This window comes from Carcharhinus amblyrhynchos, chromosome 13 (assembly GCF_965287045.1).
Source record: "Carcharhinus amblyrhynchos chromosome 13, sCarAmb.v2.hapA, whole genome shotgun sequence".
Lineage (NCBI taxonomy): Eukaryota > Metazoa > Chordata > Chondrichthyes > Carcharhiniformes > Carcharhinidae > Carcharhinus > Carcharhinus amblyrhynchos.
Window position 1 is genome coordinate 23,389,320 of NC_137336.1, and position 72,089 is coordinate 23,461,408.

General features: G+C 40.7%; 1 protein-coding gene across 4 annotated transcripts; it reads right to left on the reverse strand.

Annotated features, from left to right (window-relative positions):
- Positions 1 to 6,774: 6,774 nt before the first annotated feature.
- Positions 6,775 to 53,401, reverse strand: LOC145351767 (gamma-aminobutyric acid receptor subunit alpha-1-like). Of its 4 annotated transcripts, none has more exons than XM_080201389.1 (10): positions 53,005 to 53,401; positions 51,618 to 51,720; positions 48,193 to 48,296; positions 46,137 to 46,204; positions 45,268 to 45,488; positions 30,103 to 30,185; positions 25,613 to 25,756; positions 21,516 to 21,668; positions 19,214 to 19,416; positions 6,775 to 8,510 (listed from the first exon to the last, which is right to left on the reverse strand). In XM_080201389.1, exons 2-10 carry the CDS (start codon positions 51,695 to 51,697, stop codon positions 8,199 to 8,201), a joined length of 1,368 nt encoding a protein of 455 aa, XP_080057515.1. In that variant the 5' UTR covers positions 51,698 to 51,720; positions 53,005 to 53,401; the 3' UTR covers positions 6,775 to 8,198. The 4 variants fall into 4 exon arrangements, with proteins under 4 accessions (XP_080057515.1, XP_080057514.1, XP_080057516.1 ...); XM_080201388.1 differs by lacking the exon at positions 53,005 to 53,401 and adding an exon at positions 52,580 to 52,637; XM_080201390.1 differs by lacking the exon at positions 53,005 to 53,401 and adding an exon at positions 51,954 to 52,013.
- Between the last annotated feature and the right edge of the window lie 18,688 nt (positions 53,402 to 72,089).

Sequence of the window (72,089 nt, forward strand, 5' to 3'; positions counted from 1 at the left end):
ATTCCTGTTTTGTAGACTTGCTAGCAAGTTAATACAACTGAATGGTTTACTAGGCCATTTTAGAGGGCATTTAACAATTAACTAGTGTGCCTCATGGTCGTGTCCTGGGCCCAACAATCTTCATCTGCTTCATCAATGACCTTCCCTCTGTCATAAGATCAGAAGTGGGGATGTTTGCTGATGATTGTGCAATATTCAGCACCATTCAGGACTCCTCAGATACTGAAGCAGTCCATGTTCAAATGCAATAAGATCTGGACAATATCCAGGCTTGGGCTGACAAGTAGCAAGTAACATTCATGCCACATAAATGCCAGGCACTGAGCATTACCATTAAGAGACATTCTAACCACTGCCCCTTGACACTCAATGGTGTAAACGTTACTGAATCCCCCACTGTCAACATCTTTGGGGTTACCATTGACTAGAAACTCAACTGGATTCACCACATAAACACTGTGGCTACAACAGCAGGTCAGAGGCTAGGAATACTGCAGCGAGTCACTCACCTCCTGACTCCCTAAAGTCTATTCACCATCTACAAGGCACAAGTCAGGGGTGTGATGGAATACTCCCCACTTGCCTGCGTGGTGCAGCTCCAACAACACTCAAGAAGCTTGACATCATTCACAACAAAACAGCCCACTATATTGGCACCACATCTACAAACATTCAACCCTCTAATACCAACACTCAGTAGCAGCAGTGTGTACTATCTACAAGATGCACTGCATTAATTCACCAAAGATCCTTAGACAGCACCTTCTAAACACATGACCACTTCCATTTAGAAGGACAAGGGCAGCAGATAAATGGGAACACCACCACCTGCAAGTTCCCCTCCAACCACTCACCAACCTGACTTGGAAATATATCGCCGTTCCGTTGCAGTTGCTGGGTCAAAATCCTGGAATACCCTCCCTAGTGGCATTGTGGGTCAACCCACAGAACGTGGACTGCAGCGATTCAAGAAGGAAGCTCACCACACCACCTTTTCAAGAGCAACTAGGGATGGGCAATAAATGCTGACCAGCCAGCGACGCCCATGTCCCATGAATGAATAAAAATAGAACACATTGCAGTGGGCCTGGAGTCACATATTGGCCAGACCAAGCAAGGATGGCAGATTTACTCCCCTAAAGGACATCAGTGAATCACAATGGTTTTATGGTCACTATTACCAAGAGTAGTCTTTTTTTAATTCCAGATTTAGTAAGTGAATTTAAATTCCACCAGCTGCTGTAATAAGATTTAAATCTGTGTCCCCAGATCAATAGCCTGGATCTCTGGATTACTAGTCATGGTGAGATTTCCACTATGTCATCTCCCTGAGAAAAATACATTAATCCTTGTATATTGATTATTTTACCATTGCTAACAGATTATATCATCTTAACCTCAGTCATGCCTGTGTCATGGCTGTCTATAATCTCATATTATCCGGTGAAGCTAAGATCAGTGTTTCAGATTTTTCCTTCAAATTAAAATCATAGAGGGTGGAATGTTCCCATCCCGCCCACCATGGCAATTGTAGCAGGCGGGACATGGGCTATGCAAAGGTCTGTTGACCTCAAGCGGCATTTTCTGGCTTTAGACAAGCAAGGCTGGAAAACCCCACCGAGAGGGTGGGATTTTCTGGTTTTCCAGTCTTGACAATGCAGACCGCCTAGCTGCGGGTTCCCTGGCAGTGAAGGGTCTGGACAATGAGAAATGCTATTGTCAACAGCAGGACTGGAAGATTCTGCTGCCAGTGATTAATGGGCCACCTCTGCTGCCACAAAATGTACCCCAGGTGGCCAAAAAGCCCTGCCCTTTGTCTTGGAATTATCCTCGGTGCTCTGTACCCTTTTTAGGATAAAGTTATATCTAAATTTAGATTCCTAATTCCAAATACGCCCTCATCATTGATCTATAGGAAGTTAAAGTCTGGGTAGCATACTGGCATAGTGGTTAGCACTGCTGCCTCACAGTGCCAGGGGCCTGGGTTCACTTCCTGGCTCAGGTCACTGTCTGCAAAGTCTGCACTTTCTCCCTGTGTCTGCGTTGGTTTCCTCCGGGTCTCCAGTTTCCTCCCACAGTCCAAAAGACATGCAGGTTAGGCACATTGCCCATCTAAATTCTCCCTTAGTGTACCCAAACAGGTGCCAAAGTGTGGCTATTAGGAGATTTTAACAGTAACTTTATTGCAGTGTTAATGTAAGCCTACTTGTGAACAATAAATAAACTTTACTTTAAAAAGCTGACAGCTTACACTTTTTATGGAATAATATGTGGAAGTGTAATATTGCATTGACTTCTATTTTCATATTAACACAATATACAATTGGGATATCTGTATTTTTAGTGGTGTCTAATTGTAATGTGCTTTACCAGTCAAACACTTGAACATGTGACTAGTTCTAATATTAGACTCATGCCTATAAATTCAAATGTTGTCCAGCACACATTGCAGTCCGATATTAGTTGGGTGAGGTTCAGAAGATTTGGTCTGTTTTTATATTAGCAATGGATATCTGCAAACAATGATAGCCAGTACACTCCATATAGTTTATGGGCAATGGTACTTGTATTGCAGGAAAAACAATTTTTATATTGTTACAATGCATTTATTTTAGGCAAAATGTCTTATTAAATTCAATAGCCAATATATATTATAGCAAAGTTCACTTAGAGTAAGTCAAGAGAGATGCAGTAAATGCAACGACACATAAGTTGACCAATAATTTAAGTTTATTATCATCAACTAGTTCAGTAGCAACTATAAGAGACTGAAATATATTCAAGAACTTGTGATAAATTCTATAATCCAATAAAATATCTCATCTTTCTCATCAGACCCTAATACAATCTTTTCAGAAATTAAAAGTTGCAGTATTCTCCTTCTGACCAAACAAGGCAATTATAAAAAATGTAATAAATCATCATGCAATCAGTGGTATATCCTTGAAGTGTGCACGGGACAGGTGGTGATGGATTTATTGGTCTTTTCCTGTCCTTTCCTATTGTGTTTAGATGTCCTGCCTCCTTTCAAAACCTAGAAACCCTGGCAAAACATTACAGTTGGTACAAATCATAGACAAATAATTACAGTAGTAGCGAGAGCAAAATGTTCAGAGGCAGCAAATTTCAAAGTGAATTTATATAGTAAGAGAAAAAGATTTATTTAGAAACAAAAACAGGTCATAGTAATTTTAAAGTGTAGCCTGAGCAGGTCAAAGAGGAATACCACAGCTTTAATGGGATTTATTGCATCTGGGTACATTATATCTCTCATCATCAGACAAAAGGTGCAAACGTCATTTGACGCTTTAGCCTAGTAATTGCCAATAATCCAACAGTAATTAGCAGCCTTCCAATAATAATAATTGTAATCAACAAGGAAGACAAAATGATTTCAGCAAATGGGGGGTTCTGTCCAATTGTTTTTGTTTTAAAAAGTCCAAGTTTCCAAAATAAATCTGAATTCACCAGGTTTTCTCTGCCTCTCACCTATCATCCAAACTTAAGTCGTGAAATACTGGAAAGTGCTCAGCAATGAGTTACACAAGTTGCAATTTAAAGCTCTCAACCCATCCAGTGTTCATTACATTAGATAGAATTACGATGGTCCGTTCTAAAATCTTTTAACTCCCCAGCCCTTCTCCCACCAAACTGTTTCAAATTAAATTTAAAAGTTTGGGACTTTTTTTTGTAATTTGACAAAACCCCCTGGTAACTGACTCAGCAAAGCTCTTTATAAAAGCTCAATTAGGATACTTCAATTTGGTAAAGTGTATTTTACTCTATACATTATTTATCAATTCACATTTACATCTACAAGTTGAGAACCAAAAAAGAAGTGATACAAAGCAGTTATTGCATAGCAAAAAAAGCAGACTAAATTTCATTAGTTTATTCACAACAATGTGCAAAGGACACATGAGGACGTAAGGGATTAACATTTAGATAAGCATTGGATGAAAACGACAGCATTCTTTTCAGATGAGACTTTCTACAAAAGAAAAACAAATAGTGAAATAGACGGCAAAACACATCCGAAGCGTTTACAAGGAAGATGAAGGAGCCCCTCCCCGAAAATAAAGTAAAATTCTATACAGGTTTTATCTACACAGGTTATTTAAAGTTATATTTCCACAGATACTAGAAGCCCTTACATTTGAAGTATATTTTTCTCACAGCAATATTGCTAAAATACAAGGCAGTTATGAAGATGTGGGATTTTGTCAGCTTGACTTTGTTAAGATAACACTGTTATACTTCTAAGTCCTCCTTCAACACTGCTTTTTTTTCAACTACGTAGGTATATGGTTTGTAAATAAATATTTGGTTAATATATTTACAAACTGGATTTAATTAAAAGGGACATATATATTACCAAATTGCACCAAAATTATTAATTATCATAAAAAGAAATGCCTTTACACCTGTTGGTGCCTTTACGTCAGATAATGCTGCTGTTCTAAGCTTTAGTATTAGCTGTTCAGATACTGCCTGTAAACTGTCATTTTAAGCAGATTGTTTCATGATGTTGCTTCAGATTTTGCCCCATTAACGGTGGCACTGGAGTTACATCAAAGTGACATCTGCACAAAATTCCATTTCCCAGGGTGTCCCGATGCTTAATGCCAAAGCTCAGGAATACCAATAAGTGTAAAAAGTTTCTTTGGCTCATTTAGAAACATAGGGTATTTCAATGTTATTTCCTTGTCTTCCTTAAGTTAAATGGAAGAAATCAGTTATTTCACAGTTTGATTAAAAAAATGTCATTGCAATGTATGTCCGTGTGTACAGTACATGTTAATTATTATTTACGCCATTTATTTTTCAATAATTTTCATTGTTTGGTGTTTTTGAAGAAGAGAATCTGGAACTGCACAACACCACATTCATTTTTGGTTGAATGCGCTGTCGAAAATCAAACATTCATTGGGAATTATTTACATTCTGCAGTTTGGATCTGAAAACAGAGGGTTAAGTCATGGAGACAAATTCAAACATTTCTTCCCCCCCTGTGCTGGACCCAAAGGTCCTTTCTGCTCAGTTCGGTGCATAGGGACGTAGTGTCAATGTTTTTAAAGCCATATCTAATAAGCACATTCAAAGTTTGAAAAGGATTTTGTTTATGATACCTTTTTGTTTACGCAAAGGTAAGTGGATTGGCGAGCAGAAAGATGTTTCAAGGAAAATAAAGCAAAAGAAATCTTCCTGAAGTTTTTTAAAAAAAGATGTTTCCACAATTTCAACAGCAGTTCAAAGGAGAAAATTGTGATGATGTGCAGCTTACTAATATATAACATTAACTTATTATCTGATCTATGACAGTGTTCTACAGTGATTTCATTGAGAAATGAGCTTCCCTCTCCACTGATCAAATACTACCTTAAATACATTTGTGGTATTTCACGTGCATTGCAGTTTCCTCTTGGCACATGCACAAGAGAGGAAGGTTATAATTTGTAGAAAACAGAAGTCTCAGTCACACTTTTATTTGATAAAGAATAACATCACCTCATAAGGTTTTCAGGCCAGGTATATTTTGTTATTTTAAGCAGCAATTTTCAAACTATTTATATTTTAGCTTATGTTATGAGTATCTCAAGTTTTAACTTGAGTTCTTTCTATTGATCCAATGTGGATGGATTTGGCAAATTAGAAGATATCTGAATCTGCCGTTTCTTGGGTCTGATGGTCTCTGGAATAATGACCATACTCTGGTTTGTGTTCATTCACAAATTGAATGAAAGTTGCAATGTAACACCACCATGTGACCAATTCCCCAGCAGGATACGCAGAACTCGAGTGGGAGCCCTCTGCACGTCACTGCACAATACGTTTAGCCACATGCTTCCAAGTGATAACTTCTGATGTGAGCGTTAGAAGACTCACAGCAACATATATCATTCTCAAAGTGTCTCATCATTGTCACTGTCAGAGAATGGACATATGTTGTGGTATCTTGTTATTGATATTGACAAGCAGTGCAGATGAGGAGGGAGGGGGTGGGGCGGGGTGGCAGGGGAGGTGTTCAGGGAATATGAACATGATAAGAACCAAAAATGTAAAGAGGTATGAATGAAAAAGGAGAACATAGCTCATCTCGAATATCCTTGTAGCCTGCTCAGAATATTTTCATCTCCCTCCTGGCTCAGCCTATATCCCTGCATTTCCCCTTGTACATGAATTGGTCTTTTATTTAATCTCCAACTGTTTCTACAAAAAGCTTCACCAAATGGTTTAAATCATTGGTGTATTGAGGATGGGAAGGATTTACACTTAGCTGAGGGTGAGGGATACAATGTTGCCAATGGCAATGAAAGGGATTTGAAAAATCTTCACTGTTAGAAAAGTTCCTTTTGTTGCCTGTTTTTGGGAATTTTTGTTTTGACATTTAGTCGCTTTCCTGGGTGCTCTGATGAGGATCTCTGTTGCTAAGCATCGTCGAACAGTCATTGGAGAATTGCACATATTTCTGCGTGTTATTCGGTTTGTTTGGCAACAGGAATGATCCCAATTGGCAAAACTGAGTGATTCCCATCCAAGAAAGGAACAACAACCACAAGCATAAAAGCAAAATACAGCAGACGCTAGAAGTCTGAAATAAAAATAGAAGGCTCTGGAATTACGCAGCAGGTCTGGCTGCACCTCCGGAGTGAGAAACAGAACTAACATTTCAAGTCAAACATGGCTCTTCTTTAGAAATGGCCCAGTTCTGAGGAAGAGTCAAGTCTGACTTGAAATTTTAACTCTGTTTCTTACTCCATAGATGCTGCCAGATGTGCTGGGTATTTCCGGCACTTTCTGTTTTTATTCAATAATTACAAGTGCATTGACAATTCAAAATCATGAAAATCAGTCCATTCAAACACCATTAAGGAGTTTTTTTTTGTGCAAGCAAGCATTGTATAGCTTGGGCAGGAAGACCACTGTGCTGTTACTGTTAAACCTGTCTGGTAGTTGCAAACAAGGGCAAAAAAAATCAAGACATCAAAATAACGTTATCACATTTAATAAGCTGTATAGTCAACAAAATAAGTTTATAATGTGAACTCTTGAGTTTTTCAAAAGAATGCTTGCATGGCTCTCCAACCTTTTCCAGTACAGGCCTTTTGATCAAATCAGAATTCAGTGGCTTTCATTAGCAACTTCACTTAGCTCCAAAAATTGGAAAGATCTAACTTCATTGGTCGCTCTGAAGTGACAGGTTTTTGCAGAACTGTTTAATATCATGTCCAGACATCACTTAACAACATAAAGATAATTAGGTATTTAGGATTTTCAAATTTGCTTTTAAATAATGCAAACATAAATGTTCTTTGTTATTTAATGGTAGAAAATACTTAGCTGATTTTCTAGTTTTTGGGCGGGAGAATGAGGAGTGTTCAATAAATTAATCTTAAAAGTGCAATTCCCTTATCCAGGCAAGATATAATTACACATTAGTCAACACTATACTTCTTACATTAAAGTCTTATAATTCAGTAACTACTGTTTGAGTCACAAACCCCACTGGCTATTTTAATAGCTATTGCCATCCTAGAGTAAACATGTTAATGTTTGGTGCATAATAACTAACTGTGTTGCTCATTTATTGTTATGGATAGATTGTCCACATAATTTTAAAGAAACTATAGCTGAAACATACATAAACTTTCTGTTATAAAAGTTCAACATTTGAAATCTCTTTCTTCTTTCTTCTAAATATACCTTCGAAAGAGACTGAAAGTAAACAAGATAATCCACCATGTCTGCAGCCAATGCCAACCATGGACCTTACCCAACTCTGGGAACAAAAGCTTCTCATTACCTCTGGTCAACAGCCAGAAATCTTTACGACTACTTTGCCTTTCACATGAACCCTGCCGTGAGACTAGTTTAAAATCAAATGTCTTCTGTTGATGGACATGCTGTTAGAAGAAAGTCCCTAATGCAATGAGAATAGCGAATCAGTAATAACTCTGTAATATCAGCTGGGACACAGAACTAGACTGGTGTTACCGACAAGGTAATAATGCTTTATACAAGATAGTTTTCTTTCTGATGGTATCAGAAAAATAAGGAGTTTGTTTCAGAAAGAGCAAAAGAAAAATAACGTGTGCAACAAATTGAATGGGAAGCTATATAATCTGTTAGAAATTTCATGAAATTTCCCAATAAATAAAATTAGTTTGAAATCTAAGGAACTCTTCCTTTTATGTTTCCTAATTATGCTCATCATCGCCTTTAATAACTGTCTCTCTATTCAAATAGGTAGCCCAATAAACCAAGTTGAAAATCCCAAACATTAATGGAAATGCTATTCTGGCCAGTCTGTCAATTTTACTGACACTGTTGAATGTCTTCTTGGGTTCTGGGGGCTTTTGTTCTGGCTTGGGTTCTTTGGATTCTGCACCAGCACTTTTTGCAATGGTTGCCAGGCCTGCATCCTTTGCAATGTTTGGTGCAAAGTTCGCTGATGTTGCTGTGTAGGTGTTGTTTTTCTTCAGTAGAGCCTCTCGTTCCTTTTCCTTTCTCTGCGAAACAAAAGTCAAAACATTTTCCTAGAAAATACTTTTGAAGTCTTGACATTGTCATCATTAACAAAGGAACTACACTTAAAAAGGACATTGTTTTAAGCAAAGCTCAGTTTTTCTTTTCCCCTATATACTGCACAGTTCCTCCGATATTTCTCCCACTTGTCATTTGTCACTGTTTTGTGGACAGGGAAATGTGATGAACATCGGTCTTCTAAGTAAATCTCAAATAAGTAACTCAGATATTAGTAGTTTGATTGATGTGCACAAGAAACAAAGCCATTTTAGATACAGAAAATATGAGTCAAAACCATTTTGATGTCAGCAGAGGAAAAAAAATTCTTGGAATTCATCTTTTACAGATTCACCATATGATTAAAAGAATCTTTAGCCACTGGACAAGTCCAGTCATTTGAGGTAAGATCACACAGCGATGGAGGGGGTCACAACATGGTGTGTGGAAATTTGGAATTGTGGTCCCAGTCTCAGCACCTGGTGCCTCCAGAACACTTGTGAATTTTAACAGGGCCAGTATGGGAGAGGGAGTAGGAAATGTGGTTACTGTCAATTAATGGTCCTGTAAGCTCAATAAGGAGCTATTTAAGGAGCTTGTACATTTGGCGCTATAATTTTTTGTGCTCTTTTTTGGGCAAGCTTGAATATTCTGATGCAAGTTGGTGCATAGCTGTCCAGCTAACTGCCAGGTCCAAATAAGTTTTCTGTTGGGTCAACTAGCACTATTTTTGGCACTGCTCCTGACCTTGTCCTCCATGGCTGCTTTAAACCATGTACGAAATCATCTACAAAACGCACTGCAGGAACTCACCAAAGTTCTTTAGGCAGCACCTTCCAAACCCCTGATCATTCCCATGACCAGCAGATACTTGGGAACACCACCACTTGAAGGTTCCCTTTTAAGTCACTCACCATCCCGACTTGGAAATATATTGCTGTTCAATCACTGTCGCTGGGTCAACGTCCTGGAACTCCCTCCCTAACGGCACAGTGAGTGTTCTCACACATCAGGGGCTGGCACAGTTCAAGAAGGCAGCTCACTACCACCTTCTCAAACGCAATTAAGGAGGGCAAAAAATGCTGGCCTTGCCAATGACGCCCACATTCCGTTAAAAAAAGAACAAAACAAAATAGCTCCCGACCAAATGACGAGCTGCTTGCTCTAAAAGGCAAGGTCGTGGCAGCCTCCAACATGACTTGGCATCACTAAGAATGATGAGAGAGCCATGCTAAACATTATGGACATTGGCGGGACCAGAAGAAGATCCCGCCGGTGGCCAATGGTGAACTACCTCTGCCGCCGGAAAACATGCCATTAGGGAATCGGAAAATTCTGCCCAGAGACTCGACCAGCCACTGCAGAGACAGCTGGAGAGAAAAGGGTAACAGTCTTAAAGGAGCAAAACATTTAAAACAGCAACACAGCAACTGAGCAAAAAAGAGGAAATAAAAGGCTGAAAGTGGTCACACTTACCGAACCTACGGGACATTTCGATGAGACTGTTGAACGGTGGAGCTTGTACATTGAACATTTTAAGTTTTCCGTCCTTGCAAATGGAATGAAAAATGATGGAAAGAGGGCAACTTTCTTAAGTGTGATGGAAGCTAAAAATTGGGATTTTCCAGCCGTGCTCACACCAAAAATGGAAAAGCGCGTCTGAGGCCAACAGACCCTTGCATGGTCCGTCACCCTCCCCTGCCTCAGCCCGCTACGATTCCCTTGGCTGGCAAGATGGGAAAAGACACCCCCCCCCCAACTTTGACTTATTAAGAAGTTTGGTGCAGTCTGGCAAACCTGGCACAAAATCATATAAAGACAAAATAAAAATCCTGGAAATGCATTTTCTCCAAGCTAATTGGCCACAGCACAAAAACTTAATTTTTCCCAAAAGAAACCATAAAGAGGGTGAAATAATTGCCTAGTGTGTTGCAGAACTTAAAAAGCTCACTGAACAATGTGAATTCCTTTGCAGAAGCCATGAGATTGAGCTAACTCCAGAAGAATGAATCAAATTGAGTACCTAACGCGACACAAGATAGCCGGGAATGTCACCATTGTGGAAAGCCTGGTCACCATTCATCTGGATGTTTGTGCAGAGATTTTGAATGCTGTCAATGTGGCAAGATGGGACACATTGGGTGAAATTTTCCAGCTCGCCTCAAGACCAGAAAATCCCACCTGAGGTCAACGGACCTTTGCATGGTCTGTGTCCTGCCTGCTATGATTCCTGTGGCAGGCGAGATGGGAAAACTCTACCCATTGAGTGTGTGTATATGTAAAAACAAAAGAAGAAGCACTGAATCTAAAAAGCACTGATGTGGAGATGCTAGCATTGGACTGAGGTAAACACAGTAAGAAGTCTCACAACATTGTCACACTATCTGTATCCCCCGCGACTTGCCTGGGCTTGCAAAATCTCACTAACTGCCCTAGCTGGAGACAATACACATCTTTTTAACCTGTGCTTAATTCTCCCTCCACTCACATTGCCTGTACCTTTAAGACTTGATTAGCGGTAAAGACTCGCATTTCAACCATTATTTTGTAAATTGAGTTTGTGTCTTTACATGCCCTGTTTGTGACCTGAAATCCCACTCAGCTGACGAAGGAGCAGCGAGCGCTCCAAAAGCTAGTGGCTTTTGCTACCAAATAAACCTGTTGGACTTTAACCTCGTGTCGTGAGACTTCTTACTGACTAAGAAGCAAACCAGAGAAAAGTAATTCTGCAGTTGGGTGTAACAAAGGAGAAGAATCGGCATTGCATAATGTTAACTCACGGTCACAAATGATCTGAACAATGAGAGAGTGGAATCCCTTGTGGTTTATAAACTATGCCCGATGTCAACAGGGGAAATGCGGAGCCACATGGATTCAGTCAGTGACAGCTTAGCTGAAACCCATGGCCCTGGTGTCTTGGCTCATCTGGTGCCAGTCAAAGTTGATGTACAGATAGTTTCTCACAAATAGCACATCTGTGACCTCTCTTATGCACTTGTGTGTGGCAGCCTGAGAGATGCTGTGCAGGTAACACCCCTGCTGTAAAGGTTCAGAGTGCCTATAACAGTCAGGACCATAGACAATGGGTGGCTCCAAATCCATGTGTTACCAACTCTTGCATCACCTGGCACAGGTGGTCTGCTGGCTCCCATGCCAGATGCAGCCTTGTCAGGTACTGGACTTCTGACATCCAGAGTTGGGAAGTTATACCCATGGCTGGTAGTGCCTCCTCCAAGGCTCTGCCAACTGTGGCCTTGCTCCCAGAAGATCAGTGGGCCTTGCCTCCTCCTCCTCTGCAGGGCACTGGTCCTGACCGAGTGCAGTGGCATGTCAATGTTGCTGTTCAATAGCAATCAAAAATATTGCCAGATTGACTGGCTTCAAGATTCTCCGCAATCAAAAACTGAAAGGAAGGAACATCAAATTGAGCATTGAAGAGTCCTGACAATGCCCTGATTCACAGTCCTAGCAGCATCTGCGACATCCACCCGTGCACAGCCCCACATGTCAGCGCCTTTTCAATGAGTCTTACTCCTCCCCTGTCACACCATAGCCACTTCACTACAGTTGCCCTTCTCAACTCCTCCTGAATGAAGCGCTTTAACCCTTGAGAGTCCCAGTGGGCCACATAACTCTGCCAAGGGTGAGGAACGAAGGCAGTTCAGTGTATTCAATGGAGCTGTATTCTAACCTCACAGCCGCTCACCTCACTGCAGTGCCAAATTGGGCAGAGCGCAACACATCACTATGATGTAGGACACACTGCCATGCGTCATCTCCTAAGCAGGGTGACTGATGAGTGCCTTCACTATAATGCTTTGCATTGAGGGCCATACTTGTGTTACCTCTCTGTTATGGAAACATGAGGATTAACTTGGAGTTCAATGCTTGTGGGGGTAGACTTCCAACTCTTTTAAGTTAAACAATTAAACTAAAAAAGTTAACTATTGGGTGCCAATCAGTGAATATACATGCATTGCAATGCTGACTAAACAGGCACAATTGACTCATCAAGGAAATGTCAGGGAGATAATTAGGAATCTGGCATCCCCTTGTGGCAGGAGAAGCACACCTGGTGCATATGAAGACAGCAAATTGCAGTTAACTTCATCCTTACACGGCACCCTCATTTCCCCAGCACTCAAGGGCTGAGGAATGGGCCTTCACCCATACGCAATCCCTGGAGAGCCAGGCCTCCATAACCACTGACCTTGAACTTGCCCCTGTGCTGACCTTGTGGATTCACCTGCTCCTACCTACTTTCCATCTGCCATTTTAGCAGAGCGATCCTTCAGCAGTGATATTGTCACAAGTCCAACGAGGAGGACACAGGAAGCGTTGTCTGCCCACCAACTGCCAGACCCCTTAGGCTCACAGACATGAAGAGCTGCTAATGCCTCCAAGCAACCCCAGCCACCATCCCTCCAGAGATGCCAACACTTAACATTGCCCCTCCCCAGCTCCCAAGTTACACTTATGTGGGTCCCCTGCATCCTCTCCAATGCCCCTTCTGAAATTGACACACTGGAGGGTGATGACGGTCTGAGCACTCACCTGATAACCCCTCTGGAGGGGAGGTCGCCAAGTTCCTGTTTTTATATAGCTGTTGTAAGTTGTGCCAGTGTGACATCATGCCAGCACCCAATGAATATCCAGTGGGGTGGGGGGTAGGGGCAAGTCCTGGCAAGAGGGTTTGCTATTAATATGTTGATATTTAAACAAGATACCCAATTTTTCATGGTGGGATTCCCATTATGTTACTGGCAAGGAGCCTGGAAAATCGAGAAACACAACCTCAGCAGTGAGAATCACATATTCCAATTCTCATTGCATTGTGCGCCAGTGTTGCCACTCTCACTGATCACTAACAGGGGCTGAAAATTGCCCCCCCCGGCCACTGTTGGACCAAATGCATTCAGGACACTGTGAAACAGTTCACATGACACAGAATTCCAGAAACTGCTTTAGGTGGCCTGGCCTAGATCAAGACATTGGAGCCAATTAGGCAAGACCTTGGTCTTCAGATCAGAGTGTGAGAAATATGCTGCAGTTGGCACCTTTCCATCCATGGGATTAATCAGTTAACCTTTGTCATCCAGGTCGATTTCTCTGATCCATTTGAAGGAATGGTGGTGTGGATGCTCATTCCAAATGGCCAGAAATTTCAGTGATGTCCTTAGTACAATTCAAAGGTTAAGAGAAATGTTCAGTCAATGCAGGTTACCAAAACAACTTGTGACAATGGTCTTCAACTTGCCTGGTGGGAGTTTGAGAATTTTCCAAGATGCAACAGGATTCTTCACATCACCTTAGTACCATCCTGCCCATTCACCAACAGATTTGTGGAGAGATTTGTTCAAACCATGAAACTTGCTTTAAACACCATCACAAGGATGTTCCTACATTCAAGAGCATCTGGACACATTTCTGTTGACATACCAAAATATACTACACAGTATGTACACTACAAAGTATCTCTTGCTTCCCTACTAATGAGCCGGCAACTGTGCACTTGTTTTGAACTGCTGAAACCAACAGAAACATGACAAGCTGTGGAAGGTGAACGGCATTACCAAGTCGAGAAAAGAGCACAAATGTCGAAGCCAAGAGGTTTCTGTTGGGAATAAGAGATTCTAGCTTATAATTATGATACTGCAGCTAACTGGGTTCCTGCTAATGTGATTGATCAGACAAGATCTGTTTCATACATAGAGGCCAGTCTTACCAAAAAAATTCTAAGTCCAGGAAAGGCAGGAAAACAGAAGAGTTTCTGACGTATTTTTAGGCAAGTTCAAATCCCGTATTTTATCCACTCAGTGCAGGAAAAATTGGGCTAAGCTCTTCCTTGCCTGTAAGGAAAGGGGATGGGGATTAAATTGCCAACAAGCCTGCTGTAGCAGCACAGGGCACCAATGCGCATGTGCAGACCTCTGTGGCTTCATATGCGCAATGGCAACCAACAGAGGCCTGACAGGTCTGAGGGAGATCTATCAGAGGGCTCTACTGCCGCAGCTGGCCTTGACCCAGCACCCCCCTCTCCTTCCCCCCCTTCTCCATCCCACACCGCCCCCCCACACCGCACCACCGCCGCCCCCTCCCCCAGCTATCACTTGCAGCTCCAAAAAGGCAAAGGACAATGGGCAGCAGATTTTAAGTGAAGAAGGCAGCTGAAGATTAGTGCCTCCACACTGAGGGCCAAAGGGGAAAAAGTACACCCTTTGGAGCTGTGGTATTCTGCTTGATCTGTCTAAAGAGCTGAAGCTGTGCTAGTGAGTTGGTGCTTGGGTGCAGATTTGAGAATCCAGGGTACTGGAATCTTGGAAGACAAGATTGCAAACCTACAAGGTGGGTGTCATTGATGCCATCTGAGTTGGAGTGACCTTTGCAGAGAATTCCTTAGATTGTTGAAGATAAATACTGGTGTTTTCGTGAGATTAATTAACAGTGTTACTAACATCTGGATAAGCTGTTGAGAAATCCATGAACTCTGCCTTGTCACATCTGCCATTTATTTTGTGGTGTGATGTGTTTGACCACAGTTTGCCCATTAATTCACATGTATCCCGATCAAAAAAGACAGTAGGACTAGGGGGCACAGCCTCAAGATAAAGGGGAGGCGGTTTAGAACGGAGTTGAGGAGGAACTTCTTCACTCAAAGGGTGGTGAATCTCTGGAATTCTCTGCCCATTGAAGTGGTGGAGGCTGCCTCGCTAAATATTTTTAAGAAGCGGGTTGATGGGTTCTTGATAAGAGAGGGGATTAAGGGTTATGGGGAGAGGGCGGGAAAGTGGAACTGAGCCATGACAGATCAGCCATGATCTTATTGAATGGCGGGGCAGGCTCGAAGGGCTAGATGGCCTACTCCTGCTCCTATTTCTGATGTTCTTATGTTCTTATCTCATATTGACCTTGAATGTTAGAGAATAAGACAGATATTGAAAATTGTTTTATCTTTCTGACCTTGTACATTTTTGCTTATTCAAAACCCATGGAATCTTGTGTCATCATTTACTGAGTAAATGTCTTGAATCCCAACCCTGTCTACTTTAAACAAAATAGTCTTGATCCCTAACTAAATTCTATCAACAACTTGGGGGACCAGCCAAAGATCATTAGAAGGTCCAATCAAAGGGCCTGGATCTTTGAAAGGCTGATTGCACGATTAAAAGAAGCACAACTGGGAATGACTTCTACAAACTTTACCAACTTGATGGACAAGGCAGTTTGGAAATGCCACCACCTCAACATTTTCCTCCAGGATACACACCATCTTGAATCAAATTTATATCACTCTTCATTGTTTATTACTGCTGGTCAAAATCCTGGAATTCCCTCCATAACAGCACGGTGAAGAACCTTAAACACCTGGGCCACAATGGCTCAAGAAGTTAACTATCACAATTAGGGATGTAGGATAGATTTTCACCTTGCCAGTGACACCACATTCCATGAATAAATAAAGAGATAATTAAAACTTGGAGAAGAAAATAAGACTGGTTGTGTAAAGAGTGACTGATCCACTGGTGAAGCGAAAATGACCCCACTAAATGACCCCACTATGCTGTTTGTAACATTACAAACAATTTTCTTTGTTTATGGAAATTTCGGAGTTTTTGGTGGATATCTTAGAACTAAGCCATTTAAAAGTTAATGTAAGTGTGAAGCCATAGTGTCAAAACAGGTACGAAATTGATCACATGTTTGTTTACTTTTGATTTGATTCAGAAAATACTCCATATGTCAATGGCTTCCTTGAGATAACCATGTTGTTACTAACTGCCAGGCAAGAATATAGTATCTACCGAGTTAAGCTTATCTTCCCACCTAGCTTGATATCATCAGCAAACTTAAAAGAGCAATCGTGCTCTTTTAACTAACACTATTTCTTCTACGGCAGAGTATAGATAATATATAAATGAAAAAGTGCACAAACAAAATTTGAAAGAGGAGAAATTTGTTAGCATGGCCGCTTAAGCAGAATTGACATAAGTCTGCAACAAGCTTTACCAAGTTCCCAACTCACCCATGGTTCCTTCTCTTGTTCTCACCCCCAATCACAATGGAAAAAGCAATCTTAACATTCTCTCAAGTCCATGCCATGCTGTATAACCAACTGACAGAAATCAGACAAAAACACACCAATTGATTCAGTTAGATTTTATCCTCTCCCTGTCATATTTGTTTGTGAGGTTTCCTCAGATGATCTAGCTGTGATCAATATATTATTGTTATATTTCAATCTGTTTCTACCATTCCATGACTCAGTCCATGGATGCAGCACATATTTTCAATGTTATTTCCAAATTATGTTGTAAGAACACGAGAAATAGGAGCAGGAATAGACCTTGTGGTCTGTCAAAACTTCTCCACCATTCAACATTATCATGGCTGATCTTGGGCTTTAACTCTATTTTCCTGTCCACTCCCCATATCCCTGAGAGACCAAAATCTGTCTATGCCAGCCTTAAGTATATTCAACAAATGAAGCAATTACAACCATCTAGGACTAAGAATTCCAAAGATTCACTACCCTTTCAATGAGTAGTTTCTTCCCATCTTTGTGCTAAAGGAGAACACTACAATTTATACCATAGGAGAAGAACCATAAAATTGCTACAGTGTAGAAGGAAGCCAGTCATCCATTCATTCATCCCTTTATAGTGAGACTGTGCTCCCATGTTTTAGACTCCCCTACCAATGGAAACAATCTCTCATCTTCCACTCTATCATGCCCCTTCTGAATTTTGTCCATCTCAATTAGATTATCTATCTAAAATTCAGAGAATATCAGTCCAATTTACTCAGCCTCTTATCATAAAACGTTCTCATCCTACAGACCAATTTAGTGAAAATTCGCTGTACCATCTCTAAAGCAAGTATATCCTTTCATAAATATGTAAACCAAAACTATACACGGTATTCAAGGTATGATTTCATTAAAACTATCTACAATTGCATCAACACTTCTTTATTCTTGTGCTTCCATCCTCTTGTAATAAAGGTCAACATGCCATTTGCCTCCCTTATTGCTTGCTGTATCTGTATGCTAACTTTCTGTGTTCATTGTACCAGCACACCCAAATCTCTAATTTACGAGTTGAATGCCTTGTAAAGAATATTCTGTATTTCTATTCTTACGACCAAAGTGAATAACATCACACATCTCTACATTACAGTCCACCTACCATGTTGTTGTTCACTCATCTATGTCACTTTGTAGTCTATCCGTATCCTCCCTACAGCTTATATTCCCACCTAGCTTGATATCATCAGCAAATTTAAAATACAATTCTCTCTTTTGCTTCACATAATTCATTAATATAAATTGTATACAGCTGAGGCACCATCACTGATCCTTGTGCACTCCACTATTCGCTGTCTGCCAACTTAAAAATACTATCCACTTTCTGCTTTTTCAACTAACCAATCAAGTGCCTTATCAAATGCCTTTTGGAATTCCAGGTACAATATAATGACTGGTTCCCCTTTATCTACCCTGCTAAATACCATCTCAAAAACCACTAATAAATTTGTCAAGCGGCTCTTTCCTTTAGTAAAACCAACTCCTCTTTTGTCATTCTGTCAGTCATTCTGAAGTATTGTGTACCCTAGGATATTTATTTCTCATCCTTGATCACCTTGTAACCATGTCTCAGTAACAATGACTAAATCAACATCATTTACTTCCATTTGTGCCATTAGTTCATCTATTTCATTGCAGATGCTTCATGTATTCATATGGAGAATATTTAATTTGAATATTTAACTTCTATTCCCGGCAATGTCCTTATTTGCCAATGTACATTTTTTTCTGAAACTCCATTCCTCCTGTCCCTTGTCCTTACTCACTTTGATATGTTGTTCTAGTAGCTCAACTTATGCTAGCTCTCTTTGGATTCTAGATCTCCCTTCATCCAAACCCCCATCACCATTCCGCTCCCTCCACCCCCAACCCGCGCGCGTGCGCGCACACACACACACACACACACACACATACACACACACACACACACAGAGACACACTTCCCGTTAGATTGAAGACCTGTCCTCGTTATGGGGGATTGGCATTGGTTCCTGCCCAGTTCAAGTCCCAACGGAACAGTTCACTCTTCCACGAGTACCAAAGTCAATCCCTCATAAATTGAAACCCCTTCTTCCCATACCACTCTTCGAGCTACATATTTAATTCTCTAATCTGCTTGACCCTACGCCAATTGGCATGTGACTCACGTAACAATCCAGACAATTACCTTTGATGTGCTGCATTTTAACTTGATCCCTAACTCTTCAAATTCTCTTAGCAGAACATTGTTTCCAGCTTCTATCAATGGAATTGGTTTCAGTGAGGACCACAACAACTGGGTCCTCCCCCTCCCGCTCCACATTCCTCCCCAGACATGAGGAGATCTCCTTAATTTCAATCTTAATTTGAAACAAAATCCCTCTTAATCTCAATCATGGTAAAGTAAGAAGTTTCATTATTTCAATTACAAAAGGAGAGATCTTTGAACCATTGAACTTGCTCCAGCATTCAAGTCTCATTTCTGATACTTTGGGAAACTTTCCTGGTAAACAAACATAAACAAATTTCTCCACCACAGTCTTTAGCCATGACACATTTTACAAGGGGGGAAATCTCAATAGCATTGTTCATATTAAAATTAAACAAAGATATAAATGCACATTTTACCTTTTCAGGAACTAAACTTTTTCCATCCCAAGCCCAACTCCTCTTTGTGAAATAGTTCACTGTGGCAAATTCAATAAGTGCAGAAAAAACGAAAGCATAACACACGGCAATGAACCAATCCATAGCAGTTGCATATGCAACTTTGGGGAGTGAGTTCCTGGCACTGATGCTTAGAGTTGTCATTGTCAATACTGTTGTGACCCCTGAATAAGACACAATAAGAAACATGTAATTGGAATAATTGAATGTAATATGTGTAAGTTTGCTTCTTTTGACACTCAATGAAAAAAAAACCTGATCTATGAATAATGTGATACAATAGCATTGAGGATTGATCTTGTAATATAACTACAGGCACATGCCATTCTGAATTTAGTGCTCAATCTTGCTGCCAATTTTTGATCAAGATCATTATTTTTGTAACATGTCTTGTGATATATAGATAAGTTGAATAACTTTCATTATAAGCTACTGCTTTATATTGTAACAAGAGTTAAATTTTATTCAGTGATAATTTTAGTACAAAATTGATGTGCTTCTCTCTGTTTTATCAACATGAGAAATGTCAGTTTGTTACTAATACCTGCAGCAATATAGCCTTAACTATTTTAAATACATCTTGATATTAAATTTATGTGCATGTATTTGAAAATGGTCATTGCAATGATACGTAGAAGGTTATCTAGCTAAATTAGTGTTGAACCCCAGATGAACAACATCATATTTATTTTTTGCATGTACCCATCTCATCTATTGTTTATTCTGCTGCTTGCATGCCTATTCACAACGGAAAGGGCAAAAAGAACATTCTCTCAAGTCCTTGCCACGCTGCTCCATAACTAACTGCTAGGATTCAGACAAAAACAGACCCAAGCGATTCATCCTTGCCCTCTCCCCTTCATTTCTGTTTATCAGGCTTGTGCAGATGATTCAGTTCAGATCAATAAATTGTCACATGGTCATTTCAAGAATATCTCTGTCTTTATTTACCATTCTAAGATACTGCACATTATTGCAGCACTCATTTTTCGACATTGTCTCCCAATTACGTTCATTCCAATTTTAAACAAAGGACACAAAATTCCTTTTAATTCAAAGTAAGACATTTCATTACTTCAATGGCATAACCACAAAAATGTAAGGAAAGGTCACTAAACCATTTAACATGCTGTCAGCATTCAAGTTACATTTCTGCGCCGAACCTGATACTTGAGGATATTTTCTTCTTCTAAATCTGTGTAAATCCACTTTCAATTGAAATAGGAATTGATTCAATTGCCAAATGAATGCTTCAACTGATGCAATTTACTCTTTTTAATTTAAATTCACAGTTCTTTCGTTTAGCATATTATGGGTGCTCCAACTATAAACTTACAATGTTCTCTCAATTTGGGAACTGTTCTTTTCATGACACGCCTTATGTGAAGGAAGGAAACTAGGGAATCAGCTCATATCTACTGTTGGGAAATTGTTACAATAGATAATTAAATAAAAAGAGTGGGATTTTCCTGCCCTTCCTGCCACCAGGATCTTCTGGTCCTGCTGAAGATGGTTCCCTGGTGGTGGAATGGGCCAGTCATGCAAAACCAGGAAACTGACTCTTTAATGATGACATTGGGAAAAGCAATGATAGTCTAATGAAGGATTAAATGCAAGTAAAACTCCCAAAACTTATTCTCATGATGTGCCTTGACACCAGGCTCAGAGAAGCACCCATACTCTACCAATATAACATTCCTAATTCTTATACAACTATCTCTGATTTCCTTAGAAATTGATAACTATCAAAAATGTAACTCCATGCTTACACCTTGAATTGAGATCACCAAAACTCAGATCACCTCCAGCAATTAGAGGGACACTACTCCAATAATTTTGAACTGAATTTTTGGTAAAAGTTTAGGCAAGGTCTAAGTTTGAGCATACCTCAGCCTAGTTTTTATTTAGTTGAGTACATTGCACAAAAAAATCATTAACTAATTAATAATTTACTTAAGTGTCATGCTCACTAAGAGAGTCACCAGAATGGTTGACATGAGAAGCCAATGCTCTGTGTAAGGTGGGATTGCAATAGGTTTTTGGAACTGTGTGAAGTGAGTTTGCTTTGCCTCAGAGCTTGTGTGGGCTTGCCTGATGCTGACATTGCAATGGAAAGTGAACAGCAGATTGAGCAGAATGTTAACAAAAAAACGAGAATCGAACCAAAAATCAAACCATGTGAGTAGACCGACACTTGCACAACTTCAGAGAATTCTATGTAATATTCAAAGTTGTTTGCAAGCAACTTTTCCAAACAACTTACCAAAGACAGTTCTTGCAGGGACAGATTCCCTGTTTAACCAGAACGATACTTGTGAGAGAATAACCGTCATAATGCACGGTAAGTATGTTTGAATTACGAAGTAGCCAATTTTTCTCTTCAAATGAAAGTGAGCCGTCATGACCACGTATTCACCTGGAAATATAAAGTATGGAATTAGAACAAGATAGCGTGCAAACTATCACCCCTCTGCAACTAGAAACATCAAGTGTAGGCTATTCCTTCACAAAACTGTCAATACAATAGGCAGGAAATGTCCCATTTAAATAAAATATATTGAAAATAGTAACACAATTGCTGCTGATAACAATGGAAATTGTTCTCATGATCCAAATATAATGATCTCATCGCTATAAGTAAAATGTTAATCAAAAGGATCACAAGTGTAGGAAATATAATTGTGATACAGGTGATGCGGAAGTTTTTTTGACCTATCAGATCAGATAATGTTAGGGTATTTATTCTGTAATTAGTCTATTGCAAATCAAAGTTAGGAATGCATAATACTATCACTGGATGAAAAAATAAAAATTCCATTCCATTCCCTGGGAGGCAGGCTGGAATATAAAAGTATTCTATAAATACTTTCTCCCACAAATATATGTTAAACAAAGGAATTAAATATTCTCCATCAAAAATAAAGTACCTACTCTGTGTATGAAAAATTTCTGAAATGTTGCACCACAGGTTACGTTGGGTATAATATCTTTTAAATGGTACATCTTAGGTGTCAACCGTGGCTGAATGGTAGCAATCAATTCTGAATCAAAAGGTAGTGAGTTGACTGCCTGATCTGGATATGTGAATACAACATTGTGGCTGATACCTGGCACTTTTGGTTGCACCATCTTTCGGATGAGATTTTAACCAATACTTAGCATTCATCTGACCATATAAATCACCAGCTGCTTCCACTTACATGTGATTTTGGTGAGGTAGGTGTCAGAAATCTGAAGTGTGCAGGTTAGACCGGATAAAAGCATGTCTGAACTTTGTGGATTCATTTGAATAGCCATGGCATCTTTTTAGAGAGGCAAGGTATTCCTTTGGAAAAGGTCCCAGGACACCTTTGGGAGAGGTAAGGAACCTCTGGGAGAGGCAAGGCACCCTTTGGATAAGCCAAGTGCCCTTTGAGATTATTAAAAGTAGATATGACTGTGAGTAAAAAACGCATAAAATCATTGGAACTGTTTAAGCTGTCAAACAACTGTCAAAACCCTTTGAAACTCTTAAAGCTCATCAGAACTATAGAGCAATCAATTAGTTCTTCTAGGCTTTAAATTTTAAATAGCGCGAAGCTTAAAAAAATGGTGCTTGAATTTCACTCTGTTGTCATAGACCTGAGGATTGTCCTTATATGTGCTGCATGACTGATTTTACAACCTAAAATTATCACATCGGGGTGCCTGATAAGTGATCAGTTTGATTGATGGCTCCAACTGGGTAGGGATTATAAATGTTTATCTTCATAAGAGATTAGTTAAAGGATTTTCCATATATTTTATATCAGCATGACTCCTAAATTTTGTCTATGGTGGATAATAGATGAATAGGCATGGAGTGTGCGAGGTCAAAGGGTTGTGTGTGGGTAGTATGGGTTGGTTTTGAATATAAAAGTAGGGAGGTCTTGCTGCAGCTATATAGGGCACTGGTGAGGCCGCAGCTGGAGTACTGTGTGCAGTTTTGGTCGCCGCACTTACGCAAGGATATTTTGGCCTTGGAGGGAGTGCAGAGGAGGTTTACTAGGCTGATTCCGGAGTTGAGGGGGTTGAACTATGAGGAGAGGCTGAATAAACTAGGCTTGTACTCGTTAGAGTTTAGAAGAATGAGGGGAGATCTCATTGAGATGTATAAGATGTTGAATGGGATGGATAGGATAGAGGTGGAGAGGCTCTTCCCGCTCAGAAAGGACAGTAGGACTAGAGGGCACAGCCTCAAGATAAAGGGGGGGCGGTTTAGAACAGAGTTGAGGAGGAACTTCTTCATTCAAAGGGTGGTGAATCTCTGGAATTCTCTGCCCGTTGAAGTGGTGGAGGCTGCCTCGCTCAATATTTTTAAGACGCGGGTTGATAGGTTTTTGATAGGCAAGGGGATTAAGGGTTATGGGGAGAGGGCGGGAATGTGGAACTGAGCCACTATTGAATGGCGGGGCAGGCTCAAGGGGCTAGATGGCCTACTCCTGCTCCTATTTCTTATGTTCTTATGTACTAAGTTGGTAGAGGGGCTATAAAGAGCTACTGGGATGAATATGTGGGTATTTGTTGGCACAGAGGGTATGAGGAATCATAGGGGTGAGTATAGGAGCATAGAGTGACATGAGTTGGAATAGATGGAGCATGTGGAGTGTGTGGGGAGACAAGAAGGGGTGAGGCTGCAGGGCTGTTTATTGATTTTTTTAAAATAAATTCAACCAATTGCTGGTGCACCGAGGCAGATTTATGAATTATATTCCAGCCTGCCTCCCAGAGAATGAAAAGTTGACGGTCTGGGCCTCTTTTCCCCTGGTCATGCTCATAGAGCAAGGAAATGTCCTGCTTCTGCACTCCTGACCCGAGACTGTAAACCCAGACCTGGGAGTTAATGCAACAACAAGATGGGATCACTACTTTGCACTAGAAATACACATACTTTTGAAATTGAACAGCAATGCTGCTGGCTTTCACTATGTTAAATTTTGCATCAGCATTCCACCGTCCTGGTATATTTATGCTAACCTAATAATTAAACTATTGTCAAACAAAGAAAGCAGTATGTAAGTGGGACCGAAGATGCACTTACGTAATTTGAGTGTCTAAAAATGTCACCCATATGAAAAATGATTGATTTCAAGCTGTTACATTATATGATATTTTAAGCACTAACAGAGTTCACATTGAATACATCTGTCACTTTGTCTTCTGTTCATCCCAATCAGGCACCCAGCTCAGACTGTCCTGGAGTGCTCCCATTTAATCGCTGAGACCATTACTGAATGCAACATTTTGGGCTACTGTCTTTTCATTACCGAGTTCATATGTATGAAGTATAGAATATACTGGAGAATAAAACATTAGACTGTTGGGAAATGTTGAATCTGGAGTTTCTTTATCGCCAAAGACACTACAACCCAAACACCATGTTCAACCAAGGCTTATCAAAGCTGCTATTGCTGAGTCAATGGCATTTTGTTTTGTTTTGGTCTCATTTCACTTGAAATTTAACCAGTGGGATTATTTTACTCTTCATTTTAATAAAATCTGGAAAGTATCAAAGCACTTATTGATTGGTGCAATTTTGAATATTTGGTGCTTGTTAAAATCCATGTTCTCAAATATAAAATAATTGCCCATAATCTGTTGAATAAATGATTTGTAGAGATGTAAAATGTATGTCCATCTGCCCAATCAATCTGATAAGACAGTCCTACTCATCTCTTCCTCACAGGCAGGATTCTCCAGCCTCCCAGCTACGTGTTTCCTGCCAGTGGGAGGTGGTGCGTTGTTTGCTAGTGGTGGGATTCTCTGGTCCTGCTGTTGTCAATGGGCATTCTCATCGATGTCACCCCATGCCAGCAGGAAACCTGCATGTGGGGGTGCACTGTCGGCAGGACTGGAGAACCCTGCCGGCATGAACGGCTGGAGAATTCCAGCTCTTACCACAAGAAGTCTCTGGGGGAGAAGTATGTAAGTAATACAAGAACATGTATTGGGATATATTATTTCAATTTGTTACCAAAGCTTATGAGAGCCATGAACAAAATATATCACATCAGACACTGATTGTGTTGGTCAAATTACAGAGAGGGTTTTGCATTTACTCAAACAGGGTCAAAAACCATGTGCGTAAGATAAGAGGTCACAGTATTTTGTTACCTTAAGGGCTTTGTAACTGGATGAGCATGTGTTCTCAGAACAATTACATGATTTCTATATTATAAAATGAACCATTTGTGCCTCATCTCTGAATGGCTATCATATTCCAAAGAGCCCAATTGATAATAATGCTATTCAGTGTTACACTGAAGCAGTGCAAAGGCTGACACTAAATCAGAGGCCATTTTTATAAAGTATGTGTATTTTATATATGTATAAATATACAACCTGTACTGGATTTAATAATAACTTTTCCCACGCTTTGTCCCATTAAGTCATATTGATTCAATCGAGAACCATCTTCAGCCACAACAACTGACTGGGATGCTCCATGTGTCCATGTATACACAACCTCTGACGTTGTGTATGCATCTGTTCAGAAATAGAAGGTGAAATGGGTTAATTGGTGAGTCCATCACAGCATTGTGAGCATAGCTGCAAATTTTGCACAATGAACAATTGCAGAAACTCAGTTCACTGGCCCGTTCACTTCATCTGTCACAATTTAATAGGCTCTTATTTCCCCATGCCACTCTTTACCAGACAGTTAAGGAGAGCTAAAAACCAGTTAAAGTATTTTCAAATGGATGAAGGCTAAGAATATACTGGTAGAACAATAATCGCAGAAGGGCAGATTGTTTTTAAAGTTATGGTGTAAATCTGGAATCAGAACTCAAGTGAACTCTGGAGCAAAGAACAATGATGTTCCTTAGGAAAGAGAGTCTAACCTTACTTTCACTCAGTTATCTCCTGTATTAAATCTAAGTTCAGAAACTATGTAGACATTAAGCAGAACTGCTCACACTGACCCTACAGTTGTTGCGTAAGTGTACCCTAAAATCTGTGCATCCTTTCATGCAATCCAGAAGTTAGTTACACAGCAGCAAAACCAAAAGGTTAACCACGGTGTTCTTCCCATGTTTAAAATTGAAATATGATAATTGACACATATGAAAATGCGTTTGGGGAAGAATGCTTTGTAAAATAAAAAAGAGGAGGAATATTATTGGATGAAATGTGAAATAAAAGTTCTCAAAGAACTGGTTGAGTGCAAATCAAATCAAGTCTTATGAGTAAGAAATTTTACTCCTCTTGAAAGTATATTATCATTGAAATATTATAACTTCTTCATCGCACTTGTAGTTAAAGGGGAGACATCTTAATGATGAGATGTTTGACTATTTCTTTTTAAGATGGAAAGTAAAAATGATTTTTCTCATTAGACAGCCATCACATTATGGGAAAAACAATTTGGATTATTGCCTCGTGTTTACAAAAATACCAGGTAACATTATCAAACATCTTCTTTCATGAAGAATGTGACCTTTTGAAGTAAAAAAATGGTTCTGTATGGAAACTGTGTATTTCAATGATCAGGCTCATTGTACTAAAAATACAGAATGCATTTGGAAATGGCAGACTGAGAAACCAACATATTAATGGTTGCAATGCTGTGATTTTAGAATTAATTAACTCCCCACTTGTTGATTTAGCTCCATAACCCCTCCAAGCCTGAACTCTGATAAAGTCATTAACCCTTAATCGTGATGTTTGAAAGTTAGCTCTAATATTGTAGTGCTCTAAAATATTCCTGTTATTGCAATAAGAATTTAAATTTAAACTTTACTTTTCTTGCCCCAGTGCAAGTTAATTGATATCTAGAGTTAGAGTGCAACAAGAGCGTTTGAGAGGCAGTCTCAGTTGGAGGAGAGAAGATTACTGTCTCCACTGCTGACCAGTTAATTGACCCATGCTGCATAAATAGATGTCAAGTGAGAAAACAGCCAAGCTTGATTGTGATTGTTGCTGTGATTAAATAATCTGCTCACACTTTCTGCCTGAGTTATACATCCTTAATGACCATATTGAGGTCATATGGAAGGTAATTGGCATCTCCGCGGGTCCAGATAAGTGCCTGTGATTTCAGAAATTTTTCTGGGGAAAACAAACTGAATATTGCAACAGTGAAGCAAGAAACGAATAATCCAGCAATATGTGTGCATTTTTGCATATGAAATATGGGTGACACAGTGGCACTTTGGTTATGCCTCACAGCATCAGGGATCTGGGTTCAATTCCAACTTCGAGTCACTGTATGGAGTTTGCACATTCTCCGCCACACCCCCCCTCCCCCCAACCCCACTCCCCTCCCTGCCCACCCTATATCTGCATGGGTTTCCTTTGGGTGCTCCAGTTTCCTCCCACACTCCAAAGGTGTGCGTGTGAGGTCGATTGACCATGCTATATTGATGTTGGAGGGATTAGCAGGGTTTACGATGATAGGGCCTGGGTGGGATTGCTGTCGGTGCGGCTCGACGGGCTGAATGGCCTCCTGCACTGTAGGGATTCTATATAAGGTTCTAAATGTAAATAAAAGAAAGATTTGTATTTATATAGTGCTTTCACGACCATTGGAAGTCTCAAAGCACTTTACACCCAATAACGCACTTGCTTTGCAGTGTTGCCATCGTTGGAATGTGGGAAACGCAGCACTTCATTTGCACACAGCAAGCACCCACAAACAATTATGTGATCATGGGCCGATAATCTGTTTTTGTGATGTTGGTTGAGGGGTAAATGTTGGCCAGAATGTTGGGGTAAACACACAGCTCTTCTTCGAATTAGTGCCATGGGATCTCTGATATCTATCCAAGCAGGCAGACAGGGCCTCGGTTCAACATCACCTCTGAAAGGAAATGCATCTGAGAGTGCAGCAACCCCTCGGTACTATGCTGAGGTATTGAACTTGATTTTTGTGCTCAAACCTGGAGAGAACCGGAAATGATTCAGTGATGAGAATGCTATCAACTGAGCCATAGCTGACACAAAAAAAAAGCAGTCAAGGAGTATAAGACAGCTTAGAAAAATGATTTAAAAAAAAATCAGTTTCATCAAGGTACCATATAAAACTATACAAATATATTTTTGCTATTTCAAAACGAAGGGTGAGATCTTCCAGTTCAAGGTCAACAGATCTTTGCATGGTCTGTGTCCTGCCCACTACGATTTCTGTGGCGAGCAGGACGAGAAAGTTCCGCCCACAAACATGTGGATAGGAAAATCAGATAGAAAGTGAAATAGACTGTTAATTTGCTAATGTCCACTATGAACCGGATAAATTTCAAACTCATCCCCAAATTTGTAGTAAAGCTTAATATATTAATCAAAATAGAAAACTGGAAAAATTATACATCCGCATTGAATGCCGGAATTCTATCGACCTGCCCGCCACATAATCGGAGCGGGCCAGGGGCGGACAATGGAAATGGACAATGGTCACATCGGCGGGAATTTCCGTTCTCACTCGAACGAGGCCAGGAAATCCTGCCCGTAGTTTCTTTAACAAATCTACAAAATTACTGAACAAACAAGTAACAATTAAAATTGTGGGAATATTTAATATTCGTTTGTTCTAAAATTAGGCACTTGTTCTAATTACAATATCTATAGAGGCATGGAAGGAAAGACCTATGTTGAAAGAATGTCCACAGGGTAACATTTTCAACTGGTCCCCACAGAGAATAATTCATGTGAGTAAATTTGCCACCGAGGAACTTCACACTGAAAATATAAACTTCATGGTTTAGAGTTTAGGAGACTCAAGAGGACATTAAGTAACAAAATCTAAAGATTCAAAAAGGATGATTGTTCCTTTCTATAGCGTGTAGAGCAATCACAGAGCCAACCTGCCACATCAGTTGGCCCTAAACAAATTTTTGCAACAAAAGGCAAGGGAGCGAATTTTCCTGCTCCGCTCACCACGGGAATCACAGCGGATAAGGGGCGGACCACAGAAAGGTCAGTTAACTTTGGGTGGGATTTTCCAGTTTCAGGACGAGCGAAGCTGGAAAATTCCTCCAATAGACAGTAAATTGTGGAATCCTGATATTTGTGCAGTTAAGGCCTACTTCTAGGTCTCATCCTGCTCCTGCTGGTATTAACCAAGTCGCAGCTGGAGGACTCCCCATGTGAGGACTCCCCAGTGTCAAATCAAGGAACCCAGCATTGGAAAATGTGGGTCCTATACCCTGCCTAGTTACTAACTCCTGGCAACAAGAGCTGGCCAGTAGCTCTCAACAGGCAGCCCAAAGATGTGTAGGTTATGTGGACTGGCCATGCTAAATTGCCCCCTAATGACCCAAGACGTGTAGGTAGGGGGATTAGCAGGGTAAATATGTGCAGTTACAGTGATAGTGCTTGGGTAAAGGTGCCCATTGGAAAGTTGATGCTGACCCCCCTTCTTCACCTCCATAACATTCCACCCTGATATTCTAACTTACCTGTAAATAATATGTCGTGAATGGAGCTCAATAATAGATGCATGTACTCACTGATTGGAAACTGCCTAAATATGTTTAAGCATTGCAATCCAAATATCTTTCCCATTAAAACAATCAAACTATGGGATGTTAGTTCTAATTATATCTCATTGGTACATTTCTTTAAAATAAGTCATTATAATGAAATTGCTTTCACTAGAAAAACGTCTTGACAATAACCCTATCTTCTTTAAAAAGGATGCTGAAGAATGGACTTCCTTGAACATTGGTCCTAACAGTGAACATGTACAAATTAAAAGGCAATGATGGTAATAATTCTGGACCTATGCTTTGAATGTGCCTTGCTCTTGACTGCAAAGTCCATTCTGCTAAGAAACGACCACTACACCCACTGTAATGCCGACAGCAAGCAACAGAAATTGTCCAATGTTTACTTACAACTGCCAAATTTTAGAGGACATGCATGGGCATCCATTGGGAAATCTTCCAAATGCATAGGACACTCAGCACGAACGGTTAATCTGTAAGTAAATAAATATAGGTTGTAAATACCTGGTCAGATATTGAAATTACACAGAAGATTTTAACGTGCAATAAACAAGTGTAAGAACAGCAAAATGACAAAATACATTATGAAAAGAGAAATATAGCATAATAACAATAATACTGCAGGGGGGAAAAATAGATCAAGGATGAAACATTGTCGGGAGATTTTTGTTTGTACAGTGTCACTTCAAATGCCACTGATAACTCCCAGCTCAGCCTGTGGCATTGCCTGCCCCTGGAAATTCAATGCAAATCTGTGCAGCATTGTTCAAAGTGACTCTACATGGAACAAATTTCTCTCCTTTATATATTATAAATAGAGCCAAAATAATGTAGAGTGCCATTATAAATATCAGTTCTAATACTTAATAAATTCAAACATTTGCATTTATTTAGTTGAATATTTTTGTGATTCTATTGCTCCAAAACATCAGCTCAAGCAGTTTAGTCTCATTGTTTTACCACTGTGATATGATATTAATAGAAACATAATTGGATGCTAATTTGCTACGCAGGGTATCTAACGATGTCTGTCATTGGTTTGAATTGCTCTTGTATGTTTAGGCTTTTTTTTTGCACAGAAAGTTCCTGAACGTTCAAGTTGCTAATGATGCAGCAAAGGGTTTAAGTGAACAGGGCAACTCGTGGGATATCCCATCAAAAAAATTACATTCAATGACTATAAGTTGGTCAAATCTGTTGCTAATCAGGTAAAAAGAAGAGAATAAGGTAGGGAAGGAAATATTAGATTAGGAAAGAGAGAGAGAGAAGACGAGACCAAAAATAAAGATTAAGGAAATTGAAAGAAAAATTTTACATTTTTATAATCTCTAACAACAATTAAAAGTTCAAGGAATGAGAATTGATACTTGTTATAGTGTATAGTACAGTGTACTTGTTGCAGTACCAGAGGGGTTAATTGGCAGTAATTAGTACTTCACATGTCATTACCACAGTATTTAGTCTGAAATGGATGAGATATAACTTTCGAGAGCTAGTTTAGTTCATGTCTGTTGTCCAAATACAGAAACTTCACATGATTCATTGCAGTTAAACAATGAAACAGGTAGTAAGGTATTGTTTTTGTGATGTACTCAGATAGCAAATTTTGGATGTAATGTATCTGCCCCTTGCTTAAATTCATTACACATAAATAATGGTAGTGCCATAACCCACACAATTATTTTGACATCAAATTAAGGTCCATTATTTTTAGATACATTTCAATCTAAATTATATAATGTGGTTTACATGAATATAAATTGTTGTATAACTAGAAATGAAATATAAACATTTTTCTTATAAGTTGGAAGATAATTTATAATATGTTATATAGTCCAAAACAATAAAGGTAGTATATCTTTCATGTATCACTTTCATGGAATCATCTAGTATATATGGCTAGGTGCAGACTCAATGGGCTGAATGGCCTCCTTCTGCACTGTAGGGATTCTATGATTCTATAAAATATATAACTACCAACATAAATCATTAATATGAACACATAAAAGATTGGTAGCCTTCAGCGAGATCAAAATTCATACATTTTGAGCTTGGCATGTAAACAGCCATTAGTAAAATTGCAATGCATCATGAATCATCATTAAGACAGACCATCAGGATCAAATAGTAACACCTAAACATATGTCTATCAATAAAAAGAGATAGGCCGGAATTTTACCAGCCCACCTGCCACGGGAATCGGAGAGGGGGAGGGTGGAGCATGTAAAGGTCCGTTGACCTTGGATGGGATTTTACGGTTTTGGGATTTGCAAGGCCGTAGAATCCCATCCACAGTTACAATGAACAATTGATAGATTATATCAGGGAATACAGTTCAGAGAGCTGTGCTCTACTGAATGAATGAGTGAGAAAATTATTTTATTTTTACTCTATTGTGGGATGTTGGTGTTGCTGACAAAGCCCACATTTGTTGCCCATCCCTAACTGTCTCTTGAACTGAGTGGCTTGCTAGGCCATTGCAGGGGGCAGCTGAGACTCAATCACATTACTGGAGTCAGTGGCACAGCAGTTTGCATTACTGCCTCACAGTGCCAGAGACCTGGGTTCAATTCCCAGCTTGGGTCACCGTCTGTGTGGAACCTGCACATTCTCCCTTTGTCTCATGGATTTCCTCCAGGTGTTCTGGTTTTGTCCCACAGCTCGAAAGACATACTGGTGCATTGGTCATGCTATATTCTCCCTCAGTGTACCGAACAGGTGCCAGAGTGTAGCGACTGAGGGATTTTTGCAGTAACTTCATTGCAGTATCAATGTAAGCCTATTTGTGACACTAATAAATAAACCTTAAAACATATGGGAGAGACAAGGAAATTTCCTTCGCTAAAGGGCATTAGTGAAACAGATGGGTTTTTGCAACAATCGATGATAGTTGGCATGGTCACCATTACTGAGGCAAGCTTTCAATTCCAAGATTATTAATTTAATTTAAATTCCATCAGTCATCAAGATGGGATTTGAACCTGTGTCTCCAGAGAATTAATTATCCTCCAGATTACCATTCCAAATACATTACCACCACACTACCATCTCCATGTGATTTTGGCATCATGCAATGATTGTTTTATGCACAGGAATGAACTGACTGATCGGTAAAAGCTGGCTGAGATTTGGTTTAAAAATGAGTTTGGTCTTCTTTTAAAATGCATTGTACAATGATGTCTTACAACACTACTGACACAGTGGCTGGAAGTTTACCACTGCGTTGCAACCATTTATGCGGTTGTAAAGTGGGGGGTAAAGCTCTTAGCGCAATTGGCACTGGGTTTTCATGACCGGCACCATTTTATGAGCTCCAGATTCCCAGTGCAGTCAGCTCCTCAGTGGAAATGGATGAGAAGCAGGTTAATTTACTGACATTTATTTAAATAAGCATTTACATGTCATTAACAAGCCTGGCGCACAATCATCCGGGCCCACCCACCTTTATGATCTCACCAGCAAGAAACAGACAGGCTCTCTAGTGGACTTGGCCTCACCAGTGCAACCGGAAGCCACTGAGGCCACCCCAGGGAGACCGAGAGCAAGGGAGGTGCTCCTTGGGCAGTGACAGAGTAGCAGTGCCATCCTGGCACCTGGAGTGGGGGGGGCTGTGGGGGGGGGGGGGGGGGGGGGGGGTGAGTTGCTTCAGGCCGCCTGCACTATCAGGGGCCTGATAGCTCTTTGCCTGTCAGACCCTTGCTACTGTTAATGCGCATGTGCAGCAAGAGAGGCCTGCACAGGCGCAGTACCTCCTTCTGCAGCCTCTTAGGCACATTAAGCCTCACCCACAGGCTTCTGCAGCGAGCAACAGGTTTGCTCAGAATTTTGCCAGCAGCGTGCACGTGGGGGAGGTCTAAAAACATGCCCCATAGATGGCTCTGAAACTCTCCCAGTTTCAAGTCCGCCCAGCACTAGAACAAAATATAGTAAAATCCCACCCTATATCTATTTCAGCAGCCTTACATTTCCTTTGCAACCATACCGATTTGAGGGTGATTCAAATACTTCTTCCAATTGAAGAAGTTGCATTTTCCAACTGAAAATACAAGATCTGTATCAGGCTCTGCATGTCTCTACCAGATACAGAGTCAGAATGTAGAAAAGAGCACCCAGCATGGTCTTCTTTAATGTAGATAGCCAGAGTCCTCTTTATACCTCTTTAGCCATCTGTCACCAGATTTACAGCTCTTGTGTAGTCCTGAAGTACATACAGACATATCTTGCGCTAGTTAATACTAGGTATGTAGGGATATAATATGATTGTAACAACTGTTGAGGATAAGAGGATGGAAAGTGATAGCACATGGGTTTTGGGTCTAACAACAGGTTTTTCGGTACCTGTGTACTCCACAGCAACTGGATCTAGACTGAATAAAGCCCACAAAATCAACGATGATGTCACAGGCTAATAACATGGTTCAATACTTAAATGGACCATGCAACACATATTAATTTTAATGTGCAACATCCTTCCCCCTTTACTTCTAAGGTTCCACGACAATGAATAACTATGATATCCTTACATTAGCAAGCAAGTTATCATTACACAGTAACTTTAACATAGTTAATAAGCAAAACGATCTGGGAGCATCTGTTCCACACTGGGTACTTAGGCACATCAGGAATCTGAGGCACTCTCAGGGTTTGTAGTAGGTGTTTCCACCCTGGAAGGTGCAACAGTTTCTTCAGCAGAAGGTAGACTAATAGCAATAGATTCATCAGCAATCTCAGGGTCAGCTTTTGATCCAAAGTCATAGTTACAGTTTCTGGTGGAGAGAAAGGTGATACAGCCTGAGGTGATTCTGGTATTGATGGTGATAATACTCGCAAACAATGTGCCACCTCTGCAATGGGAAACACGTGGCTGGGAGACTGGAGAATCTCGCCTCTGGCTTTCAATCAGGATGTGTTCCCGTTTTCCTTTCACATCATTCCCAGTGCCTTCCCCATTACAGGACTATTTCTGGTAAGTCATTAGAGTTTAGCGGCAGTCATTGGGACATTGCTTATTTGCAAAATGTAGAAGATATCGGAAACATTATTTGGTGGTGTGTGTCCTGCAGGCAAAGGTAAATGTGACAATGAGTCTGCAATGACATAGCTTTCAGACTGACAATATTTGATTTAGTACAAATGAGCTGACAGTACTAATGCTTATTGCTGAATTCTGCTTGCAGTGAGCAATGGAATACCTTTATATGACCCGAAGGTGGTTGTTAAAGGTCGGTGGTCCATCAACAATGTGAAAAGATAACCATAAAAGGTATTGATGGATCTTTCTTAATCCAAAAATACAGCTCAATGCTTCTTTTTCCAACTGTGCATTGTTTGATTCAGTCTTGTTAAGGTACGCAATGCAAAAATCTTTCTTTCTTCTTGGTCTTTCTTCTCCAGAAGTAGTATGTGTGACACCACCACACCTGCTCTACGTGGTGATGCATCACAGGCACGTTGTCATGGTAACCTCAGGTTGAAATGTACCACCACTTCTGACTTCTTCAGCACTCCTTTGGCTGTGTTGTAAGCCTTTTCACAATTTGGTGCCCAATGCCATGCTTCTTCAGCGCATAACAAGTTGTGATGTGGTTTAAGTAGGGTTGCTAAATTTGAGCAAACTTTCCATAAAAGTTTATTAACCCCAGGAAGGATCTCAGTTGTGTTACGTTTGTTGGCCGTGGGACTTCCATGATAGTTTCCATCTTCTGAGGTTCTTTGTATAAAACTTTGCTTTCAAAGGTTTGATTTGGTCTAGATATTGGATAGATGCCTGGAAGAAATCACATTCATCTTTCCTGACACACCATGGGTGGGATTTCCTAGTTGCGCTCGCCCCAAGACTGGAACATCTTGCCCGAGGTCAATGGACCTTTGCACAGTCCGCACCCCCTTCCCCCCGTTACAATTCCCGTGGTGGACGGTATGGGAAAATTCCAGTGCATATGTCAAAAAACTTTGGACCATTGTTTCTAGATTACTGAAATGCTCTTGTTTATTTCAGCCCGTAATTAAGATGTCACCAAGATAACATTGTCGACCGCTCAAAATCTAGTTCATTAACTGCTGAAAGAAAGCTGATGTAATTCCAGAAGGCAATCGTTTGTGGTGGAAAAGGCCGTTATGAGCGATGACAGTAAGCAGGTGTCAAGATTTAGTTGCAACATTCATTTGCAGGTAAGTCTATGACTAGTCGATTCTGCTGAACTATTTTCTCCTGCTAGGACAGCAAATAAGTCTTCTAACAATGGTAATGGGTATCGATCTCCACAGAGAATGAGATTGATTGCTGATTTGAAGGCTCCGCAAATACGAAGTCCTGTTTCATTACAGGCACTATGGGGCGTTCCAGTCACTGATAGTGACAAGTTCTACGACTTAGAACTTCTGTGTCTATGAGTCTCTTCAAATCTGATTCTACCTGTGGACGTATAGCATAAGGTACTGTTCTGACCTAGAGACATTTAGGTTGGCTTTTTAGTTTGATCTTGAATGACACTGAATGAATTCCTTTCATTGATCCCAGTGTATCTTTGAATACACTATTGTATTTTTCCAAGATGCTTTCTAAGTTTCTTCTAGAATCCACTAATCCGTTCACTGCATTCCAATTCAACTTCTACTTCTCTAGCCAAGAATGACCAATGACAACTGGAAAGTTTCCTTGGACGACATGGAGTGGCAGCTTCATGGTTTGCCCACTTAGCTCTATGACAGTGATGTATCCTCAGAGAGGCACTATTTTTTGAGCAGATCCTCAGGATAACATTTGTAGGTTTTAAGGTTAGATCCGTCAGGTGTTGTTTGTAGGTGTCTCAAGAATTAGGGAAACAGCAGCACCCTTGTCTACTTCCATTTTGATTGATTTCCCATTCAGTTTTAGAATTACCCAAAATCGGTGTGATTCATCTGAATAGCTAATACGCACAGCATTAATTCTTCATTAAGCTTGTGTGTAGGGTCTTCATTTATCTTGTGTTTTTCTTCAGTCTTATAAATTACTTTGGTGAAATTTGTTTTATTTTTCTTTGGCATGTGATTGTTTTTAGAGACACTCTACTGCAGAAGTTGGTTCCTTCCAGCAAGCCCTGGCTATGTAACCAACCTTGGCACAAATTTGGCATTGTCTGTTCTTGCTCCAGCACTCAGTCCATGTTTGTCCAGCGATGGCACACTTGTTGCTGGGTAGACTTCCTCTGGGTGGCACCCACATTAAGGATCCTCTTGCCATTCCTAGCTGTGAAAACTCTTTTACGGCAAGCTCCATTGAAATGGCTATCCCCAAGGCTGTTTTTAACCCTAAATTCTGTTCCACTAATAATCTTTGAGTATAGCTTTATTTCTAAGGCCACAGCTGAGTCTGTCTCAAATAGTATCAACCAAAGAGTCACCAAATTCACAATGCTCTGTGAGGCATTTCAGGATGAGAAACTGCGTGATAATTTCTCCATCAAGCTGATTCTTTTCAATAAATCAAAAACACTTCACCATGGTCAATGGTCTTGAGACATAATGATCTTCTAAGATTCTGGTTAATTCTTGATGCGTTTTCGACCAGGTTTCTCAGGTTCAACCAAGCTCCTGAGTAAATGAAAAGTTTTACTGCCAACAGTGCTTAGGAAAACAGGGACTAAAATATCACTGGTTATTTTACTGGCTTGGATATAACAGTGAAATCTTTCTATCTAAGACTTTCAATTCTTAGCTTCTTCCTTGAATGGCACAATGGCACCAACATTTTCAATAATTTTTCACTAGCGTAGTAAGCTGCGTAACAGCACCTTTGGTGAAAAATGGTTTTAATTCAATGGCAATGTGAGCCAACTGTAGCATTTATTTTTATTCAAAGACTTACTGTAGTGCAAAAATCTTTTCTCTCCAATTCTACATCTGTGCCTATTCTAATGGTACAAATGACAAACTCTGCGACATGAATCCCTCAGAGTGTCTGTATAACTGGGGACCTTCTTTTCTGCACAAAACCTGACTGGTCAAATGTTTGGTGCTCTTGCTTAGCCTATCGTTGATTTTGTCCATGTCGGACTTCCCACTGTTTTCCAATGGTAAGTGCTATTTTGATTCTTCCTGTTTTTTAGTTTAAGAATTAATATTTGCTCCTCGTCACCAGTTTTCTTTTGATCCTGTTATATTTGTATAAATATACCTGCCAGAATTCTATTGCCCCAATCGCCACAGAATCTGAGCAGGTGAGGGACGAACAGTGGAAATGTTCATCGACCTTGGGCAGGATTTTCTGGTCTTGGGTTGGGCGAGGCTGTAAAAGCCCGCCCACTATATTTTATTGCAGGATAAAGGAATAGAAAGTAATAGCACATGGGTTAAGGGTGTAACAATAAAACAGGTTTATCTGGTTGCTGTGTACTCCGCAGTAGTTGGATTTACACTGAAGCAAGCCCGTGAGGTAGCCCATAACGTCACGGGCTGATCAGGTAACCAAATCCTTAAAGGTGGTAAGAAACGTAAATTTTGAAGGTGCTGTCCCAGGAGTCTTGGTGAGTTGCTGCAGTGCATATTGTATACACACTGCTACCATGATGCCTTGGTAACAGATTGAGTGAATGTTCAAGGTGGTACATGGAGTGCCAATCAAACGGCTACTTTGTGCTACATGGTGTTGAGTTTCTTGATTTTTATTGGAGCTGCACTCATCCAGGCAAGTGAAGAGAATTCCATGACACTCCTGACTTGCCTTTTGTAGATGTTAGATAGGCTTTGGGGCAACGGGAGGTGAGTTATTCAACAGACATTGTATTTGGTCTATGATTTCTTTATCAAGGCACTTTTGTTCAAGTTTCTCTGAAGGCCTTTCTAGGAATAGGCTGCATCTTAAGTTGTCATTCACTCTAAGAGCACAATAATTTCTGTTGCAGGGCTGAAGAAAAGAATGATATACAAATTGTAAAACATCTCAAGGTACTCCACAAAATGCTGAGCAAACACTGAACAGAAACCAGGAATGATGGCCTTAGACATGGTTGCAAAGACAGCTTTTGTGGAGGTTTTGTTTAGGTGAGGCAAATGATGTGAGAGAGGATTTTAGGAGAGAGGATTATGCTGAAGGGCATAATCATTTAAGGCTCTGGCTTCACTGGTGAGCAGGGCTGCAGAATGCACAATGAGGAGCACTTCACTATAGCAGAGGGTGTAAGATGGGGTACATAGCTTGAAAAGGGTTACAGAGGAAGAGTGGGTCAAGGCACAACGTTTATGAAGGAGGGAACATAAATTTTGAAGTCAGTATATTGAGCAAGACAATGGAGATAAGATAGACTTAATAAAGGATGAGATGAAAATTGGATGTTTTGGATCACAGTTTCTATGTGACACTTTTGCCAGTTTAAGTTTTAATGATAGGTTTATTGGTTGGGGAGTTGACTTCATGTGTAATGGTTGTGTTATTGAGCCTACTGTTAATAAAAATCTATGTTTATTCTGATTTCAGTTGAGTCTGTGCTTGGAATCATACTGAAATCAAATACTTCTCACCAATAACATTCTTTCTAGTTCATTGTTTCCAATGTGATAATACTGTGTCTTTAAGAAATATATTTTAGTCAAGTTTCCTGTTCAGGGTCTGATCTACGCACTCGGAGCCATGTTATCTGGAATCAACGTCACTGCATTGTCACTGCAGCAGCATAATTGATCTTAATTGTTACAATGTTTGCTTTGAACTGAGCTAATGCAGAATTCTGTTGTTTCGTATTTCCCCTGGGATATTACAGAGTAGGGCTTGATTAGGTTGATTGACAGGGAAGATCATACAACTGAGTACAGCTGGGCTTTCAAAGAGAACTCAAGAGGTCTGCTTCTTGGAGTCTTAAGGGAGAAGTCACTTTCTCTGTATGTCTTGCTCTATCTGAGGTCTGGAGACTGGAATCTGCTAGGAAATAAATCTCTTCCTCTCAGATTCTACAGTTGGGGTTGAAAGTTTCTCTGGAGTTTGCTGCATGTAAATTAGGACAAAAGTATCTGTCTGGATCACTTTCCAGAGTTGTTAAAAGGCCAAAAGTCCAGTACCCATGTAAGCATTTTGGTTTCTGTGCTAATTGCTTCTAAGGAAGGGATTTATGCCTATGGGGGATTCTGCTAAATTAGAGCAATAGTTAATTTTAATTGGTAAATATTATGCTAATTATTTTTGTTATATTCAAACAGTGTTCTTAAATAAAGTTTGTTTTGATAAAAGCTTCCTGGTGGTCCCGAGAATCATACCTGGAATAAAACACCTTATACTTACTCTAATGCTGGAATCAAATATAAAAGTTAAGGTTTCCTAAGAATAAGATTAGGATATCTTGTTTCATTTTCAAATTATTATAATTCTGTAATGAAAGCATCTTTTGATAAACGTTCCGAGACAATCATAGGATGTTCTTCCCTTTGAGGGGGAGAACTGACTAGCAGTGATTTAACCTGAGGATCACCACACCTCAGGTGAGGGGCAAGGTTGAGAAGCTAGAGCCTTCATGAGTAACCTCAGCCAATACAGGAATTGAACCCATGCTGTTGGCATCACTCTACACCATGAAGCAGCTGTCCAGCCAACTGAGCTAACTAACCCTCAGATGGACAAATATTTAAGCAATGCACTAGTAATGAAATAAACCATATTAATTTATGATACGCTTAACTTAAAATTTTTACGTTTACTAGAAACTCTCATTCTTCCATAAGTGCATATGGTAATCTGCCCCGGCTTTGTATAAATGAATGCTTGCATTGGGGGGAGTTCTAGCAGTGCAGGTTCCATCAGAAGCTACTTTACTGGAAATGTTAATGTCAGATTTGAGGTGATATAAATGATTATCTGAACAATTAATTCTTTGTCTTGACTATAGGGTCATAAAGGTTTACAGCATGGAAACAGTCCCTTCGGCCCAACTTGTCTATGCTGCCCTTTTTTTAAACCCCTAACCTAATCCCAATTGCCCACATTTGGCCATATCTCTCTATACCCATCTTACCCATGTAACTGTCCAAGTGCTTTTTAAAAGACAAAATTGTATCCGCCTCTACCAACTCTGGCAGCTTGTTCTAGATACTCACCGCTTGCTGTGTGAAAAAATTGCTCCTCTGGAAACTGTTGTATCTCTCCACTCTCACCTGAAACCTATGCCCTTTTAGACTCCCCTACTTTTAGGAAAAGATATTGACTATCTAGCTGATCTGTGCCCCTCATTATTTTATAGACCTCTATAAGATCACCCCTCAGCCTCCTATGCTCCAGAGAAAAAAGTCCCAGTCTATCCACCCTCTCCTTATAACTCAAGCCATCAAGTCCTGGTAGCATCCTAGTAAATATTTTCTGCACTCTTCCTGGTTTAATAATATCCTCTTTATAATAGAGTGACCAGAACTGTATACAGTATTCCAAGTGTGGCCTTACCAATGTCTTGTGCAACTTCAACAAGACATCCCAACTCCTATATTCAGTGTTCTGACTGATGAAACCAAGCATGCTGAATGCCCTCTTCACTACTCTGTCCACTTTCAAGGAGCTACGAACATGTACCTCTAGACCTCTTTGTTCTGTAACTCTCCCCAATGCCCTACCATTAACTGAGTAAGTCCTGCCCTGGTTCAATTTACCAAAATGCATCACCTCGCATTTGTCTAAGTTAAACTCCATCTGCCATTCATCAGCCCACTAGTCCAATTGATCAAGATCCTGTTGCAATCGGGATCCATTACGCCACCAATCTTGATGTCATCTGCAAACTTACTAACCATACTCTCATCCAAATCATTGATATAAATAACAAATAACAGTGGACCCAGCACTGATCCCTGAGGCACACCACTGGTCACAGGCCTCCAGTTTGAAAAACAACCCTCTACAACCACCCTCATATCCATTTAGATACCTCACCCTGGATCCTGTGAGATTTAACCTTATGCAACAATCTACTGTGCAATATCTTATCAAAGGGCTCACTGAAGTCCATATAGACAACATTAACTGCACTGCCCTCATCTACCTTCTTGGTTACCCCTTCAAAAAACTATCAAATTTGTAAGACATGATTTTTCACTCACAAAGCCATGCTGACTGTCCCTGATCAGTCCTTGCGTCTCTAAATGCCTGTAGATCCTGTCTCTCAAAATACCTTCCACCACAGAATGAGGCTCAATGGCCTGTAGTTCCCAAGCTTTTCCTTTCAGCCCTGTTTGACCAAAGGCAAAACATTTGCCACTCTCCAATGTCCAGGTACCTCACCCGTGGCTTTCAATGATTCAAATATCTCAGCTAGGGCACCCACAATTTCCTCCCTAGCTTCCATAATCCAGCTTATATTGTTATAATTGTACTGAAACTAAAAGTTAAGCAATCATTTGCCTGACAATAATGCATGAACGATACACAAAATTTTACAAACTGATTTACCAACCAAGTTATTCCCTAGTAATTGCTTGTGGATTATCATGTATAAATTTGCATTGACTACATCACAATTATTAATCCATCAGTATGACCAGTGTCATAGATCAGCTATCACACATTGATGGCACAGCCCATCAATATGTACTAGGTCACAGATCACCATCACCACAAAGGAAGACTTCAACCACTCACCAAATTATATCATACATGTAGCAGATATATGAGAGTAATTCTGAAATTGCTTCGTCTTGATGTTCAAGTTACAAGCTAGAAACTGCAATCGTCATACAAACAGCACATCCAAATTGATATGAGTAGTCAATTTCCAATTTGCCAATATCCCTCTTGACTTGACATTAAGAAGCACGGAAGCAGTAAAATTGTGCATCAATTTTCCTTTCCTCTGCAGGGAGTTGTTTGCCCCCTGTTCAATTACTTTGCAGCATAGCTAGAATTGGGAGCTCAGTGGAGCAGGAATGAAGACCACAACCTATCAGTCTTTGAAGATGTCTCTCAATGCCTATTATTATTTGAAATTGACATTTATCAGCTTCCTTCCGAAATACTATCACCATGTAAAGTTTCAGATTGTATTCTGTGTAATCGCATTTAGTAGAACTAAAACGAAAAACCCCTTCTGGGGTATTTTTACTGTACACAATCCTAATAGTCCAAGCTACTTCCCATCCTATGTTGCTGAATCTCAAGGAAACAGAACTCTTCACATTCTTTATAAGGAAACTCTTTAAATGGATCAGTCCAAGAGTGAACAATTGGAGAAAAGTGGACCTCCAGAAAGCATCATAACATTCCACTCCAGTGACAACATGAGGGTAGCATTTTATATCCACAATTTCACTGAGATGGAGAGAAAGAAATGTCACTTACATAACATACTACATTTTTCAGAACCATCCAAAAAAGCTTCACAAAATATGGAATTATACAGTTGTATGAGTAAACAATTATTTTGCACTTTGGGATAGTTTTGGCAATCACTTGTGCACAGCAATGTCTTACAGATGGCAATGGCCTGTTAATCTAGTTTTTTTTGGAGTGGGGGCAAGTTCATTGATTGAGGAATATCAATGAAGACTGAGAGACTGCCATGCCCTTGAATAGTATTTGTAAGATCCTTAAGTATATACTTTAAGCATTGGAACATACAGATGATGGCTTAGTTTAATGCTTACTTTGAACGACATTAGGAGTAGCACGATGGCCTCACAGCGCCAGAAACCTGGGTTTGATTCCTGGCTTGGGTTACTGTCTTTGCGGTTTCTACACACTCTCCCCATGTCTGTATATGGGTTTCCTCCAGGTGCTCTGGAATCCTCCCACAGTCCTCAAGACATATTGGTTAGGTGCACTGGACCATGCTAAATTCTATGCTAGTGTTAATGTAAGCCAAAACACTTAGTTGACACTAATAAATAACCTGTAAATTATCATGGTAAGATAAGGAAGAGTTAAAACATCTGTCCCCTAAGCAGCAGCCATGTGCAGTACCAATGGATGAGTGAAAAAAATCAACAAATAATAACACAAAGAATTAATTTTTCTTAGTTTTTTTTGCGCATGCTAAATTGGTTCTTTCGAACAGACTCAATACTGTAAAACTACAAGAAACTTGGTTCATTTAAGGCCTCGTTCAAAAGACTGCCATAATTTTTCAACAATGGTAGGGAAGGAACTTCTGAGAGAAAAACTACTGCTGCTACAAAACCTGAGGCAAACACTGTTCTCTAGAATCTAGGATATGACAAGTGGCTAGTGTTAAAGTAGATAATGAAAATGAATGATTTTAATTATCCATAAATAACTTAGATTAAATCATAATTAGTATCTGTACGCTAATTTTAAATGATTGTCCCATGACATTCCAAAGTCATCGTACTTCTTTATGATAGTACTAAAGGTTAGCTTAGTTGGCTAGACCTCTGGTTGGTGATGCACATTACGCCAAAAGTGAGGGTTCAATTCTTTTTACTGGCAGAGGTTATTTGTAAAGCCCTTGCCCCTCACCTGAGGTGTGATGCTGCTCATGTTAAAATCGCCACCAGTCAGGGAGCCCAGCCTATGGTCACATTTGATTTGATTTATTATTGCCACATGTATTGGTATACAGTGAAAAGTTTTTTTTTGCATGCTATACAAGTAAAACATACCATTCATAGAGTACATAGGGGAGAATGAAAGGAGAGCGTACAGAATATAGTGTTATAGTCACAGCTAGGTTAACTTAAGACAGTTCAGGACTATGGTAACTCCCATCCCTATGGCCTCCCATCTATTAACTTTGTCTACACTTCCCACTGCCTTGGAAAAGCAGCCAGCAGCCAGCATAATCAAAGACAGCACACACCCCAGACATACTATCTTCCACCTTCTTCCATCACGAGAAACAGACAAAAGTCTGACATCAGGTACCGACCAACTCATCAACACCTTTGTCCCTGCTGCCATCAGATTTTTGAATGGACCTATCATATATTAAGCTAAACTTCCTCTTTACTTTATCTAACTGCAACACTATGCATCCTATCCTTTCCTTCTTTTATATATTCATTCCTGGGACATGGGCATCATTGGCTGGCCAACATTTATTGCCCATCCCTGGTTGCCGGAAGGAAGTTGAGAGTCAACCATATTGGTATGGATCTGGAGTCACATGTAGGCCTGACCAGGTAAGGATGACACATTTCCTCCACTAATGAACATTAGTGAACCAGATGGGTTTTTCCGACAATTGGCACTGATTTCACGGTCATCAGTAGATTCTTAATTCCAGATATTTTTCATTGGATTCAAATTCCACCATCCGCCATGGTGGGATTCAAACCCAGATCCCAGAACATTAGCTGCATTTCTGGATTAATAGTCTAGTAATAATACCACTAGGCCATTGCCTCCCCAATATACTCTATGAATGTTATGTTTTGTTTGTATAGCAGCAAAAAGCAATACTTTTCACTGTATCCCAATACATGTGACAATAATAAATCAAATTTATTTGAGGGCTATTGAAATAAATCTACCAAACGTGCAATGCTCAACCTCATACAACTGACCATTTGTTTAATCAGGCATGCCTCACAGAATGACTAGTAACGTTTACGACAGATTAATGTTGTCAGAAGGGTTTCTTCTCTCACCTCATTGTGTACAAGAGCGTTCCGTCTTCAGTTATCCTTAGCAACTTATTGGGCATGGTCATATTATGAGCCACTGATTTTTTCCCATTGTGGAAAAAGGTGTCTGGGGTCCAGATTCTGCTGGCCATCAAATTATTTAAACGAAGAATGGTCATGGGCCCTTTGAATTTCAACCTTTCGTCTTCCCAGCTCTGGCGAAAGAACACGTCTATCGTGTATTCCTGCAGAAACGGATAGGTTCCAAATCTTTACATTCATGCAATCACTACCACAGACGTGCGCTTGAATAGTTACAGGAGAAATATAATAACTGTAAGCCACACTCTTAAAACTGAAACACAACTCCATCACTTACAAATAATTCAATGTCAGTTGCATGAATTTCCATAATGACTGAGAGGCGATTGCATAATAACACATTTGCTTCTAGGTTTTGAGAACATCTACTTCTCCTCCATTTCACTGTTTCTCGACGACAGCATGTGAATCATTAAATAATGTTTTATGTATTAATACTGGAAACATTACCCTCATAGATTCCATTGACTGCATAGCCAATATATGCATGATTACTGTCCTTTGGAGCTTTCCAGCAGGATATTTTAAATATGAAAAGACACAAATTAAATTCACACTGATCCCTAAAAACTGAGACACTGCATCAATGTGCGCTTCTTCCTAATGTCTGCGCTCTTTGCATAACAGGAGAATTTGCTAAATGTGCCTGATAAATATCACAAAAGGTCGCGCTGAAGAACCATTTTTATTCAAAGGTTTAACAAAAAGAAGAGATAAAAATATCACCATTAATTAGTGTGTTGATTGACAGCCCCGGGTTTTATTACAAATCAAGAAAAATTGATACCTACCATATCCGTATCTGAGACAGGCCCAAAACTCGTTACATAGATGTCAGTCTTGACTTGTGTTATCCGCTCTGATGAAGGATCAAAACAGGGTAGTTTACTGTCTCTCAACACTTCTTGCCTAATTCAAGCTACCAGCAAGACTATCCTGGACAACAAGTTCTATTGCTTTACCGAGGCTATTTAGCATTAATCGTGAACATTTCAAACATTTCTGGGATTGAAAAAAGTATCTAAGCAATGATTGTCATTGATAGTTTCATATCCACCCAAAGTTATCAAACATGTCAATAAACATTGTCAAAACTGAAATTAGGGTGGGGTACATTAACTGACATCTTTGAATAGGAGATGTAAGCATGTTCCAACCAGTTGAAGAGTCAAATATATCAAGGAGGAACTCTTCTCTTCAAAAGAGAAAGCTTGACCCTAAAAGATAACAATGTATAGTAGGGAATATGTGCCCACTTGTAGAAACTAGGGATTATTCATAAGTGGTTTGAATGCAAAGTTTGCTATCACAGGGAATGGTTGAATGATAAAAACACAGAGGCATTTAAGGGAAAAGTAGATGAGTACATGAGGGGAGAAAATAGAAGGTTGAATTAGAATGGGAGGAGGCTGGTATGGGCATTAAAACCCTACACCCAAGGCAAAATGGCCCATTTCAGTGCTGTGTACTTTATGTAATTCCACATCACAGATGTTGAAATTATACAGGTCAATGGCACAATACGTGCAATTACATACGGATATTGAACATGAGATTTGCATTTCAAATTAGATATTCACACCTGTACCTAAAGCAAATTATACCAAAATGCTAACTGACAATTTAAACAATCAATTCTCATTTATTTTCCTGGTGGTTTTGAAAAGATTCGGGATAATTTAATTGCCATCCTTCAGCTATTTTAAGCAATGCATAATTAATATGTTCCTCTGGTTAGAAGGCTAATGATTGAAGAATAAAGTACGAAGTTAAAGTGACAATGTGAAAATTAAGCTATGGGGAAGGACCAGAAAAAGATGGTTTCGGAAAAGCAGTGTTAAGGTATAAGAAATATTACCTGTTATCAAGAAATAGCTTCAGAGTCCAACTTGGAATAGTTAATTAAAAACCAGATACCTCGATACTCTGAGTCAATACACCAAGAATCACGTCTGAGCGAGAAACACATTTGATCGTATTTCTCGCTATATTAACTCAGAGTGTCTCAGAGGGTCTGATTTTTAATTGACTATTCCAAGTCAGGCTTTGGAGTTACTGCTTGATATCAGGTAATATTTCACATGTCTTAACATTACTTTTCTGACACCATCTTTTTCAGGTCCTTTCTCTTCGCTTAATTTTCTGGCATTGAGAGTCTGCCTTGTGGATGTTCTTGTAGCATCTCCCATGTGTCTCATGAACCAGTCACTCATTTTACACACTTTTGGGTAAAATTGGACAGCACAGTGGTGCAGTGGTTAGCACTGCTGCCTCACCGTGGAATCGATTCCAGACTTGGTTCACTGTCAGTGCAGAGTCTGTTCATTCTCCCCATGTCTGCGTGGGTTTCGTCCGGGTGCTCCGGTTTCCTCCCACAGTCAGAAAGATGTGCCGTTTAGGTTCCAAGGCCATGCTAAATTCTCCCTCAGTGTACCTGAACAGGTACTGAGGCATGGCAACTAGGGGAATTTCAAACTAATTTCACTGCAGTATGGTGTAAGCCTACTTGTGACACTAATAAAAAAAGCTTTCTGCATCAGCCGTTTTCTCCCTAAGTAAATCACACCTTGCCTTTACTAAGTCAAACTTCACTTGCTGTAGTTCTCTATAATTACAATTTTGTCACACTCCTGAAAGGGCCAATATACAATAATGGTACGGCAATTCTTAATAGTCTTGATGTCTTCATTAACTTGAACTTTTTCGACTGAGCTTATTAATTGCAATGATTGATTTGCTGCATCTTACTACCAACTTGTGTTGTCTCTACATACTGCATATGACAAAATTCCAGTGCGTCGCTGTCTCAGTTACTGCGCCACATGTTAACCAAACCCCTTTACAGACCTCCCAAGCCTGGTCTCAGACGGTTGTCATATCCATCCAGAAGACTGTCAAGGATTCTGGTGAAGATTGTGATGTTGTTCTTGGCTTCATCAGACATTCCAAAGCTAAGAAGGGAGGGAAAAACGTAGAAGAGCCAGATACATTAAATTAAATACTCAGGGATCCTCCATTATCTTGCCATCTTTCCTTAAGAAATCTATATATTGGAAGATGCCATGCAACTAGAAAAACTCGCACAGACCACACATGTCAGCATCAATCACTACTTACCACACAACTGGATATCAAGAACAAATCTATCATACAGCTCGATCACATTTTGGAGTCCTGATCATGCAGTTGCTTTACAATGCTCTTAAAACAATCCAAATGTTAACAGGAAACATTTGCTTTAGAGACAAAGAAATTTGAAGATTACACAGAAAACTAGGAAATGAGATTGAGAAATAACCCCATTTTCTTTTTAGGGAGAGAACAGTTTGCATTTATTGTGTAACTGTACCCGTTCAGGAAATGATTTAATTAAACCACTTTCTAGCATTAACCTTTACAAAGTGAGGATCCCGAACAACTGTGTTCACACTTCGAAAGCATTGGCTGTCAAGCACTTTGGAATGCCCTGGGATTTGAAAGGTGCTATATAAATGCACGTCATTTTTTTTTCTCCTGTCAACAAATGAAGATGGGAGAGACATGTAGACAGTCGATGGTTTTGTCGAATTTATCCTGATTTACTACTTAGTGTCTTTGCAGGGGTTTTTTTTATATTACTTACTGTCCCCAAAAAAATTACTGAATGTAATTGCGAAAAATGGGAAAACAGTTGTACCAACTAACATGGTAAAGCTCACAATTTATATAGAAAACAAATCTTAACCACCCAATTCACTTCACTTGCAATGCCATACTTTAATAAAATCATTTTGTTGTAATTTTGATCACATTGTCATTATCCTTAATACTGCTATATTAGAAACTGCCACATAAATAGTCTAACACAAAAGCAAATTACTGCTAATGCTGGACATCTGGAATTAACAAAAAGCAGAACATGCTGGAAATGCTCAGCAGCTCCAACAGCATATTCGGAGACAAAAACTCAGTCAACGTTTCAGGTCTGCGACCTTTCACCAGATTTATGGAAATAGTTTTGCATCTGATAGACACATTTTTGAGCTTTTGGAGGCTGGACTTTTGAAAATAACGATTTCTTAGAAAATCTGAAACTAAACACTAAAACAAGTAAGAAACTAGCTTCAGTGTTCTAGCTTATGACATTAACTATTGGATCCCAAATCAAAATCAATGGCTGCATCTCATATCTAATATGGAAAGAAAGAACTTGCATATCATGCCTTATGCCATCTCAGGGCCACTTACAACCAACAAAATACTTTTGAAGATCAGTGGCTTTTTTTTTAACATAGGAAACTCATTGGATTGCTTTTGGCAGAGTAATGTTCCACAAATAGAAATGAAACACATAACCAACTCATCAGTGTTCTGTGTTGCTTTAGGGAAAAATGTTGACCAGGACATGAGACTAATTCCCCTGCTCTTCCTTCAGATAGTGGGAGCTACTTCAGAAGGCAGTGTGGTTTCTTTCAACACACAGGCAGTGCAGCCCCGTTATGGCCTGGCTGCTATGATCAGGTCTGTCTCATCCTACCTGAGGAAAGTATTCACAAACTTCTGGAGCGCCAACAACAATTGCTACAGGTGCAGTGGGATTTATTTTGTCGTACTTGCAGCAAATCATAGATAATCTATAGAAGATGTTACATTAATGGAAATGAAATCTGTTTTTATATTTTGATCTGATTGGCACGAAATGTGAGTAATGATATTACATGCAAAATGAGCATCTTCGAGACAAAATCGATTGTCAGATTAAAAATGGAGAGAAGCTACAAAAATATTCAAAGAGCGTATTATGTCTTGTTAATAATGTACATTATACATGAGTTATTGAACTGTATGTTTGCAAAGCATAACAGCAGCTCAGAAGTTACTTTAATTAAATCACGTGCTTTGTCAATTATCATTTGAAGTGTTGAGCAGGGGAATGATCGGCACATCAGTGTTTTAAAATGTGAATCCACATATCGGCTATCAGTGTTGTGAGTGTATGTTATACATTATGCATGAACTTGTCAGTGTTCAGAAACAATGATGGAAGAGCAACTGTTATAAATCAATGGACCTTTCAAATGGGGATGGGTTCATGCGTCTCTCTCTGGCAAATATGTGGCATGTTTTAGAATACGTTTCTATCTTACAAGATGCACATGGGCAAACTATGCAACCAAAGCAGGCAGACTGAAGCACGAAGCAACGAGTTGGGTGCAGGGATTGTCATGCTGCGCCTCGGGACTGTATCACCAGCCAGGGTGCAGGCTCTATACTGTGCCCTGAGCTGTTACTTTACCTTTATTGAAGTGTAGAAGGAGATTTAATCTCATCTGGATTATAGGCTGTAATGAAATTTTTACACTCCAGAAAGGCCTTCGTTTGTGGAATACTGTACAGCAACTCCATCTACAGGCCATGGGAATACTGGCAACGGAATAAAGCCTCAATATAAATTATAGTGCAATGTCCCTCCCAGTTACAAAAAAAAATTGCTCATTTATTTCCTAGAAGCTAAAGTTGAGCAGACCGGATTTCAGAGCGACAGCTGTGTTTGTTGGGGTTGATGTGGAGGATGGATGAGTGGGGGTGTTGGTGAAGATGATCATGTTTCCACCTACCAAAACAACTGGCAGGCAACTTTAACGACATAACAAGTGCGGGCTGCTTAACTGCTTTAAAAAGTTTAGTACAGGAAATCCCCACACTTAGTTATGCACATTAAACACGCTCTCAACCACATTCTGTTAAACAACGACCAAATGGCAAAGATTTGAGCAACATGTCAAGACCCTTGGTTGAAGTTCTTAGACATTGTGGATCCCTTCTTCAGGTGGTAAGATGGTTGACTGGTTTTCAAAGAAGGACATACTAGCGAGGGACAACTGTCATTCACTATCTTCTACCTCTTCTATGCAATAAGTAAACACCCCACTGCTTAATAAACACCAATGCCTGACATCTAGCTGTTCTTAATAACTCTATGACATACTGTTGCAGCACTTGAATGCCCGTAGCCCGCCTCTTCTACCACATTGCTCAGGGAGTTTATGGAAATAATCACATCTCTTTTTTTGTTTTAACTCCCCCTCGATCTCACTCCACCCGATCAAAACCTCAGTCACACGGATCTCACCCACAACACTTAGCTTGGCGCCACTACCCTGAAATCAGCCCAGCTACCCGCTCGTAAACAGAAACACATCGCAGTCATTCCAACTGATTGACGCTCGGTAAGTTTACCCGACACGGAGCAAGTAAGACAGAGAGACAGACAGAGAGAGAGGCCGGCTCACCTTGGGTGGAACGCTGCGTTAAGGAAGAGAAGGCAGAGTGTCACTGCTGCGCAGTTCTTCAGAGCAGTAACTCGCTCCATAGCCGATCCACAAAACAAACACTCTAATAAATAAATGATACATCAATAAATATATGCATATACGTAAACGTATGAACGAATACACCCAAACATATAAAGTTCTGCATCCACAGGTAACCCCCTCCCCCCCCAACACACACACCCACCCAACTGAAAAGAAGATATCTGATTAGAGAATATTCACTTCCCATTTCAGATAAAACAGTCAGAAGCGCCCCCCCCAACACCGCCCCCCCCAAAACAAAGAAACATGTACCGTCGAGGCTTTTACAAGACAGCTGAGAGTGCTATAGGCGGGGAGAATGGCGCAAACCAGTGTAGATTCGCTCATAGAATAACTGGGAAGGGATAAATATTTATATATGGATTTTAGTGGGAGGAGGTGCAAGGGCACTCCGCATGGCCAAATTACAAAGAGCGGCGGGGGGGGGGGGGGTGGTGAAACGCCGATTAACCTTGTTGCATTCGGCAGTCTTGCTGTACTTTATCCGGCCGATTGATAACAGCCACAATAACACCCTCGCCTTACTCTAGACTGAGGCATGTGCATCCTGTCCACACGAGAAAACACCTGACTGAGGTGAGCTGCCCCATCGTTAAAAATATTAAAATAAGCAATCGAAGGGATGCACTCTCCAACAGCAAATTGTAAAACCTTTTTTTTACATCGCTAGCAAATCCTTAATGCATATTATGGATTGGTCTCAATGCAAACCAGCTTACTGCCTATTAGGGACATGGCCAACAGCACATGAATATTACTTTGGAACAGCCTCCGTGTCTATATATAACATAGAGAAATGCATTAAACCCTTTTAAACAGTGTTTATATCCAAATGGATCCGAGATGTTAGCAGCTGAACGTACAACGAGTTTTCTAACCATAAAGTGGATGCGGCATCTAGCTCTCCCAAATCAAAGCAGTGCTGTCTCTTGCAGGGAGGAATAACACGAGAGAATGGAGCAAAAAATACACTGTCTGGACAATGCAGCGCCGAAATATTCAAACAGAAAAACCCGAAGAGATCTCCTGTATGGGCTGTACAGGGTAACGTGCATTCCAGCCGGCAGCGCTGAATGGGTTAAACAGCTACAGAGCGAGGGTGCAATTTACGCTTTCTTACAATAACAACAGCTGTCTGGAAAGTTTAAGGTGTAAATTACTGACATGATTTACAAAACACATCAAAATAAAGCACATAGCATCGAATGCAGCGACGCAACAATGGAGCTTAAGCATCCTTTTATATAAAAAAATCGACAACTCAATGTGGTTCCCCCCAGAAAATTGGGAGGGCGCTTCTCACCTTAGAAGACTGGGCTAGTGGGTAAACTTCTCCACCGAGTTCCTAATCTGCTGAGTTCAAATGCAAAAATGCACAGGTCTCGCTGCTTGAAGCCTTTTTTTCTCTCTCTCTCGGCTCTGTATTTTTAAGGTGTGGAGTGGGGGGGAGGAGGGGAGGAGGGGGGGGATGCAGACCAGCGTCAGAATGAGAAGCAGCAAATACACGGGTGCGATCTCTCCTGCCTCTGATCAGCATCCCCTGCTGGGAGCCCTCAAACCAGTCTCGCTGCCTTCCTTTGCCCCCGGTGTGTGCGTGCAGGAGAAGCGACGAATTATTTCATTTGCTAAGAAGGATGGGCGAACTGCAGGTTCCAGGAAGCTTTACTCTACCGAGCCTGCACTCAATGTGCCCGTCTGTAAACCGGATGTGAAATAAGCCGTGACTTCAAATCGGGCAGATTTTTTCTCTGTGTTTTGAGTGAGGAGGGAGCGGGGAGGGGGGGGGGGGGGAGCGAGGGGGGGGAGGCGATCCACTTACTGAACGTAAACACGTCCAAAGAACCAATCCGCCGCCAAACGTACATATTCTCTCTCTGCGCCGCACATTTTTAACTTGAAGTCTTTCATGTTAATGTATTGCTGGCTGGTGAATGTCAGAGCCTTTGGAATTTATAAGCATTCCTAGGCACTCATAGATTGGACATTGTAGATTGAGTCTCAATCCCTCTCTCTCGCACACACACACAAACACACACACACACCTCTAAATCTACAAATCCATGTCTTATTGGGGATTCCACCAGTGAGAGTAACACTGGACACATTTAGAGATATTGCTGTTGTTGGGAAAAGGAAGGCTCCGTCCACTGAACCCGTGTGATTGCTGGAAATACATTCAGAGCCGGCTGATTTGAAATCATAACATTTGTCACTTCAGGTGAATGCAACCACACATCACAAGGAGTTATGGATTGCTGCTGCACGGTGATGTTTAAAAATGGTAATTTGGGACTGCTCGCAGCTCGGCCTTGTCCCAGATAATAATGCTGTCAGGATTATGATGAAAACTGTCTCTTGATCTACTGACCGTTTCACAGAATGAAGGGAAATCAGCCAAGTCCGGCTCGCCGTCTCATACGCATGCGTTCGGTTACAACCAGCCTCCAAGTGACATGCATCTGGTCCTAACGCCCGGCTATTGTCATTTCCACTGAATCCACATCATACATCAAACCCGGGTGAGTCAACCTCACCGTGCTAATGAGGGGAGATGAGAGGGAGGGCCCTGTGGAACTGCCGAAGCCCGCAGATTTGTCAAATATTCAGAGCATGCAATCACCACCAACCAATCCCTTGAGTTATTCGGCTCAATAAAATACATTGGCAAAAAGTTGCTAAAGAAACTGGGCACGGTGATAGTTTCAGGCAGAAGAAATGCCAGTCTATCAAGCCCAACTATTCACAGTGTTCCCCTGGCTCATTCCTGTTCAGTCCTGAATCCCCATTTGTTGACAATATGCTCCCTGGTTCTCTCTGTAACTTTCTTGTGTCACTCGCGGTGTAGATCATCTGTTGCACGCGACGCGTGTATAATAAAGTCAAGGAATTCATAGAACCATAGAATCCCTACAGCGCAAAAGGAGACCATTCGACCCATCACCAACAACAATCCCATCCAGGCCCTATCCCTGTAACCCTGTTAATCCCCCTGACACTAAGGGGCAATTTAACACAATCAACCTAACCCACACATCAACTGTGGGAGGAAATTGGGGCACCCAGAGGAAATCCACGTGGACAGAGGGAGAATGTGCAAACTCCACATAGACAGACACCGGAGGCTGGAAGTGAACCCTGGTTCCTGATACTATGCCACCGTGCTGTCTATTGGTCATGGAAAATAAGACTGTTACCTTGGGATTGGTGAACTGGAAGGTTCGAATAAGATATTTGAAGCAGGTATGATGATGCATAGAAGTTTAAACCAAGAGGCAGGCTTTGATGTAGGAATACATTTTTTCCATTACCTTCCAACTGGAAATGCTGCCACATCATCCCTGTGTATTCAATTTGTTCAATCCAATTGGGATTCAGTCATTCTCCTGTCACTGGATAAAATTCCCTTCCACCCAATTATTAGAAGAAATGTTTAAAAACATACTAAAGTTTGATTTTTCGTAAACTAACTCAGTTTTTCTATTTGTTCATGTGGGTGTCACTGACCAGGTCAGCATTCATTGCCCATCCCTAATTGCCCTTGAGGAATTGGCGGTGAGCCACCTTGTTGAATCATTGCAGTCCCTCAGTGTAGGTATACCCACAGTGCTGTTAGGGAGGGAGCTCCAGGATTTTGACCCAGCAGACAGTGAAGGAACAGCAATGTATTTCCAAGTCAGGATGGTGTGTGGCTTGGAAGGAGGACCTGCAGGTAGATAGTGCTGCTCCCATTCATCTGGTGCCCTTGTTCTTCTAACTTGTGGAGTTCCTGGGTTTTGAAGGTGCTGTGGGAAGGAGCCTTGGTGCGTTGCTGCAGTGTATCTTGTAGATGGCACACACTGCTGTCATTGCAAGTGTAAAGTTGCTATAGTCCCAGAGAACTATAGGCTGCTCTCCCCCTCGAAAGGCAAGAGAGCTGGCTGATACTGGTTTAACCTGAGGATCACTACACCTCAGGTGAGGGGCAAGGTTGAGCCTTCATGAATAACCTCAGATGGTAGGAAAGTTGAACTCATGCTGTTGGCGCTGTCCTTCATTAGTAATCAGCTGCCCACTCGACTGAGTGAAACCTTTACAACAATGGTGGAGATAGTGAATGTTGAAAGTGGTGGAAGGCATGCCAATCAACTTGGCTACTTTGTTCTGAATGGTATCTAGCTTCCTGAGTGTTGTTGGAACTGCACTCACTCAGGCAAGTGGACACAGTGCTTCTTAATCTAGGAGCATGGAATGATTCTCCAAATAGACAAGACAAAGGATTGATACTGTGTGTTTTTTTAACCAGCAGCACAACTCCGCCCATCTCCACCCCGTACTCCCTAAATAGTTGATTTCATGAGATCAATTTCCTTTTCATTGACCAACTTCATCAACCTAGCAAAGTGCCTCCCCTAGATACCAACAGGTAAGTCTAGGTATGTAAAACATCCCCATCTCGTCCGACTAGTAATCTAAAAAATTACACTATTTCATCAATTTGTGACTACATATCCCAATAAATAACTTAGAATATAATGTCAATAGCTCCAATTGAATTAACGTCATTGATCACATTTGTTTTCAGTGATATAAATGTTAATACATTCAGCTCTGATTAAAGTTCTGTACCTGAATTTACCTGAACCTGAATGGGGATAAAATCTTCTCAACCACCCAGAGAAATGTTGAGGGCCTTCATCTGCCGCTCACAAACACAAGACACGTTTTATAATGACCTCACTTGGGGAGGCTCGTAAAATCCCGTCCCAGGTCAACGGAGAATTCCGTTCTGCGAGTCTCGCCCGCCCGAAATCGGGGCGGGCGAGGCGGTAAAATTCAGGCATTGTGCGTAAAAATGTGAGGAAATTTGAGGGGGGGGGGTGGGTGAAATAGGAAACAGCCAAATACTCCGTTGTGGTCGGTTTCTGTACCAGTGCTTTTTCCAACGATATGGAAATATAGGAATATTTGACTCGCTTTTAGCAACTTCCACAAATGATTAAGCCAAAGGAGATGTTCCATCTCTGGTCGATTTCCTTCTATGAATCATGATAGTAAGTTATCCCCTCGATAACGATTTGTAATTGCTGTGCCCAGCCACCGAAACTGCATTTACAATTCTTCTGAGATGGAAGACTAGCGACGTTTACAATGTTCGATTTGGAGGCAAAGTCAAGGGCAGCGGTGTTTAATGTAAATAACATTGACTTCTTTCAAGGTCGCCGGAGGTGAAATCAGAGTCTTCGTGTGGTATTTGAAGAGGCTGTTGCAGCTGTTCCTATATGCCTGGTTGACTCCATTTTACCAACAACAATTAAGTCACTAAGTGGTTCTACAACTCGGCAACTTTACCTCCCAGGAGTGCAAATGCACTCATCTCAGTTTACACTGCACTAACACAGCCTTCCTTCATCAATCATAAAACCAGATGTACCGTCTCTGCTTTGTGAGAGGGAATCATACATTTTGGAGCATATCTTTTCGCCCAGGAGGGTTTCTAAGTGCCACGTATTGTGTTTACACTGCATCTTACAGCTTGCAACCAAAATAAGCTAAGTAATACGCAAACAAGTGCTGGAATGTTATGCTGATATTTAATTAATTCGGCTTAAGCCGCAGAATTAAGAATCAGAACAGTTTCTGAGAATGGTGTCAAGTTTTGTCATTGGACTCGGACGAGCATTAAGACTCGGAAGACGCCGCTCTGGAGATTCTTCCTATCACCGGTGCTGCCTCTCGGACCTCTCTGTTGGATGTGTGTGAGAGATGGAGAGAGCAGTGATCGAGCCCATGAACAATGCGTCAACTCAGCCAATACCAGCCTCACCACCAGCGACACGAGTGCAATCTCCATCCTACTCCAGGCAGACCCCCAGGTTGTCAATCATTTTTTTTACCAATGTTGGTCCAAAGTGGGGGAGGAACTTTCAAGCCTTTTTCTGCTGTGAGCGAGCTGGTGTGTTTTTATCTCGAAACAAGCTCACCGCCAAGGTAACAAACAAAAAAACAAAGTTTTTAAGGGTTTCCCCAGAATCTTTTAATCACCTGGGAATGCAAAGTGGTTGAAGGATTGCAGAATCGCAGCCTGAGCAGGCAGCATCCGAATGAGAAAGCAAATCTGACCGCGCTGCGCTTGTCTTTTGGCGAATTACCCTGAGCCTTCCGTGCATCAGTTTTATAGAAACTCAGTGGAATTAAAACTCTGCTGCATTATTTTAAAAACAAATCCATCCGACTATGTAACTGACCACTCGTATTTAAACTGATGCAAATATCAGGCAGTGCTTAGAAACTGCATAAAATTCTGACCATTGTAACCTGACTGTTCCCTTGATACACATGTAGGGCAGATATTACTAAGACGAGACAAATAATAAATTGTTACCGCGACGAGAAATGTGCCGTTGTAAAAATTCGACAACGTTCACATATCTTCAAAAGCCCGAATATAAATTTTATGTATTTCACTGTAATTTGATTCAGGGCGGGCGAGGATTCCAGCTCCTGGGATCTTTCAACTTTTGTTGTTTTGCACCTTCTGATCCGAGATTTTCACTCCGGCTTTAGAGCCGCTCGCTTTGGTCTGTTTTTAAACTTCCCACAATCTTTCCCCGCGGATGGGCACACCACGCTCAAGTTGCCCACACTTTATCATATGGAAGAAATAGTAATTCATTGCAGGCAAGTAAAGAACGGAGGCAAATGTAGTGAATGAAGGGAGAGGAATAAAGAGGGGCAAAGTGACTGAATTCTACTGTTTTGCTCTTCACCCACTGGAGGGGTGTTCAAAAGTGGAAAATCGGTTCTGCAATTTGCCAATTGTTGAAAAAAATGTTAAAAGTCTAACTCAAGCGGATTGGCATTCTTGTAGAGAACAACAGCTGCGCTCGAAGAAGTAGCTACAAGAGGTAGCTGTAAGTGATGTAATGGCGCAGTGTTTAAGACTGCTGCCTCACAGCGACAGGGACCCGGGTTCGAGTCCGAGCTTGGGATACTGTCTGTACGAGTCTGCACGTTCTCGCCAACGTCTGAGCGGGTTTTCTCCGATTTCCTCCCACAGTCTGAAAGACATGACGGTTAGGTGCGTTTTAAATTCCCCCTTAGTGTACCCAAACAGGCGCTGGAGTGTGATGACTAAGGATTTTTCCCAGTAACTTCATTGCAGTGTTAATATAAGCCTATTTCTGACATTAATAAAAAATATAATCGATTCAGGGAACGTGTTTCCTAAAGGTTTAGACTTTAACCTCTGGGTGAGAAGCTCATGACTAACCACAGCAACTTTGTACTGGGAAAATGTATCCGAAGCCAGGAAGTGTAGTTGGAATATAAAAGGGACATGAATGGAACTGATACTGCAGCTGTTGGTTTCAAACCAGTGAATAGCATAAATGTACTGTCACATAGTTCATAGGCTTTTCTTTTAATTGTTCCTGAGTTTTTCTGTTAAATGTTTTACAATTGGGATGTAACTTATGTAACTCTCAGTAGCTGTTGCCATTATCAGTGGCATACATTCCTAGCTGCTCAGGTTCCCACAGTAGAAAAAATTGCCATCCCTTTATGAGGCTCTGTAACTGTTGCCATAACAACCTCACCCTGAAATCAACCATTTTCTCCAAATATCATCCCATATTATAACCCCCCTTTCTTTTGCAAGGTTATTGAATGCATTATCATCGTCATCATTCAGCTCCCAGCTCATCTGTTTCATAATTCTCTGTTGGAATCTGTTTGCTTTGTTTTCCAATCTGTCCATACAAACAATGGACAACTGTAATCAAAAGCACCACTGGCATTTTCTGTAATTGTGACCACCCCTCTTTGTCCCTTGAACCATTCCACTAAAATTGATGCAGCAGAGAACTCCATTCCCCACCACCTCCACCTGCTCTGGGTTTTGACATCCTTGTGATGACCCCATCTAGGCTGCTGCATACCCTCCAGGGTTTCAATGTAGCTAACAAACATCCAGCTATGACACCTCAGCCAATCTCCACAGTTTCACTTCTCCTGCATCCTGAGCTTTTATTGTTGGCTCTTGTACCTCACTTGCCTCAGAGAATATTCATAAGCATGGGTTCAGTCTGGACATGCATGTTCATTACATCTAGTCAACAGCTTGACCATCACCCTCAATTCTATGACTGGACTGCTTTATTGTCAGACTGATTATTGATGAATCAGAACATTACACAATGAGTTTTCTTTATTCAGTTCCTGACAAAACTATAGATTCTGGGACAGACGCATTACTGGCTTTTCAAAACTGCTGATTACAAAAAAAACAAGTTGTCAAGAATTTTGCTGTGTGCATCTTGTACTGGTCAAGTCCCATTCACTTAAATTTCCACCAATATTTACAGCTTTGCCCCAAAAGGGCACATTAAAAATTCTCATTGTTACTTACCAATCCTTGTATGGTTGCCCTCTATTTTACCTTTGAATTCTGTTCCAAACTTTATTGCATCTGATGCCCTTTCAGTCCACAGCACATCTTCCTTTCTACATCCAACTTACCACTCTGCCGCCATCGATAGCATAGATATATAGATAGGTTCCACCATCAATTCTCTGAAGTTACTTCCTTCACTCTTCAGAAACTTTCAGCAAACTCATTCTTTTGATAATGTTTGGTAATTTCTCCTAACTTTCTCCCTGTTGCTCTATGTCCATTTTCTTCCTTGTGAATCACTTTGTGTTATTTACTGGGTTATTTACTGTGTTAACTATTTTATCCAGCCACAAGTTTTGTTTGTAGATGCTCAGTCCATTTTATTTGAGGTTTTGCATGGACTTCAAGTTCTTCTTACTTTGAGTGGCTAATTCCATCATTAATTGTATCCTTTCATTCCACATTGTTCTTCGTTGTAATTTCCCAGGAGGAAATCTGTATTCATTGTGCTAGAATTCTGTTTGAGCGTGCCTTTGAAGTGTTACAATCACCCAAAGGATTTTACTTACTTCAGCTTTGATCACAATATAGGCAGATTTGTCAACCAAAATTCTCAGTAAATGTTTGGTCAATCTTAAGTGATGTCTTCACCAGAATGGCCTGATTTCAAATCTTACTTTCTCCCTACACCCTGCTAATATTGAAAACCTTCCCCACCTTTTGATCTCACAGGATTGTTACAGTGCAAAAGGAGGCCATTTAGCCCATCATGTCTGCAAAATTTTCCAATCGAGCATCATGACTGACTGCTCTTCCCCTCTCCACTCCTCCTGCACAATGTTTCAATTCAAGACAGATATGGCACATAAACCTCTCAAGTGAACTTTGACTAGCTGTCATCATAAACCATCCAACTTTAATATAGAGATATCAATGTAAAAATATCACCAACAGAGTTTGTGTGTTTCATTGTTATCTGTGATCAAATGCTTTTAAATGTGAGGTTAGTGGGCTTTCTCAGAATAATTTGTCCAAATTTAAATTATATAGCAGGAAGATCTTATGATTTTAAAAATACAGATCACTTAACATCGCACACTTATCCCAAAAGTTTAACATAACATTTCACACACATAAGCCCACACTTATAGATACAGATGCAAGGGAAAAGATAAAGCACGGAACTTTTCCCCAAAATCTCTTGGTGTCATAATGTCAAGAAAACGGCTGCCCTCCATGTTAGTCTTTTTGGCAGGCTTCGCACTGCAATCTTCTGGCGCTCTGTCAATTTTCTTGACAGTTAAGAGCTTTGCACTGATAGAGGGATAGGACGGACCCTAAATAAGCATTGAAGCTGGCTTCAGACTTACTGGGCACCATTTTTCAGGGTGCCCCAATCTGCTGGTGGTTCAGAGACCTCCTCCTACCTCCTTTGGGACATTGGAACCTCCTCCCTTTATCGGCAGTGTTGCTATTCCCCCACACCAGCATAGGTCACCTGCATCAAGGTATCAGGATCCTCCTGATGAGTCACCTGGCAGATTCCGGACATTGTGCAAAGCTCCTTGTCATTGTGCATAAACCTACAAGCAAAGCATCAACACCAAAGCCTCTGTCACAGCTCCAACCCCACTCAGGCCCCATCCTCACTCAGGGCCCACTTTTGTGACCCTGACTGTGACACAATTAGTGCCCAGCTAGGCACTGCCTGGATGCCAGGTGGGCACTGTCAGTTGCACTTTTGATGGGCACTGCTGAGCCATGCCCTCAACCACCCAAGGAATTTAATGGCCTCCGATGCCCCCCCACACCCCCACCCTGGCCCGGCTTGGCCATGGCACCCGGTCTCTGCTACTACAGAGCAGTAATCATTCTTGCTGGCGAGACATCATGCTGGCGAGGTGGGAAGCATCTGGGGAGGGGGGAAGCAATCATATTAGACTCAGTAATCATATAGAGATTCAAGCAGTCTTGTGTTAATGAGGTTCGTGCCCCTTCTGGGCACAAACCTGTTCTCACCAGTAAAATGTTGCCAGGAAAATAGCCTCTCACGCTAACTTCATGGCTTACCACACTGATCAATGAGTGCAGTGAACTGGTAAAATCTCTCCCAAGATTTTATTTCAGTCTCTTTTGTAGTGGGCCTGTAGTTCATCGGATGAATTGAGCTGGAATAGTGGTTTTGTCAAAGCAGATGATTCTTAGTAATCTGCAAAGCCTCTTGTAGTTGAATTGCCAGAGAGATAGTTCTTAGCTGGAATTGGAACAGATTGGGGGAGAGTCCTTCCAGAACTTCCAAGTTATAACTGTGTATTACCTTGGTTGCATGGTTGTCACACTTTTGGTTGGATGGGTTAAACGGTGTTTCAGGTGGTATTGTTGTCCCTGACATTTTGCACTTTGACCAACTTATACTAAACTCTTTTATCCAGCTGCTCTTTCTTACTCATGAGATGAACAAAGGACAAGGGTGGATTCACAGGTCAACCTAATTTTATTAAAGATCCTTACTATTAAATCTCTATTTAAAAAAAAACAAGTCTTAACTCTTAATATAACATATTAACACACCGTACTATCTATTTGAGATTGATGCTACCCACGCAGTTAAGTTTGGCTAGGTTGCAATTTGCCTTCACTGATCCCTGCCAATTCCGATAGTTTGCCTCGGAGCTCAAAGTTTCCTTCATGAAGGTTGGCCTCACACGTCCTTTTCTGTCATTGCTGTGTCTTTGCTAGTTGGTTGAGCCTTTGCTGAGTGTGGCCACCAGGTGTTTCTTCTTATCCCCCTCTTCCCATTCTTCTGGAAGGCTTCCTGGCTTTCAGCCAATAAGGTTACCGGGCTGGTGTCACAGCAGCCAATGGGATTGCCAATCCATATATGGAAGATGACAGGAGTGTGGTCCTCAGATGCATGGAGTGCACATAGCCCTTTCTATATACAGTAACTGAATCTGGCAGATACACAAAACAATATCATTATTTGATCAGACTCAAGCACCTCTGGTCTTAGCTTCCAGAGTAAGACCAAGCTTATCCTTGCGCCTGACCTGCATCTGTGTTTAAATCTAGCCTGTCCAAATTCCTATCAGGCCTGGCTGCTCAAGTTGTTGGCTGTTGTTTAATTTAGATTCTTCATTTCTGTATCCAGTTTAGCTGGTCAGGCCATTGGCCATTTGGCCACAGTTTCTGTGTCAGAACCATTTCAGCTGTTACTTTATTTTTATTCATTGGTGGGTGTCGCTGGCTGACCAGCATTTATTGTCCTGGCCAGCATTAGTTGCCTGAGGGCAGTTGAGAGTCAACCACATTGCTGTAGCTTTGGAATCACATGTATACCAGAACTGGGAAGGATAGCAGATTTTCTTCCCTAAAGGATATTAGTGAACCAGATGGGTTTTTCCAACAATTGACAATGGTTTCATGGTCATCAGTAGATTCCTAATTCCATATTTTTTTTACCTAAATTAAAATTCTACTAGCCACCATGGCAGGATTCAAACCCAGGTTCTCAAAACATTAGCTGAGTTTCTGGATTAATAGTGTAGTGATAATGCCACTAGGTTATTGCCTCCCAGAGCATGGCTGCCTTAAATATGTGACCTGTTACAAATCCAAAGTCCTTTTCCAAATAAGGTGTCTGTTAGACCTGTAAACATCTCGTACCGTGGTTTTCTACATTCTGTGATTTTCATACAAAGGTCTTTACATTTGGGATGAGGAGCCATCACATTATAATGAAATGTTGATTATATCCATTTCATACTTGTCTAACACATATTGAGTTCCAATGTCTCTGTTGTTCATGTTGAAGCAGAAGGATGAGTCAACTGCTATGTTATGGTCTTTTCTGCTCAGCAGCCCATCCTTATCATAGGGATGTGTGAATTTCATAAGTAGCTGTCTTTGCTCACCCTCTAATTAGATATTGATTGAGGTTCAGGACCGTCTGGAGCTGAATATTGCCAAGTCACATGATATGTTACAACCAGCTTAAACAGCTCTTGGTGGCTAGCTTTTAAAATATAGCTTTAAAGTTTGTAATTACTTTATAGCTGTACTGGGCATGACAACAGCAATACAATAACCCTCTGACCTTCACATGTCCAGTGATGTATTCATGGCAGCACAGAAATTATATCGCATTGAGCATTTATGAAAACAGGAAATGCTGGAAATCTTCAGCAGGTCAGGCAGCATCTGTGGAGAAAGGAAAACAGAGTCAAAGACAATGGCTGGAATTTACCACCACGCCCGCCCTGGAATCGGGGCAGGTGCAGCTCATGCAGAATTCTCCTTTGGCCTCAGGCAGGATTTTATGAGCCTTGACAAAGCGAGGTGGTAAAATACTGGCCAATGAGTCAAAGTCAGTGTCATTCAAAGCCTTACATCAGATCTGAAAGAAGTTAAGAAATATATCAGTATTTAAGTAAGTGCAATGACAGAGAAAGGCAGAGAGAGATAAAGATCAAAAGGGAATGCCTGTGATAGGGTGGAAGACAGGAATGATTAAATGACAAAACGGTACAAGGCCAAAGGGGGTAGCAATTAGAGAAGTAAAGAAACAAAGAATCTAGAAGAGAAGCCATGATGTGGAGTTGCCGGCATTTGACTGGGTTAGGCACAATAAATAGTCTCACAACAACAGGTTAAAGTCTAACAGATTTATTTGGTAGCACGAGCTTTCGGAGTGCTGCTCCTTCAATAGATGAGTGCAGGATTTGTTTCACAAACAGGGAATATATAGACACAATCTCAATGGTTGGCGAGCCTTGACAGGTAACCAAGTCTTTACAGGTGCAGACAATGCGAGTAGAGAGAGGGTTTGGCACAGGTTAAAGAGGTGTGAATTGTCTCCAGCCGGGACAGTTAGCAGTCAAGGGCATTCAATTACTGAAAGGCAGGAGGGTTCCCTCCCTGTTGGGAAACACTTCAGCACTCATGGGCATTCAGCCTCTGATCTTCGGGTAAGCGTTCTCCAAGGCGGCCTTCACGATACGCGACAATACAGAATCGCTGAGCAGAAACCGATAGCCAAGTTTCGCACACATGAGGACAGCCTCACTCACGATCTTGGGTTTATGTCACACTATCTGTAACCCTCATGACTCGCCTGGGCTTGCAAAATCTCACTAACTGTCCTGGCTGGAGATAATTCACATCTCTTTAACCTGTGCTTAACCCTCTCTCCACTCACATTGTCTGCATTTGTAAAGACTTCATTACCTGTTAAGACTTGCATTCCAAACCATTATCTTATAATTGAGTTTGTGTCTATGTGTGCTATGTATGTGAAACAAATCCTACACTCACCTGATGAAGGAACGGTGCTCTGAAAGCTCATGCTATCACATAAACCTGGTGTTGTGAGACTACTCACTGTGCCTAGAAGTAAATGGGAATAGGAAAAACATTATCAAAATCTGCTGTATAAGTTTTAGGTACTATTTGAACTCAAATTCCACTTGTGTTCATTTGAGACTTCAACTATATAGGCAACAGGAGACAGTTTGGCAAGGTAACTCAGGAAATTTTAATAAGCTGTAAATTAACAATTATCAATGCAGACCAGTACTTCATGAATGTACTATGGCTCTTGCTTCGCAGTTCAGCTTTGGGCACAGGTTGACAATCATGCCAGAACTTTACCTCCTTGCCTGTCTGAGGCTCGTAAGATCCTGCCTCAGGCCAATGCAGAATGCCGGAGATTCCAGGATGGGCATGCCGGTAAAATTCCGGCATCAGTCCCTGTTCGCTCCCTGTAATCTCTGCTTTCCTATGGTCAACAAGATCAGCGAACTTCACTTTCAAACTTGCCGGGCGCCTTAGTCGGTGAAAACTGCTGCTTATTAACTCTTTCCAAGTCACAGTCCACAGCGTGATCATTGATGTTATTGCATTCTGCTTGGCTTAAATGAGCCAAGGCTAATTCCTAATTGGCTTAAGGGATGTATGATCAATCTGTGATTGGGTTAGGTGGTGCATGATCAACATCAGCATGGTTTTGTAGCGGGAAGGTCGTGCCTTACTAACCTTATTGAGTTCTTTGAGAAGGTGACCAAAGAGGTGGATAGGGGTAAGGCAGTAGATGTGGTATATATGGATTTTAGTAAGGCGTTTGATAAGGTTCACCATGGTATGCTTCTGCAGAAAATGCAGATGTATGGGATTGGTGGTAATTTAGGTACTTGGATCAGGAATTGGTTAGCAGATAGGAGACAGAGGGTGGTGGTTGATGGTAATTATTCATCATGGAGTTCGGTTACGAGTGGTGTGCCTCAGGGATCTGTTTTGGGGCCACTGCTGTTTGTAATCTTTATTAATGATCTGGATGAGGGTATAGTTGGGTGGATTAGTAAGTTTGCTGATGACACCAAAGTCGGAGGTGTGGTAGATTGTGAGGAAGGGTGTCGAAGTTTGCAGGGTGACTTGGACAGGTTGCAGAGCTGGGCTGCGAGGTGGCGGATGGAGTTTAATGCGGAGAAGTGTGAGGTAATCCATTTCGGTAGGAATAACAGATGTGTTGAGTATAGGGCTAACGGGAGGACTTTGAATAGAGTGGAGGAGCAGAGGGATCTAGGTGTATGTGTACATAGATCCCTGAAAGTTGGGAATCAAGTAGATAAGGTTGTTAAGAAGGCGTACGGTGTCTTGGCGTTTATTGGTAGGGGGATTGAATTTAGGAGTCGCAGCGTCATGTTGCAACTGTACACAACTCTGGTGCGGCCGCACTTGGAGTACTGTGTGCAGTTCTGGTCCCCACATTACAGGAAGGATGTGGAGGCTTTGGAGAGGGTGCAGAGGAGGTTTACCAGGATGTTGCCTGGTATGCAGGGGAGGTCCTATGAGGAGAGACTGAGGGATTTGGGGTTGTTTTCACTGGAAAGAAGGCGGCTAAGAGGGGATCTTATAGAAACATATAAGATGATTAGAGGTTTAGATAGGGTGGATGGTGATAGCCTGTTTCCTCGGATGGAGAAATCTAGCACGAGGGGGCATGGCTTTAAATTAAGGGGGGGTAGTTATAGGACGGATGTCAGGGGCAGGTTCTTTACCCAGAGGGTGGTGAGGGACTGGAATGCCCTGCCTGCTGCAGTTGTAAATGCGCCTAGTTTGGGGGCGTTTAAGAGATTGGTGGATAGGTTTATGGACGAAAAGGGATTGGTTTAGATTAGTGGGTCAATGTTTTTTTTTTAAAAAATAAGACTGGTCGGCGCAACATTGTGGGCCGAAGGGCCTGTTCCGCGCTGTAATGTTCTATGTTCTATGTTCTATCTGGTTGGTTTCTCGAGGGTAATGGTCATCTTTCGTTTTCATTTCTCATTGTTGCCTGACTGGCTCTTTTAAGTGCCAACTTTTTGTGGGACTATCCCTCCCATTAAAGTTTGTAACTGTTACTTCACTTACTTTTTGCTAAGATCAAATAATGTTTTATGATACTGTCCTTGCCCATTGTTCAAGATAGGGAAGATATGCTATCATATTCTCATGATGGACACCCATTGCCTCAGATTTACTTAATTGATGCAAGATTCTTATTAAATCAGACCCCTATCAGTGATTCATTGGCAGGATTTTCCAGCCGTGCTCACTCAAAGACTGGAAAATCCTGCCCGAGGCCAACGGACCTTTGCATGGTCTTGTCCTGCCCGCTATGATCCCCATGGCAGGCAAGATGGGAATATTCTGCCCTTTGTTTTATTCAGGCTATTTGCTGAGTGATGCAATTTCTCTCTATGGCTACTTGGAATGAGTTACTTTGCTCTTAAAAGAAAGGATAAAAAGATCACAAAGTGCTAATGTAAAACTTGCAAAATAGGTAGTACCTAAAAGTTATACAGATGCGTATAAAATATAAGTACATAGCCATGATCAGTGTTTAAAGTCTCCTTAGACTGGTTTTAATGTCTACTTTATTTGAGATAAGACAGCACGTGATGCTGGGAACATGGATTAGTCAGTCCAGTTGTCTAATTGATCTATAGGTAACAGGATGTCCTGCAGAATTTCATTAAAAGAGGCACTTCACAATCTTTTTATTAAATAAATTGCTTTGAAAGTATGTTTTGTTGTATTTGCTGGTGCTTGGTATAAGTCAATTAAGAATGTAGAATGTACAAAACTTACAAAGTTACAGAAATTATGCAAAAGTCTATATAAAAAGAATATTAGACCAATGCTTGAAGTGATTGGTGTGCTAAATATGACACAACACATCCAGCATATTCCTAAGTAATAAAAGTTAAAAGTTGGGGGCATAGTGGCACAGTGGTTGATACTGTAGCCTCATGCACCAGGAACACGGGTTCAATTCAGGCCTTGGGTCACTGTCTGTAAGGAGTTTGCACATTCTCCCTGTGTCTGCATGGGTTTCCTCTGGGTCCTCCAGTTTCCTCCCACACTCCAAAGATGTGTAGGTTAGGCTGATTGGCAATGCTGAATTGCTCCTTAGTTTTAGGAGGACTAGCAGAGTAAATACATGAGATTATGAGGTTAGAGTTTGGGTGGGATTGTTGTTGATGCAGGTTCGATTGGCTCAATGACCTCCTTCTGCAAAGGAGGGTGCATTGTAAGCAGTGAATACTATTTTCCGAATTGAATGAAGTTTAGGTAAATCAAAGTTTCACCTGCAAGGAATGCTTGGGCCCTGGATCATGGGATGGAGTGAGGTAAAAGGGCAGGTGTTGAATCTCCAGCATTTGCACGGGAAGGTGTTGTCGAAAAGGGAGAGGAGGGTAAATGAGAAGTGGTCAAGGGTGGTCACAGAATAGAGCCATAGGCTGGAATTTTACCACCACACCCACCCCGGAATCAGGCTGGAAGAGGCTCGCAGAATTGAATTCTCCACTGGCCTTGAGTGAGATTTTACAAGGCTCATCTGAGCGAGCTCTTAAATCCGTGGAGCCATAGACATCTACAAAACAGGAAAGGCCCTTCAGCCCATCATGCCTGTGCCAGTCAGAAACAAGCGTCTAATTATTCTAATCCAATTTTCCAGTGCCGGAATCAAATAGGTCTAAGAAGCAGTAGCCCATTCAGAATGCTTAAAGCAGAAGAGAGTAGCTGCTTTGTTCAGTGATAGGATCACACTGGAGGGAGTGGTGAATGATCTATTGAATGTGAAAGCTGCTGGGGTGGTTAGTGTCAGAAATCTAGAAACATTTAAACTGATGGAGGGTAGTAGATGAGTCATGGATTTCAGGACAATTAAGTTAGAAAAGGTGAGAAAAAAGAGATGAAATAGCAAGAAATCAGTCCCATGGGACAAGAACAAGTTGAAATAATGTGTCCAATAGGTGGTCCTAATTGTGGATTTTGGGAAGGAGGTAAAAGCAGATGTGCTGAGTTGGGTGACTATAGAAATGTAGAACATAAGAGCTGGAGTAGGCCATTCAGCCCTTTGAGCTTGCTCTGCCATTCAATATGATCCTGGCTGATACTGTATTTCAACACAATGATCCTGCTCTCCCCCAGTGCACTTCCATACCTTTTGTTTCCAGAAATCAAGATCCTATTTAAATCTATTCACGATATGTGGCCTCTCCAGTTATTTGTAATAGAGAATTGCACAGGTCCACAATTTCCTGAGTGAAGAAATTTCTTCTCACCTCAGTCCTAAATGGCCTGTCCCATATCCTGAGACTGTGATCTATTTTTCTAACTTCCACAGAAAGAGAAAACATTGTCTCTGCATCCAGTCTGTCCAGCCCTGTTAAATTTTGTACATTTCAGTGTGATTCCTTCTCATTCTTCTGGTTCTTTCTTATCTAGTCTTCTAGTTGCATCCTCCAAAACTCGAGTAGGTTTGTCAAACCTCATTTTTCTTTCATAACTCCATATTAATTTTGTTTAATCCCATTGATATTTTCTGTGTGTCCTGTTATCACACCCTTTAAACAGACTTTAGTATTTTGTGTGGTGGTTGTTTAATTGCTCAGCCATTTCCTCATTATTATAAATGTTCATGTTTTGGACTGTAAGGGACCTACATTTGTCTTCACTAATCTTTCTTTTACATTCTTATAGGAACTTTTACAGTCAGCTTTTAGTTCCTGCAAGTTTACTCTCATACTATATTTTCCTTCTCCTAATCAATCCCTTGGTCCTCTGATACTGAATGCAAAATTGTTCCCAATGTCAGGCATGCTACTTACATGATTCCTCTTTGGATGTAAAACTATCCTTATTTTGTTATCCGTGGTTGGGCCACTTTTTCTGTTGTGTTTTTTGTATCAGAAAGGAAATTATAACTGTTGCAATGCATACATTTGTTCCTTACATCTTAGCCTTTGCACATCCAATGCCATGCCTCTTAATTTATTCCCCAATCTATCTTAGCTAACTCATGCCTCAAACCTTTATAATTTCCTTCATTTAGATTTAGAACCCTGGTTCTAGATTAGAGTACTTTACTTTCCATCCTAATGAAGAACTCTATTATGTTATGGTCACTGTTTCCTAAAAGATAAAATTATTAATTAATCCCTTCCCATTGCACAATACCAAGTCCAGGAGAGCCTGTTCTCTGGTTAGTTCCTCAACATACTTGTCAAAAAAACTCATACACCCCTCCAGGAATTCATCTACCATGATATTATTGCCAATTTGGTTTGCCCACACTCTAGATTACCGTAGCATCCCCTGCTGCATGCATCTCCAATTTACTGTTTAATGCCATCCCTTATCTTATTACTACTGTTTGGAAGGCTATAGACAACTCCCACTAATGTCTTCCTCCCCTTCTTGCTTTTTCCTAGACTGATTTTATATCTTGCTTTTCTGAATCAGTATCCTTTTTCACTACCGCATTGATTTCATACTCCACTAACAGCACCATCCCATCTCCTTTTCCTTTTTATCCAACTCTTCCTAAATATTCAGTTTCCAGCTTTGATCAGCCTGCAGCCAGGTCTCTATAATCACCATCATATTGTATCCATTTACATCTATTTATACTGTTAATTTGTCTACCTTATTACAGATATTCTGTACATTCAAATATATGTATTTAGAAAAAGTCTTTTTATGTTTGTTTTGATAAAACCTTTTTAAACATCAATGAATTGGAGGCTGTGGAACGAAGTTCTTCGAAGGAAACTAGATCAGTAACAGGATAGGAAATGATAGTTTGAAATTTGTTTTTTCCTTGAGCTATCATTCTTTGTGTTGTTTAATTATTCCTGTCATCTAGCTTTTCATATAACTTCCCTTTGTTCTTCCATACAGCAATCACAATCATCCTCACCCTGTCCCAACCCCCTGTTCCCTCTCCCCCCTGCCCATACTTCCCTGCCTCTATACTTGCTTAAAACCCAATACAACTCTAACTTATTCCAATCCTAATGTAAGATCATTGACCTGAAATTGTGTTTCTCTTCCACTGATGTTACCTGGTCTTCTGAGTATTTCTTGAACCTCAAGTTTTTGTTTCAGGTGTTTAACATCTGCAGTATTTTATTTTTGTCATAGCATTAGAATTAGCTTGCTATGAGGTTCAGATTGGAATTGTGAAGGCTGTGGAAATCCAATTTGCGTCAACTCAGGTGCTCTGGGAAATCATGAAAACTCCTGCTGAGGTGGGCCTCAAAAATGTCCTGAGCACCTGACAAATTGAGATGGGTGAGGATGGAAGTGTCACTGAGGGAAGCATAGATTTTGTGTAGCAGGATATAAAAGTTGTTGCTTAAATGAGCAAAGGCAGCAATGAAAATAACAAAAAGAAACAAGAGGAGAAACATAGCAGCCCAACTGAAGAGACAAGCTTCAGGGAATTAGATCTAGCTATCCCCTTTACAAAAGGGCATAATAGAAAGAGAGAGCTATTTGGGCTTATAGCCAGCAGGAAAGCAGTTGTCACACTGCTTGCCAATTCCATGTCCCCTAAAATCCCTCTGCAGTACAGGAAAAGAAATAAAAACTTACCGGATAAAATAAATATGCTACCTAAGTAGTTTCACTCTTTCTTGCATTTTATCTGGGTTAAACTCCTTCATTCATTAGCCCCATAAATTTCCAAA

Bases quoted from the DNA above. Each gene is read 5' to 3' on its own strand.
- LOC145351767 (XM_080201388.1), bottom strand. The intron at 46,205-48,192 runs GTCTGTAAAGGG...ATCCTTCATCAG, and splicing joins TCTGAGACCAGGCTTGGGAG to AGCGGATAACACAAGTCAAG. The intron at 19,417-21,515 runs GTAAGTTGTTTG...TGTCTTATTCAG, and splicing joins CCCTGCAAGAACTGTCTTTG to GGGTCACAACAGTATTGACA.